General features: G+C 39.1%; 1 protein-coding gene across 1 annotated transcript; it reads left to right on the top strand.

The window, feature by feature from the left end:
• The first annotated feature begins 23235 nt into the window (after nt 1-23235).
• On the top strand, nt 23236-38842 carry LOC108468498 (uncharacterized). The gene is made up of 5 exons (XM_017769378.1): nt 23236-23297; nt 26502-26730; nt 26829-27055; nt 27422-27716; nt 38582-38842. Exons 1-5 carry the CDS (start codon nt 23236-23238, stop codon nt 38840-38842), a joined length of 1074 nt encoding a protein of 357 aa, XP_017624867.1.
• Nucleotides 38843-72089: the final 33247 nt, after the last annotated feature.

Raw genomic sequence — 72089 nt, 5'->3', positions numbered from 1 at the left:
TAGGTTCCTAGAAAAGTGGCCTGTGGAGCATTGGGGAAGGCATGGGATCGATTCCCTGTGTTGGCAAATAGATGCATTTATTTTTAAGTGTAGGAGGGGTAAGTGTTGGAGTCCAAGTGGATTCTGCTAAAGGAAAGTTTGAATCAGTCTAAATGCTTGAATTAAGGAGTGATAAGGGGAGAGATTTAAGGGATTGGGTGAGAGACTGAGAGTTGGCCGAATTTAGGGAATTGAAGAGGGAAAATTCGGCAGAGGGTTTAGGTTAATATTTCGGCACCTTGGGCTTTGTGAGGTGCCGTTTTCTTCTTTCGAGCACCACAAGGGTTTTTTTTCTCTCTTTTCCTCCCTAGCCGAAACTTCCACCTATCCTGTTCTTCTTTCTCTACTTTCTTCTCCAAAGCCGTCCATCAAACCTGCTATTCATCAGCACCTTTGCCGAAGTCGCAAAAGCTGAAATCTTGTGATCAGTGCTTGTGCCGATTTCTTCAAAGCCAGGTCCTTCTATGTTCTTTTGTTTTTATTAAATCTATGATAATCTTTTCTTAATCCTAGATACCTGACGGCAATTCTACTTCAAGGTCATAGCCTCATATCGTCATCTCCTTCACCACCCAAAAGCCGAAAGTATCGTTGGTTTAGGGGCTTATAGCCGAAACTTCTTCAACCCTTGGATTCGGGTTTTACCATTGTTCTAAGGATAAATCTGCACCGGATTGCGTGGAAATCAAGTAGGAGTAAGGGGTAAGTACTTATCATCTCAGATCTATTCTTATTTTACGATGTTAGGAAAAGCCGAAATTCTGAAAAATTAGGGAGGCTGTCGATTTGAGCATAAGGCTTTAAGGGTTTGTAACTGATGTTTTCTTTCGGTGATTAGAGTCTTCTTAAGCGTTGGATCAAAAGTGTGAATCATTGGAGCAATCGGATTCAGAACTAGCTATCGATTTTTGCAAAAAGGTAAGGGTTCAAAGGTTTTTAGGAACATGGTTTGACTTTGGTTGAGCAAGTTTTGGGTTTAGTGATTACGGTTTGTAAATAAGAACTGTGTTAATCAATTGTAGGACATCGAAAGGGATCTTGGTAGCAGTCGTCACGAATCAGGTGTGTACCGAACACCCTTCTTTAGTTCAATTCGGCAAAAGCTGAAATGCCGAAATTCCGGCATTTCATAGGCTTGTGAGTATGCGAATGCTCTCAAGACATAGAGTAATTGTTAGATCTAGCACCGTAAAGTGGTAAGTAAGTTCGTGTGACCTTTTAACGTACTTCGGAAAAAGGGGCTCGATGGACCAAAATTGGGCCCAATGAGCTTATGGACCAATATGGGTAAGAGATGGGCAAAGTAGCTTGTTAGTTAGATGGTGGAATCAAATTGCATAAAACTGCTAAAAAATTACTGAAATAGCTTATGTAGTGGCGTAAGTTACGAAATTACCCCTAAAGAGCATAATTACCGAAATACCCCTAGGGTTTAAATTGGCTAAACTGCATGATTGATTGATACTGTATTTTGCATGATATGCTTTTATTAATATCTGTTGCATGGGATTGGGGTATTGATGGAGGAAGTATTAAAAGTGGTTCATCCACGTACTGGAGGCTTTGCCTCAACTCACTGATATTTGAGCGCCGTTCTTTGCAACTGTGGAGTGTAAATTTGGGTGGGTTGAGATATTCCCACATGGAGTGTAGGGTGGTACGGTGCAGTGTAGCGGTTGGTGGGTTGAGTAGTCTCCCCAGATGGGCTTGCATGCATTACTACTGTTGTCACTTATGTTACTGAACTAGGCCTATGGGCCGCACTGTTATGTATAAAAAGGGCTAAGGCCTTGCTACTGTATTCTGCAAAGGGCTTTGGTCCACTGTGTACTGTTATCTGGATAGGGCTTAGGCCCAATGGGCTCGAGCTGATTTGGGCTTTGGATGGGTTTCTGTATACACTGAGTTTTCCTAAACTCACCCCTTTCTCTTCCATCCTAGCAGGTGAGCCTTAGTTGGTGGACTTGGAGCTGGGCGGGATTCAGAGTGGCCACACGTTTTTTGGAAATTCGTTTTCTTCTGGTGAACTAGATTTTCCATATTTTTGTTTATGGTTTTGGGTTTTTTTTTTGTAATAAGGCCGCTTAATTATTTTTATGGTTTGGGTTGTTTCTTTATTATTTAATTCTATTATGATAAAACTTTGATAACTAACGAAATAGATTAGCTCTAGGACGCGTTTTCAAAAAACTAAGTGATTTCAAAATGACACGAATACAAGTCAGACTTCCGCTAAGCAAACGTTTTCAACCTTAATCACTTTCTTAAGATGGACATAACCAAACGGTTTTCTCAAAATTATACGAGATGTTAGAGTGTGGCAATGGCGGTGTGCATGTCTAGGAATGGATCCGAAAGGAGCTTGGTACTTAAGCAGTCCGACGGACTCACCTCCTCTCTTTCCTGGTTTCCTACCTGGTGCACAGCTTCCATTCACTTTAACCTACTTTTAAAAGTGTCTTTTACAACACCATCTAAGTCTTTCCAAACTAAGTAATACGGCATGTTTTGAACGCTTCGATGTGGCGCATCAGATCCGGTCATAACGTCTAGGCCAGGTTTGGGGTGTTACATTTAGTGGTATCAGAGCCAGGTTGCAACAACTCGGCTGTGGATAGGGTTCAAAAATCTTTAAAAACAAAAAAAAAAAGTTTTTTCTATAAGTTTTTCAAAGATGTTCAAAGTTTTTCTATTGAACGAGGTTAAATCAATAGGTTTAAAATAAAAGTGTTTTCAAATGAAATCTTTTTATTTTCGGTAAACAAAAACATGGTTTTTAATTTTTACATGGACTGATAAGGAAGTGGCACACTGAATCCCCGGCACCAAGTCTGTAAGTGTTCTTTTTCTGCTTTAAATATTTATGGAACTGGACTGGAAATAATACTGTAGATAGTACTGAGCCTTAGAGATAGTGCTATTGATAATATGATATTAGGGCTACAAAACTGAGACCGTAGCTAAATCGTGATTACGCGAAAATAACTCTGAAACTCTATCTGTTCATAAGACATTCTGTAATAAACAGTGGAACCAGTAAACTAATGTCATAAAATTCGTAAACAGATAAATCGTTATGAGTACAAGGGTTACTCGGGGAAGAGGCCGTGGTCGAGGCCGAGGTAGCACTCAAGCTGGATCTGCGTCATCTGAACACATGCCAGCTGGCGAGGTACGTCCACCACCGGTTAATGAAAATGGGCCGTATGATCGGGCCGCAGGGGATGACGCTTTGTCTCAGGCCATGTTGAAGGTGTTGGAAAGGGTGGCCGGAGCTAACATCGGGCCCATGAATAGGGGCTCCATTTCTGAACGACTTCGGGCCAATGGAGCTGAGATTTTTAGGGGCATATCTGGAGTGGCCCCAAATGTGGCTGAGTACTGGATGGAAGCCACAGAGCGGATCATGGATGACCGGATCGCTCAAGAGAACGAAGTTGAAAGGGCGGTTTAAATTCTTCGCGGGATGAAGCATATCAGTGGTGGATTACTGTGAGAGAGGGTACCCCAGCTGAGAGGGTAACATGGGAGATGTTCAAACAGACCTTTAAGGCAAAATATGTTGGAGCTAGCTATGTGGATGCACGCAGAAAGGAGTTCTTGAATCTGACTCAGGGAAATAAGACCATTGCTGAATATGAGGCGGAGTTTCTACGATTGAGCCGGTATGCTAATGGCATCGTTTCCACCGAATACGAGCGCAGCGTTCATTTTGAGGATGGTCTCAGAGATGAGTTAAGGGTGCTCATAGCTCCGCAGAAAGAGCGAGATTTCACTGCACTGGTAGAGAAGGCTAAGATAGCCGAGGAGGTGAAACAAACCGAACGGAAGAATCGTGATAGGGATCGGAATCGGTTCAGGAGGGATGCTGGACCAGCGGGTGCTGCAAATCGAAATGCTAAGAGAGCTAGGATGGAGGAACCAGTTCGAGCAGTTCCGGTGAACACAGGTAGACCGCAAGCATGTGGGGATTGCGGCAGAATGCATCAAGGAGAGTGCTGGAAGCGTTCTAGGGCTTGTCTTCGTTGTTGGTCTAAGGACCATAGGATTAAGGATTGTCCTAGGAGGGCCCCTGTAACACCCCGTACCCGAGACCGTTGCCGGAGTCGAACACGAGGTGCTAACCGACTTAATTCATTTACTCTCACATCCATTTAAAAATTTTCCAGACGATAGCTAATCAAGCGTCACTATCACCTTAAAAATCATAACTTGAGTTCCACAACTCGAAAATCAGTTTCGTAATTTTTCCCGAAACTAGACTCACATATCCATCTACATATTTTTTCTATAATTTTTGGTCGGGCCAATTAGTACAGTTTATTAGTTAAATCCTCCCCGTTACAGTGGTGCGACTACACCGACCTTCATGCATTACGATTTGGATATCTCCTGTGCATGTGGCTTCAATACTGATTCTGTTTGTTTCTATAGAAACTAGACTCAAAAGGAATCTATAAATATATGGCATGACTTCTAAATGTCTCTGGTTAATTTATAATGAATTTCCAAAGTCAGATCAGGGATCCGAAACCGTTCGCCCTGTCTCACTAAAACTTTAAAATCTCAAAATATACTGTTCATATGAATGTTTTGTTACTTTCCTATGAAAATAGATTCATCAAGGTTGGATTACATAATTTATTCGCTATTTAATTCCATTCCTACTATTTTTAGAGATTTTTCACATCCACATCACTTCTGCTGCCAAAGATCTATTTTTAAGGTAAACTTTACCTATTTCATGATCCTCCATGGATCAACTAGAGTTTGTCATACATATACCACAAGTGATTATGAATAACCATTCCCATGACTAACAGTTACCAACATTTCCATACCTCTCGACGGACGACATACAAAACGATTATAATGCTATGATCAAAGTGTACTTAAGCCATTTTCGCATGGCTATCCAAATTTACACAAAACCGAAAGGTACATGACCTACAACAAAAGGGTAGTCCTATACATTAACCAAAATATCCTCTCACTACTAGTCTATTCTATACATGCCATAAGATATTCCAAAACGTAGCAGTACCAAGCAAAGGATGGTGATAATGTGACTAGTTCTTGACGATCCCCGAGCCTGTAGCTTCCAAATGAGATCTATAAAACAGAGGAAACAAAGTACACGGAATAAGCATTACAATGCTTAGTAAGTTTTAAGCCATGTCAACGGATAACAATCAAATTATAACATAGTTGTTCGTATTTTTATTTCACTCTTCCTTCTGCATACCATCCCTTTTCCGAATATGCACGTCTCATCATATGTAATAGGCGATAAATTCTCACTTGATGGTGACCTCTTATGATCATAGGTACATTACATATTTTTTACCGACTTTCCACATTGACCAAATGCACAATAATTATAGAACAGTCTCATTGCTTTACTCACATGTGCATCACATAACGACCTTGTGATTTAGTCTAAATCAAACTTAAATATAATCTCAAAATACATACCTGACCAACTTAACGCATTGAACGTATTTATTACTAATTGTCACTGTGAAGTCGCATAATCTTACGCTTTACTTGAATCTTCAACAAAACCTTTAGTTCGGGGCTTACCCGGACAAAATCTCCACACGTAGTCATCGGGTCATTAGTGCTCAGATATAGTACGAGCACGAAGCCTACGGTCATTAATCGGTGATAATATTCTCGCATAAAGCCTGCGGGGTTTTAACCCGGATATAATACTAACACAAATGCCCTTCGGGACTTATCACATTTATACACTTCCACATCCATCACGTTGGCCACTCGGCCCTATTACATATCTACACTTTCACATTCATCACATTGGCCATTCGGCCTTATCACATATATACACCTTCACATTCATCACATCGGCCATTAGGCCTTATCACATATATATACACTTTCACATTCATCACATCGGCCATTAGGCCTTATCACATATATACACACTTTCACATTCATCACATCGGCCATTAGGACTTATCACATATATATACACTTTCACATTCATCACATCGGCCATTAGACCTTATCACATATATATACACTTTCACATTCATCACATTGGCCATTAGGCCTTATCACATATATACACACTTTCACATTCATCACATCGGCCATTAGGCCTTATCACATATATATATCTCATACATATTTCATATTTTTCTTGTACATCAATTTCAGCAATAGCTTATAAGCAACTCAAATAGTTTCATCAAAGTTTACAGCAACATCACATATTCACTACAAGCAGTTTTCCTGATCAACAGTCACTAAATTGTTTATAAATGGAGCTACAAAACTCAAAATCAATTGCCGTTAATTTTCCCCGAATGTAGACTCATGTATCTTTCATCCATAAAATTTTCATAATTTTAGGTGTGGCCAATCAATACCAGATTTTTCTTAAAATTTTCCCCTATTTCACTGTTCGACTAATCTGACCACTCCTCACTACGAATCAGATTTCTCATTGTACAGAATTCAAAATGTGTTATATTCAATTTCATTTGAAACTAGACTCATTAAGGAGTCTAAGCATATAAATTTTACCTTATAACCATTTTTGTGCAAATTATAACGATTTTCTAAAAACAGAATAGGGATTTTGAGTCATTCGACACCGTCTCACACAACTTTAAATATCTCTTTATAGGAAATTTCTTTGCTCACACGGCCTCTTTTATAAGGAACTAGACTTAAGCTTTGATTACATATTTTATTCAGCCTATAATTCCACACCAACAATTTATGGTGATTTTCTAAAATCACGTTCTCGTTCTTGTCCTAAGCAAATTATTACAATTTGCTCTTAAATTTCCAAGTCCAAACACTTATGAACTTACCATTTGAGTTTAAAACATATCATGGCCACATCATATCTTATTAAATCAACTCATTATGTTCTATTATGATTGAATTTACTCAACGTTTAATCACTTAAAACTTACCTCGGATATTTTGAATAGTTGCGGATAGGCTACTCGATTGCTTTTTCTTTTCCTTTATCTGATTTTGACCCTCTTAGCTCTTGAGCTTGATTCAAACAAATAGATCTTATTTAATAACTTATCAAATTAGCTATTCGATTAAATAATGTATATTATACAATTAAGTGCGAATGATTTTATTAACTAGTTATTCAAGCATTATACATATGCTCTACTCATGCCCCATCGAACATAATACTAGCCTAATACCTTGCATATTAGGATTTCATAGACATCATTTAGTTTCACATAGTACACATATTGTCCCAAATCGACACAAGAGTCAAACCATCACTCAAAATGCCGAAATCCAATTAAGTCTACCATTTTAGCATTATCATAGTTATGTACTTGGTAAGTTGGGTTTGAACACGTTTGGCACTAGGTGTCCAACGAAATATTCCTTGAACACTAAACTCAGTTTATAATCTTTCCTAATTAAAACATTTAACACCGATTAGACATGTTTACAAGCCTAGGCTGAATATTATTTTAGAGATTCGAGAAATCATTTCTCAACTCGTGATTCACTAACTTGGGAGTTATTTTCTAACAAATTTTAACTTACTCTAATACCGAATGCTACTCAAGCTTTAAGCTCATGTCCTTTCATTATTAAGCAAATGTTATAACATAACTAACATCCCCTTTTCAATTCGAACATCAACACATAAAGAAATTAAACACAAAGATTCATAGCCGAAACCTATACATAACATCATTCAAGGTTTAATCCCCTAAATTCATGCACAAAGCCGAACCTATTGAGAGATGTATATAAAACAATATCTAGTTAGTACATTCAAGCACCTACGGCATTCCCTTCAATTTAATACTAAGACAAACCAAAAGATTTATTCATGTAAATTCAAAAATTTCAAGTTCATCTCTTTCACATATAAATACCAAAAATTAAGTATTAGTAGCTTAAACTCTATTAAACCTTAAAACATCAATCTATCCCCTACCATTTTCCCCCATGGCCGAATGCTCAAGACACCATAAAACTAAAAATTTTGTCATGGGCTATGTAATGAACTTAACATCTAACTCAAAATATGCTAAAAAAATCCATAAGCTAACATGAATTTCTCACCTTATTCATGACTTAGAATCACCGAATGGTTGCTCCCTCTCTCCCTCTTAGAATCGGCCAAGAAGAAACAATAATAAAGACTTGTTTCTTTCACCTCTTTCCTTCTTTCTTCTTCTTCTTGTACGGCTAAGAAGAACAATGTGATGCCTTTTTTTCTTTCCTTCACCCTTCATCCCCTTATTTTATTACTAACTCATTATTTTATTCTTTCCAACATGAACATTAGCACACCATGCTTAAAATATGCTATGACCCATAGCATGGCCGGCCACTAGCTCAATTTTTTGGGCAATTTGACATGCAAACCCCTCACTTCTATAACATGCATTAACAGGCCACTTTACATTTGCCTAGCACACTTCTAAATTTTCTCACATAAGTCCTATTTACTAAATTTCACCTACAATTAGCAAAATTCAAATATGAAATTTTCACACATGCATATATACATATAGTAAGCATCAAACATGATAGCTAATTATTTTTATGACTCGATTTTGTGGTCCCGAAACCACTTCCCAACTAGGGTCATATTAGGGCTGTCACAGCCACTCAGGCTCCGGTGGCCGAACATGGGGCTGTGCGACCGGCTCAACCTATGAGGGATGGACTGCCGCTGGCAAGAGGTCGTGGACAATGTCGCAGTGGTAATGGCCGTGGACGTGGGGCACCCGGCAGGGGTATTGGTAATACGGATGCTCGTCAGCCAGCTTTGGTGTATGTTGCTCATCGCCGCGAGGAGGGTGACGCACCTGATGTCATAACTGGTACGTTTTTTATATATGGTGTACCTTATACTGCTCTGATTGATATGGGATCAACCCATTCATATGTGGCATATAACATTTCTGGGGCACTGGGTGTGCACTTCGAAGAGACTGTGTGTGGGGTGTCTGTGATAAGTCCTTTAGGTCATTTGGTTAAGGTAGAGAAACTCTTCAAGGAGGTGCCTTTGGAGATTCAAGGCGGGGTTTTCTATGGGGATTTGATGGAGTTACCGCTTGAAGAATTCGATTTGATACTAGGGATGGATTGGTTGACCAAGCATAAGGCAACTTTGGATTGTGCAGCTAAGAGGATGGTGTTAAGGACTGTCAATGATGAAGAGGTAATGATTATTGGGGAACGAAAGGATTACTTATCTAATGTAGTATCGGCGTTGAGGGCTGAGAAACTAATGCGCAAGGGGTGCGAGGCATATTTGGCTTTGGTGAGCCAAGCTAAAACTGAGGATCTGACTGTGGAGACCATCAGAACTGTTAGGGAGTTCCGGGATGTTTTTCCGGAAGAGCTTCCCGGATTACCTCTGAATCGAGAAGTTGAGTTTGGAATCAATTTGTTGCCCGGAACGGCTCCGATATCTATTGCACCCTATAGGATGGCACCGAAAGAGTTGGTGGAACTGAAGGCTCAAATTCAAGAGTTGTTAGATAGAGGCTTCATTAGGCCTAGTGTGTCTCCTTGGGGAGCACCGGTCCTATTTGTGAAGAAAAAGGACGGAATGATGCGCATGTGCCTCGATTATCGCCAGTTGAACAAACTGACGATTAAGAATAAGTATCCACTACCAAGAATTGATGATCTGTTCGATCAACTGAGGGGAGCTTCGGTATTCTCCAAAATCGATCTTCGTTCTGGATACCATCAACTAAGGGTAAAAGAAGGGGATATTCACAAAACAGCATTTCGAACTCGATACGAACATTATGAGTTTGTGGTCATGCTGTTTGGGCTGACGAACGCACCTGCAGCTTTTATGGATCTGATGAATCGAGTATTCCAACTTTACTTGGATCGGTTCGTAGTCGTCTTCATCGACAATATCCTGGTATAATCTGAAACGGAGGCGAAGCATGATGAGCATCTCCGTATTGTGCTGCAAGTGTTAAGGGAAAATGAGCTCTATGCGAAATTCAGCAAGTGTGAATTCTGGTTGAGGGAGGTAACCTTCCTAGGGCATGTGGTCTCTGCCGAGGAGATTAAGGTGGATCCTCGTAAAATTGAAGCGATTCTGGAACGGAAGCCACCTAGGTCAGTATCAGAAATTCGGAGTTTTCTAGGGTTAGCAGGTTACTACAGAAGGTTTGTGGAGGGTTTCTCGGTAATGGCGGCACCCTTGACAAAACTCATAAGGAAAGGAGTACCATTTGTCTGGACCGAGATACAGCTAAAAGCTTTTGATCGATTGAAAAAGGTATTGACCGAAGCGCCAGTGTTGATTCAACCGGTGTCTGGGAAGGACTTTACTGTATATAGCAATGCGTCGCATGTGGGGTTAGGTTGCGTACTGATGCAAGAGGGCAAGGTGGTCGCTTATGCATCGCGACAGCTTAAGGCTCATGAGGTGAATTACCCTACACATGATTTGGAGCTAGCAGCGGTGATTTTTGCGTTAAAAATTTGGAGACATTACTTATATGGGGAGAAGTGCATTATATATACAGATCATAAGAGCCTAAAGTATTTGTTGACTCAGAAGGAGTTGAACCTTAGGCAACGAAGATGGGTGGAGTTACTTAAAGATTACGACTGTTCGATAAAGTACCACCCAGGAAAGGCTAATGTGGTGGCGGATGCGTTGAGTCGAAGGGTTGTTACTGATTTGAGAGCCTTGTTCGCACGATTAAGTCTGTACGACGATGGAAGCTTGTTGGCAGAACTGCAGGTAAGGCCTACTTGGACTGAGCAGATTAAGGAAAAACAATTGAAGGACGATTCATTAGCTCTCCGGTTCCAGCAAGTTAAGAGTGGTGAGAACGAGGATTTTGGGTTGAACACTGAAGGAGTTCTGTGCTTTCGTGGAAGGGTTTGTATTCCAAAGGACCTTGAATTGAGGCAGTTAATTCTAAAAGAGGCTCATGGTGGACTCTGTGCCATGCATCCTGGAGGGAATAAGTTATATCGAGACTTACGAGAGGTGTACTGGTGGACGGATTAAAACGAGAGGTGACTGAATTTGTTGGGAAATGTCTGACGTGCCAGCAGGTTAAGGCTGAGCACCAATTGCCTTCGGGATTACTGCAACCTGTGAAAATTCCGTTATGGAAGTGGGAAATAGTAACAATGGACTTTGTGAGTGGGTTACCTTTGACACCCACCAAGAAAGATTCGATGTGGGTGGTTGTGGATAGGTTAACAAAATCTGCTCATTTCATACATGTTCGTATCGACTACTCACTGCAAAAGTTGGCCAAGTTATATGTAGCGGAGGTGGTGCGACTGCATGGGGTAGCAGTGTCGATAATTTCTGATCGAGACCCTAGGTTTACATCTCAGTTTTGGTGGAAGTTGCAGGAAACGTTGGGTACACGATTGGATTTTAGCACCGCTTTTCACCTATAGACAGATGGACAGTCAGAAAGGGTTATTCAGGTTCTGGAGGATATGTTGAGAGGGTGTATCATTGATTTTCGTGGAAGTTGGGAGGACTACCTGCCATTGGCGGAGTTTGCTTACAATAACAACTATCAAGCAAGTATTCAGATGGCTCCATATGAAGCGCTTTATGGGTGAAGATGTCATACGCTGACATGTTGGACAGAGTTGGGTGAACGACGAGTACTTGGACCGGAATTGGTGGCAGACACTGAAAGCAAGGTTAGGCGATAAGGGATCGGTTAAAGGAGGCATCCGATAGATGTAAGTCGATGCGGATCTGAAGCGCAAAGAGAATGAGTTATTGTTGGGGATATGGTTTTCTTGAAGGTTTCCCTTGGAAGAAAATTTTGAGATTTGGTAAGAAGGGTAAGTTGAGCCCACGGTTTATTGGGCCTTACCGAATTGTTAAGCGGGTTGGACCAAAGGCTTATCAGCTAGAGTTACCACTGAACTACATCGTATCCACGATGTTTTTCATGTATCCATGCTTGAGCGGTATCGATCGACCCAACTCATATCATACCGATTCATGAGATCGAGGTGCGGTCGATTTAACTTTCGAAGAGGAACCTGTGCAAATACTTGATCGTGACGTCAAGGGGTTGAGAAGGAAATTAGTTCCACTAGTGAAAGTACTTTGGAGGAACCATGGCAAAGAAGAAGCTACTTGGGAGATCGAGGAGACTATCGTCAACAAAGACCTCAACTATTCTAATAAGGTAAAATTTCGAGGTCGAAATTTCTTTAAGGAGGGTAGAGTTGTAACATCCTGATTTTCGGATTTATTCGTGGTTTTCAATATTTTGTAAAGTTTTTAAAATTTCGTATTTGGATGTGAAATTAATATTTTGAGTAGGTAAATGGGCTTATAGAAGGGCCCATGTGTTGGCCGAAACACAGTTGAATTTTTGAATTTTGGACTTAAAAGGTTAGGGGTGTTGGCTAAGTGGCCCTTAAGTGGAGTGATGGGTAAATTGCATCACAAATGAGCCTCTGGTAAAGTGGCAAGGGTGACGCCACTAGGTTCCTAGAAAAGTGGCCTGTGGAGCATTGGGGAAGGCATGGGATCGATTCCCTGTGTTGGCAAATAGATGCATTTATTTTTAAGTGCAGGAGGGGTAAGTGTTGGAGTCCAAGTGGATTCTACTAAAGAAAAGTTTGAATCAGTCTAAATGCTTGAATTAAAGAGTGATAAGGGGAGAGATTTAAGGGATTGGGTGAGAGACTGAGAGTTGGCCGAATTTAGGGAATTGAAGAGGGAAAATTCGGCAGAGGGTTTAGGTTAATATTTCGGCACCTAGGGCTTTGTGAGGTGCCATTTTCTTCTGCTCAGGCACCACAAGGGTTTTTCTTTTTCTCTCTTTTCCTCCCTAGCCGAAACTTCCACCTATCCTGTTCTTCTTTCTCTACTTTCTTCTCTAAAGCCGTCCATCAAACTTGCTATTCATCAGCACCTTTTCTGAAGTCGCAAAAGCCGAAATCCTGTGATCACTGCTTGTGCCGATTTCTTCAAAGCCAGGTCCTTCTATGTTCTTTTATTTTTATTAAATCTATGATAATCTTTTCTTAATCCTAGATACCTGACGGCAATTCTACTTCAAGGTCATAGCCTCATATCGTCATCTCCTTCACCACCCAAAAGCCGAAAGTATCATTGGTTTAGGGGCTTATAGCCGAAACTTCTTCAACCCTTGGATTCGGGTTTTACCATTGTTCTAAGGATAAATCTGCATCGGATTGCATGGAAATCAAGTAGGAGTAAGGGGTAAGTACTTATCATCTCAGATCTGTTCTTATTTTACGATGTTAGGAAAAGTCGAAATTCCTAAAAATTAGGGAGGCTATCGATTTGAGCATAAGGCTTTAAGGGTTTGTAACTGATGTTTTCTTTCGGTGATTAGAGTCTTCTTAAGCGTTGGATCAAAAGCGTGAATCATTGGAGCAATCGGATTCGGAACTAGCTATTGATTTTGGCAAAAAGGTAAGGGTTCAAAGGTTTTTAGGAACATGGTTCGACTTTGGTTGAGCAAGTTTTGGGTTTAATGATTACGGTTTATAAATAAGAACTGTGCTAATCAATTGTAGGACATCGAAAAGGATCTTGGTAGCAGTCATCGCGAATCAGGTGTGTACCGAACACCCTTCCTTAGTTCAATTCGGCAAAAGCCGAAATGCCTACATTCCGGCATTTCATAGGCTTGTGAGTATGCGAATGCTCTCAAGACATAGAGTAATTGTTAGATCTGGCACTGTAAAGTGGTAAGTAAGTTCGTGTGACCTTTTAACGTACTTCACAAAAAGGGGCTCGATGGGCCAAAATTGGGCCCAATGGGCTTACGGACCAATATGGGTAAGAGATGGGCAAAGTAGCCTGTTAGTTAGATGGTGGAATCAAATTGCATAAAACTGCTAAAAAATTACTGAAATAGCTTATGTAGTGGCGTAAGTTACGAAATTACCCCTAAAGAGCATAATTACCGAAATACCCCTAGGGTTTAAATTGGCTAAACTGCATGATTGATTGATACTGTATTTTGCATGATATGCTTTTATTAATATCTGTTGCATGGGATTGGGGTATTGATGGAGGAAGTATTGAAAGGGGTTCATCCACGTACTGGAGGCTTTGCCTCAACTCACTGATATTTGAGCAGCGTTGCTGCAACTGTGGAGTGTAGGGCTGGGTGGGTTGAGATATTTCCCACATGGAGTGTAGGGCTGGTACGGGTGCAGTGTAGCGGTTGGTGGGTTGAGTAGTCTCCCCAGATGGGCTTGCATGCATTACTACTGTTGTCACTTATGTTACCGAACTGGGCCTATGGGCCACACTGTTATGTATAAAAAAGGCTAAGGCCTTGCTACTGTATTCTGCAAAGGGCTTCGGTCCACCGTGTACTGTTATCTGGATAGGTCTTAGGCCTAATGGGCTCGAGCTGATTTGGGCTTTGGATGGGTTTCTGTATACACTGAGTTTTCCCAAACTCACCCATTTCTCTTCCATCCTTGCAGGTGAGCCTTAGTTGGTGGACTTGGAGCTGGGCGGGATTCGGAGTGGCCACACGTTTTCTGCAAATTCGTTTTCTTCTGGTGAACTAGATTTTCCATATTTTTGTTTATGGTTTTGGGTTTTTTTTTGTAATAAGGCCGCTTAATTATTTTTATGGTTTGGGTTGTTTCTTTATTATTTAATTCTATTATGATAAAACTTTGATAACTAACGAAATAGATTAGCTCTAGGACGCGTTTTCAAAAACACTAAGTGATTTCAAAAAAACACGAATACAAGTAAGACTTCCACTAAGCAAACGTTTTCAACCTTAATCATTTTCTTAAGATGGACATAACCAAACGGTTTTCGCAAAATTATACGAGATGTTAGAGTGTGGCAATGGCGGTGTGCATGTCTAGGAATGGATCCAAAGGGAGCTTGGTACTTAAGCAGTCCGACGAACTCACCTCCTCTCTTTCCTGGTTTCCTACCTGGTGCACAGCTTCCATTCACTTTAACCTACTTTTAAAAGTGTCTTTTACAACACCAACTAAGTCTTTCCAAACTAAGTAATACGGCATGTTTTGAACGCTACGATGTGGTGCATCAGATCCGGTCATAACGTCTAGGCCGGGTTTGGGGTGTTACATTGGGGACTGTCTGCCAAGTCATCACACTATCTACTATTTTGGTACCTTATAATCTAAACATAAATTATGGCATGTATAGTCTGGCTTCAGGGTTAGTTATTTTGAAAATGTTTGTATATTAGCCATGCGAAATTGGCTTAATTACCTTGCTTGGTTTTGGTTTCGGTTTAGTTATGGTTTAAGTCTATTTTGGTCAAAATTTCGTATGCTATGGATAATTATAATTGTGCTATGTGATTGTATATTAATTTTGGTTCATGACCTTGTATGTGGTATGGTAGAATCGGTCATAAGTATGTTAAATTAGTTTGGATGTGTTTATATTAAGGTAAAATATGCATATGTGAATCAATTAATTATGCTTAGGCTTGGTCATATGTGTGCTTGATTATAATGTTTAGTGAGCTTGGTTGTGATAATTTGATTATGCTTGATTGTAGGTTAAATTCATTTTAGTTAAAGTAATAAGTATTATGAATAGATGGTGTTTTTGGTAGGTGTTTCATGTGTTGAAAATGGCTTAATTATTAAGCTTGAGTTTGATTTTGATTTAATTATGGGTTGAACTCATTTTGATTTCCATGCTATGTGCTATGGATGAGAGGCAATTATAATATGTGTTTGAGTATTGAAATTGATTAATGACCTTGGAAATGGTATGAATGTATTGTCTTTTATAAGTATATATATGGAATATTTGGATAATTTGAATGTGGTTCAATCTAAGTTTAGATATTTATGTGAAGTTGAACTTGAATAATTAAATTTAGTGATTAAATATATTCGGTCATATGCTAAAAATAAAATAAGGTAGTTACTTGATTGGTAATTTGGTTCTTGAATATATTAATATGCCTTGGGTTATAATGTGGTAAAGATATATGCTGGTACAAAATCTATTGAATATATATATTGGTATTGATCATATGTATTGGTTATTAAATAATAATGGAAGTGTATTATGTTATATCACCTAACACTTTAGCAAATTAAAATATATGTCATTTATATGAGATGTATTTGTCATATAACTAATGAGTGAAGAAAAATAATATGTTTGACTATGTGGTTTGTTAGTTATTGAAATCAATAAATATGAATAAGAAAGTTTCAGTTCCTAATAGTATATTATTGGTAAGTTTCAGTTAGTTATTTGAGTAGTCTAATTATTTGAGTTATATATATATATATATATATATATATATATAATTATTTATAATGGAATGTACCTTTTGTGTGTAAGTAAATGATGTGTGGTTGCTTGTATAAGAATGTGCATGACTTTTTTAAAAAATAAATTTAATATTTAGTAGTGAAGTTATTAATGTATTATATGTTCGTATATGTATAAATTATTTTGACACATTTTGGATTATGTTTATTTGAGCTGTGTTGTGAATAACATAATTAATTTAGACTTAATATTTGATTAAAATGTAAGCTATGATGCGATTAAAATTTGATTTGTAATATATATAGTGCATGTTTATATGAACTGTAAATTGTTCAATAATGCCTCTTAACCCTAATCCGAAAACGGACATGGGCTGAGGGTGTTACATAATATATACGTAATGATACACACTATGAAATAATCATAAGATGGAAAACATGAATAAAATGTCATTGTCCCGGTTGAGCATTGTATTTCGATGGATTATAATAATTTCCTTAAACTGAACAAAATTAATATAGAAAGGATTTAACCCAGAAGGGTAATCCTGGGCTACACTCTCTTGAGCAAATGTTATGAAATGGAATTATCCCTTACGGTAATCCATAGTAGGCTCATTAGAGCTAACGTTATCGAATGGATTTAGCTTGGATTGGTAATCTTGAATAAGCTCTTGAGAGTGAATGCTAAAGACAGGATTTAGCCTGGATTGCTAATCTTGTTATATAAATTTGGCTTGAGAGTGTCTCTATGAATATGTGCTCAAGGAGCACTCTGGATGTAAATTGACGGACGATTGACATGTATACCTCGAGTATACTACCCGAGCCCTTATCAAGATTTACAATAGTTCCATGAAAGGAAATCTTGAAAAAAAAATGGGAGTGGTGAAATGGTATGAAAGTTTATATTATGGTGAGCTCATCTATGTTGATTTGAATACTTCATGATGTGTATGACTAACTTGTTTAATGAACGAATGTATTTAGGTAACTTGTTAAAATTATTGATGGAATGAATGCGTATGTATGCTTATTTGAATAATTATGACCGGTAAGTTTTCTTTCTATTACGCGAACTTACTAAGCATGAAAATGCTTACCCCATTTTACTTTTCCTTGTTTTATAGTACTCGTAAGGCTCGCGAAGGTTGGAGGATTTGGTCAGAGCAATATCACACTATCCACAAATCTCCTTTTTGTATAGCTAAATGATTTATTTTGGTATAATGGCATGTATAAGCTACTTGGCATTGATGAAGGCTTGCAAGTAATATTTTGTGACTTAGCCATTGGAATGGCTAAGGATGTTCAAGTGGTGCATGCATGATGTTAATGTATGTCCAAATTCTTAAGTGTCATGTATGGTTGATGATACATTTTGTAAATGGCCATTTAAATTGGCTAACATTGGTTTAACTTTATATGCATATGATAATGTCTTTCATGGATGTGGAAAATTTCATGGTTTGAGTTAATAAGTATGTAAATGATGTGCGGATCCCTTGGTTGTGGCTGAATTGGTTGTATGCTTGTGTCTAGGTCATATGTGACATACAGCTTGCCCCATGGGCGTGTGTTCCTGCTGTGTGTCCCCTACACCTTAATTGTTGCAAAACAGAATGCTTAGTATCAAGCATAAGGGCAGAGACACGGACGCATGTCTCAGCCGTGTGGACGGCATGGCCTTGAACACGGGCGTGTGCCCTGGCTGTGTGAAGTCTGCACCTATTTTATGAAAAAATATGAAACTTTATTCGACCACACGGCCTAAGCACACAGGCGTGTGCCTTGGCCGTGTGACTTGAATTTATTGATTACATCATAAACAGAGAGTTACACGGGTCAGGGACACGGACATGTGTGACCACATGGCCTGCCCACACGGGCGTGTCCCAAGCCACACGGGCGTGTGACCCTTGTTTTGGTGAAAAATTTTCTAAGCGTTGTAAAATTTTCTAAAGTTCTCGGTTTAGTCCCAAACCACTTTTAATGTATGTTTTGGGCCTCATAGGCTTGTTTAAGGAATGAAATGAATGTTTATGAAAATTTTTAAATTTGAGTGGAAATTCGTGTCTCGGTTTTGAATGTTTGTTTGAGTTTAAGTCCGGTAATGCCTCGTACCCTGTTCTGGCGTCAAATACGGGTAAGAGGTGTCACATTTCATATGTACAGTGCGAGCATAATCATAAACATCAATCATATCCACAAGCTTGGCACAAGCCTAAGCATCCACACCAAAAATGTTAGCATACATGGTAAAAATCATAGGCAAAAATAACATATATAGCCATTGATCTCGACATGAACCATTAGAAATTGTCACCTATCTCAACTTTCATAATTTCCATGTATCAACATATCAAGGATATTCATATAGTTTCATGTCTTAATTCATATCGTTTTCTTTACCACTTCATTTGCATAACACATAAGACATAAACGTAGCTTCACTTAAATCATACTTTTCATAATCATGAATCATCGATACATCATACCTTTCTAATTTTGTCGCAGTGAAATCAATTAGAACCCTTACCGGTTCTGTAACACCCCTTACCCGTATCCAATGTCGGAACAGGGTTCGAGGCATTACTAGACTTACATCAAAACATTCATACAAAACCAAGCCATAAAATTTCATCCAAATTAAAACTTTTCATACACATGCATAACATCCCTTGTACGGGCCTACGAGGCCCAAAACATACATTGGGGGTAGTTCGGGACTAAACGAGAACCTTGGAAACTTTTGGAAAACTTAGAAAATTTCATCATGAAATAGGGCCACACGCCCGTGTCCTCGGGACAAGCTCGTGTCCTCAGCCCATGTAACTCTCTGTTTATGACGTCATCACAAAAATAAGGGGACACGTCCGTGCCTTCAGGCCATGTCCCTCACACAGCTGAGACACATGGCTATGTCACCGCCCGTGTGGCCAATTCGAAACTAAAGTACATGATGCAGGGGACACATGGCCCATGTGGACAATTTTTAGGCTATTTTCCAAGCCAATTGCCACCCTCAATAACAAACTCACATGCTTATTTTTATTGACCATTAACATGGCGCATTTGAACATTCAATCATCCAAAAACAATACAAGATCATGGTAACCTCATATCATATTTTACATACTTAAAACATCATGCTTAGTCAAGCTCAAATTTACTAATTCCCATGCATCAAAGTTTATAAGATTGCTCTCATATCAACACATCATTTAAGCCTTAATTATCAACACATCATCTCATCTTAATTAAACCATCAAGCATTCACTACCAACAATATAACTCATTACATACACACAATCACAAGCCTCATCTCCATAACATAGGCACATGCATAATCATATAATCAACATAAGCCACCATTCATGGATATACACAAATTGAACTATAGCCATTATAGGCCAACACATTTGGCCACATTAGTAATGACATAATTACAAAAGATAAAGCCCCTATACATGTCATAGACTTAAGTATTTGAATACTTATGCCCAAAATGGTAGGTTGACAGTATGATTGAATCTCCGGCGATCTCCAACCCGAGCTAGCTAAATAAAGCTATAAGAGATGGAAAGGAAGGGGAGTAAGCTATAAAGCTAAGTAAGTTCATATGAAAATAATAAGCAATTTATTAACTTGCTTCTCAAGGTAATATAACCATATTTGCATTTTTACTTATGTTTAGGTCAAGCTATTTTCTCGAGCCACAGTCACTTATTTATTTATATCTGCAGCTACGAAACTCCAAATTAAGTTCCACTAATTTTCCTTGAAACTAGACTCACATATATTCTTACCATAAAATTTTCAAAATTTTTGGTTTAGCCAATAAGTACAGTTTATCCTTTAAAATCACCCCTATTTTTCTGCCTGACAACTTTGACCTTTCTTCACTAAAAATTACTTATCTCATAGTATGGGACTTGGATGATGTTCCCATATATTTTTATTGAAAATATACTCATTAAGAATTATAGGCATATAAATTATAACCCATAAATAGTTTTTTTACAATTTTTAATGATTTTCTCAAATCAAAGTAGGGGATTTTGAAATCGTTCTGACCTTATCTCACACAACTTAAAATATCTCATATTATGAAATTCTTTTGCTTACACTATTTCTTTTATAAGAAACTAGACTCAATAAGATTCAATTCCATATTTTATTCTATTTCTAACTCACATTCTACTATGTTTGGTGTATTTTCAAATTCGGACTGCTGCTGTCCAAAACTGTTTTAGTAAGAAAATGATAATAACTAAATTTACCACACCTTCCTTTCTTTCAATTAGAAATCCATACATTTATAAACATATATCATTATTCAGCAAATTAACACAACATCATTTCACAATGCTCATGGACTTACCATTCATGGATTTCATATTAAGTTGAGTTTCTGTACATACCTGTACCGATCCTTACCATTTCATACATATACATAATGCCATTACATCTTCGATGTCTCTAACATTATGTATCATACTCGATACCTCACACGCTAAGTGCTATTCTGGATGTTTCGCACACTAAGTGCCATTCTCGATACTTTGCACACTAAGTTCCATTTATATATATATATAACCGAAGCTATCTCAAGTTGCACACCAAGTGCCAGTTTTAGTCGAAGCTATTTCGAATCGTACACTAAGTGCCATTTTAGCAGATAAGCATTAATCATAACAATAATCACGTATAGACAATTTATACAATATCAAGCATTAAAAGCATAAATTTAACAATGCTTAATACTACGAACTTACCTCGATCGTCAAAACGTTGAAATGGATCGACTAGTCTGAAACTTTGTTTTTCCCTCGATATAGACTCGTTCGAGGCTTAACTTGATCTAATCAACCAAATTTAGCTATTTCAATTCATATTCTATTCATTTTAACTCAATTTCATATTTTGGTAAAATTACTATTTTACCCTACACTTTTGACCTTTTTACAAATTAGTCCCTAAGCTCCTAAAATGCATATTTAGTCAATTTCATCATAGCCCAAGCTATCCGAATTTCATAAATGCTCATATCAGCCCATATTTTTCATTTATTCACACTTTTAGCACACAATTATTATATTTCACAATTTAGTCCAGAATTGACATTTTTGCTAAAATTCACTTAACAAAACTCAATAATCTACCATCAAAGATTTATTTTCTATCATTAAACATCAAGATACTCAAATATTCAACAATGGCATCATCCAAATACTTTAACAATTTTGAAATCGGAGGTACGAGCTAGCTAGAACACAAAGTAACAATCTCAAAAACGTAAAAGTTATTAAAAACCGAGACGAAATGGGCTTACATGCATGAACAACCATGGCCGAACCTTCAAAGCTTTGAGAACATTATTTTTTTTCTCACATTCGGCTATTGATGAAAATGATATCATGTAATTTGGCTTTTGTTTTATTTTATTTTATTATAATTACCAAATACCATATTTAACATTAACATACATTAATAATTTCCATTATACCAAGCCATGGAATTCCACTATCAACAATTATGGAATAATTACCACTTAAGGACTCCCACTATTTAATTCCATAGCCATTTAATATCTTTAACTTATAGAACACAACTTTTACAATTTGCGTGATTTAATCCTTTTTTGCTTAATTAACTATCAAAATGATAAATTTTTTTAACAAAACTTTAATACCATCTTATTGCCACTCCATAAATATTTATAAAAATATTTACGACTCGTTTTATAGAAACGAGGTCTCGATACCTCATTTTTTAAACCCACTTGACCTTAGAGTCATACCACTTGAACTTAATAAATCGCTTATAAAACAAAAATCACAATATCAAAAACATTTTTTTAAACTCACAATTAACTCATAAATATTAAATATAATATTTACAAACCTACTCGTCAGATTTGGTGGCCCCAAAACCATTGTTCTGATTAACCCTAAAAATGGGCTGTTACAACTCTCCCCCTTTTAGGGATTTTCGTCCCCGAAAATCTTACCAGAAGAAGTTGCTTCCAAATCTTATGAATCACTTTCACTATTTTCTCAAGGTTACAAATCGATTTCAGCCTCGAATATCTTTTTCCCATAGCCTTTGAATTTTAACACATAGAGCCGGATCATATTGTCAAAATTTTGAATTACTCACTCAGAACACATAGCTCAGTTGATCTATCAAATAGGAACTCTGTATATACTAAAACAATTGTAGCACCCTGATTTTAGGCCTAGAAGTAATGTGCCTTGAGTTTGGGATCGGTTAGAAGGTCGCTTGAATAAAAGAAAGGTGTTTAAATATTTTATAATTGTGTGTTTAGTTTAATTGTTAAATTATTTTGGAAGGGTTGGTAGCATGGAAAAAGTCCTGGGTTTGATCCAGGGCTTTAGCAAAATTTTACATTTTTTTCTAAAGAACCCTGAGCATTAGGTAGAAGGCTTATTAATAAGGCATGGTAAAATATGACTCATGGAAGCATGTGGCCTAGTGGTAAAAGGCATGGGTAGTAAGTAGGAGGTCTAGGGTTCAAGTCCTGGCCTTGGCAAAAATTTTTATTGCGCATAAGATTAGTAAAGAAGCTAGCGTTCAGGCTTTATAAATATGTTAGGTGGGAATTCGACACAAGGATGCGTTTGGCCCAGTGGCATGTGGCGTTAGGAGTAAGGAGAGGTGCTGGGTTCAAGTTGCAGTATGAGCAGAAGTTGTGGGTTTCTTTCGGACAACCTAGAGGTCGGCAGAAAGAGTTTACAATTAATTAGGGAAGGAGAAACGACACAAATGAGCTTGTGGCTTGGTGGCAAGGGACGAATAGCACAGCCAAAAGATCAAGGGTTCAAATCTAAATTGTAGTAAATATTTTTAAGATAACTAGGTTACGGGTTAATAGTCCTTAAAAATAGTTAGGGATGGAATATGGCACAAGAGCGTCTACGGCGTGGTGGCGTGAAGCATGCTATTGTTATGAGAGGGAGCAGGTTAGAATCCCAGGCCTAGTAAAGTTTAAATTTTTATTTTTTAAGAAAACTGAGGCTTAAGCATATAAGCCTTATAATTAATTGTCACCGAATGGTAACATAATAAAAGATGCGGTGCACTAGCCAGTAGCGTGTGGAGAGGTAAAGTAACCTTGAGGTCTAGAGTTTGAATGGAGGTGCGCGCAAAGGGAGAATTTAATTTTGCTACTCAAGTGTTGTATGGTGGAAGCAATTTGAATGCAATTCAAATTGGAATTTTTGGCTAAAATAAAGGGGATTAGGATGAGGATTAAGTGTAGATATGATGGTGATAAAATTGGAGAATTTGAAGGGAAATTATCTTGACGAGTTTAAGTCGGTTGAGGAGTGTAGGTGTATTTTATTTTTTTATTTATTATTTTTTAGTAAAATATGTGTGTCGTATGGGCCAGTAAGGGCATTTGTTGTTTTTGTGTGCTTCAGTCGCATATCACCTCTTCTTTTCTTTAAGCCAAATTCTTGATCTTTTTTTCCCTATTTTAATTGAATCAATCTCTTCCCTCTTTAACTTAGCCGACTGTTTCTTTTTGATTTAAAAGCCGATTTATACACATCGGGGGTTTGATTTCTTGTTGGCAAGCAATCTTGCAATCGGTAAGTGAATTAGAACTTCTTCGGCTTTGGTTAAATATTTCTAAGTTCTTTCATTTCTACACTCTTAAAAGCCGATTCTTCTTTATTCTTTCAAAAACTTTCGTTAACCTACGGTTTCTCCATTTATTTCTCTTTTTCCATTTCATTCAAAAGTGTGATCGCTGATGGAAAAAGGGGGTTCTAGCCGAGAGGTTGGGATAGAGGCTCCCAAGTTTAAGAGACGTAAGGTGTCAGCCGTTAGGCACTTTCCACCTGGATTTGAAAGGGGGAATACGTCATATTTCTAGTTACGTAGGCAGATCGCAGTCGATCAATCTAGTCAAGGTAAGTATAGGTGGTTCTCCGGTAAGTAGTGGATTTATTTTGAATTAATGGAATGTGACTAATGGAATATAACGTTGAATATGGGTTCGGGTGATTATGAATACTTAGTACTCCAGGTGATAAGGTGTGTACTTCTACCCTATGATAACTTGATATAAAGCTGAAGGTGTGTACACACACTGCACACACAAGTAGATCAAAAAAAGTCGAAATGTCAAAAAGCTGAAAGTTTGACTACGGCAGTCTTGCGAGTATGCGATCACTCGTGAGATGGAAATCGATAGGTTTTTTGAGGTCCCATGAGTGATTTCATGGGCTTGGCTTGTAGGCTTAATGGGCCTAATGGGCTGTTGGGCCAATAATAGGAAAAAATTGATAATTGATGCTATGTGATGAAAAATCATATGTGAGCATAACTATAAATGTGAATTGGGCTTGATGGGCCATATAAATGTGAATTGGGCCTAATGGGCCATATAAATGTGATTAGGCCTAGTGGGCCATATACAGGTATGTGCACTTGACTGGGCTTTGTAAGGGGTTTTGGGCTTAGTATATGATAACTACATAAAAGTTAATTAATATATTGCGACTGTGGACAAGTCATAGGGTTAAGGTGTGGCAACGGGTATATGCATGCCTAGGATTGGATCTAGGGAGAGCTTGGTACTTAAGCGGTCTTAATGACTCACCTATTCTTCTCTAGAATCCTACCTGGTGCATATTATTCGTTCATCTTAGCTCACGGGATTTGTTAACGGGCCAAGGTAAGTGAAAATCGTAAGAAAAGGAAAAATTATCGAAATGCCCCTAAGGGCAAAAAGGACCGAAATACCCCTAGGTGTTGAATGTAAGTTTTATGGATGTCACATACATACATATGATATTCTGTTTAGGTTGCATATGGGTTGGGAATTATGGCACAGAGGAAGTATATGAGGATCGCATGGTTGCTTGACAATCGTGGATCCACCGACGACTTTTAAGCCCAATATGTGATTGGCAGCTTGCTGCAATGAAGGTAGTTCCGTAACCGGGCTACCATAGATGTGTATCAGTTAGGTGGGTTGATATATCCCCACATGATGTGTCGGGGGATGGAGATGGTGTGTAGCGGATGGATTATTGGGATGGGATTGCATTGCATTGCATTGCATGTATGATATTGTTGTGATGTTATTGCGATGTGGGCTTCGACCCAAGCCCGAGGCTAATTTGGGCTATGGCCCAAAGACTACCATTATTGAATTGGGCTCTGGCCCAAAATAACTAATGATTGCTTTATACTCGTTGAGGGTTGTACATATTGAGTTTTTGAAACTCACCCCCTCCTTCTAAACTTTTCAGGTAATCCTCAATAGGCGGTTCGACGGATGGAGGGACTTGGAGGTGACCATCTAGCATAAAAAGTTTAGACTTAGTCTTTATGTAATTTTTAATATATTGACTTAAAATTATTTTTATATGATTTGGGTTGTAACAAGGTCTTTCTTCTAGCTAATATTTCAAATTAGGATTATTATCATTTTTTTATGCTTTTTATTTATTAGAAGTAGAACATGGTTTCCTAAACCATAACTGTTTTTAAATACTACGTTTTTGCAACTCAATTTTAAAATGACGAGTTTTCATAAAATCATTTGTTCTAAATAAAGCTTCCGCAACTGAAAAGATATTTTACAAAGTAATTAAGGTTTTTCATTTTAAGGAAGTGTTTCCAATGAAAACAAGGTTTTCGCTAAAACACTTCAATGTGATGCACCGGATTCGGCCATAACGTCTGGGCCGAATTTGGGGTGTTATATTTAGTGGTATCAAAGCCCAGTTTCAAAACTCGGGCTGTGAAATAGGCTTTGTTTTTGGGCTTTTAAAATTATTTTGAAAGATTCTATTGTGTGGCACACCGGGTCCCTGACGTCGAGCCAAGTAAGTTCTCTTACTACTGAATTATGTTGAACTGATATACTACAATATGTTTTAAGATATTGATTGTTTATATTTAGTAGGATTTCCTTAGATATCAGATTGAATTAAAACATTTGAATCTGAATTTGATACTTATTTTGTGTATATTTGAAAATGTTTGCGATAGGAGGATGTTTTGAATATGTATTAAAATTATTAATATCAGAGTGCGCAGCGGTAGCATAGTGGGATAGTTGATGACGACTACTCTGTTATTTAGAAATTTTGGGGACGAAATTTTTTTAGGAAGGGTGAATTGTAACACTCTGATTTAAACCTTAGGCAACGAAGGTGGATTAAGTTGCTTAAAGATTTTGATTGTTCAATTGAGTACCACCCAGGTAAAGCTAATGTCGTAGCTAACGCACTGAGCTGTAGAATTGTCTCTGATTTAAGAGCAATGTTTGCTCGTTTTAGCTTGTACGATGATGGTAGCGTGTTAGCGGAACTACAAGTGAGACCGACTTGTATTGAGAAAATTAAGGAGAAACAGTTAAGGGATGAGTCGCTGGTTTCTCGTTTCCAACAAGTGGAAAGTGGTGAGCTTCAGATTTTGGACAGAATAGGGAAGGGACGTTATGTTTCCATGAAGAAGTGTGTATACTGAAGGATTCTGATTTGAGGCAATCTATTCTGCGAGAGGCACCTGGTAATCCTTATGCCATGCATCCTAGTGGGAACAAGTTATACCAAGATCTTCGTGAGTTGTATTGGTGGCCTGGGTTAAAGCTCGAAGTTATCGATTATGTGAGTAAATGCTTGACATGCCAGCAGGTTAAGGCTGAGCATCAATTACCTTCTCGGTTATTGCAGCATGTTAAGATCCCACTTTGGAAGTGGGAGAGGGTAACCATGGATTTTGTAAGTGGGTTACCTTTGACGCCTTCTAAGAAGGATTCGGTTTGGGTGATTGTAGACCGACTGACTAAGTTTGCCCATTTCATACCGATCCGCACTGATTATTCGTTGTAGAAGTTGGCCAAGTTGTATGTGGCTGAGATTGTAAGATTGCATGGGGTACCGGTTTCTATCATATCGAACAGAGATCCTAGGTTCACATCTCAGTTCTGGAAGTAGTTACACGAGGCTTTGGGAACACGACTGGATTTCAGTACTATGTTTCATCCTCAGACGGATGGATAGTCTGAGAGAGTAATTCAGATATTGGAAGACATGTTGAGAAGTTGTGTATTGGATTTCAGGGGCAGCTGGGAGGATTATTTGCCGTTGGCAGAATTTACGTATAACGACAGCTACCAGTCTAGTATTCGAATGGCATCGTACGAAGCGTTATATGGTCATAGGTGTCGTACTCCTACTTGTTGGACTGAACTGGGTGAGCGACGAATCCTAGGGCCGGAGCTAGTTGCTGATACAGAAGACAAGGTAAAGCTGATTCGAGATCGGTTGAAAGAAGCGTTTCATAGGCAGAAGTCCTATGCGGATTTAAAGCGTAAAGAGATCGAGTACTCTGTGGGGGATTATGTTTTTCTGAAGGTGTCTGTAACACCCCAAACCCGGCCTAGACGTTATGACCGGATCTGATGCGCCACATCGAAGCGTTCAAAACATTCCGTATTACTTAGTTGGAAAATCTTAGTTGGTGATTGTAAAAGACACTTTTAAAAGTAGGTTAAAGTGAACGGAAGCCGTGCACCAGGTAGGAAACCAGGAAGGAGAGGAGGTGAGTCCATCGGACTGCTTAAGTACCAAGCTCCCTTCGGATCCAATCCTAGACATGCACACCGCTATTGTCACACTCTAACATCTCGTATGATTTCGAGAAAACCGTTTGGTTATGTCTCATTTTAAGAAATTGATTAAGGTTGAAAACGTTTTTTGAAACATTTATTTTCTTGGAAAAACATTTACTTTATGGAAACTTTGCACGTCCATCGTGATCTTTTAAAACAAGTAGTTTTTATAAAACGAACCCTAGTGCTAACCAGTTTAATAATCCCAAAAATAAAATTAATTAAAAAGAGCGGCCTTATTACAACTTTGAGCACAATAAAAATAATCCAAATTAAATGCTAAACTTATTTAAAATCGGCAATCAATCTTCATGGCCACTCTGAATCACCCACTCCAAGTCCACCAACTAGGGCTCACCTGCAAGGATGGAAGAGGAAGGGGTGAGTTTGGGAAAACTCAGTGTATACAGAAACCCATCCAAAGCCCAAATCAGCTCGAGCCCATTGGGCCTAAGCCCTATTCAGATAATAGTACACAGTGAACAGAAGCCCTTTTCAGAATACAGTAGCAAGGCCTTAGCCCTTTTTAACATAACAGTGTGGCCCTTAGGCCCAGTTCAGTAACATAAGTAACAATAGTAATAATGCATGCAAACCCATCTGGGGAGACTACTCAACCCACCAACCGCTACACAGTCTCCATACCAGCCCTACACTCCATGTGGGGAATATCTCAACCCACCCACCTACACTCCACAAAGGCGACAGAACGCTCAAATATCGATAAGTTGAGGCAAAGCCTCCGAAGACGTGGATGAACCACTTTCGATACTTCCTCCATCAATACCCCAATCCCATGCAATGATATCAATAAAAGCATAATATGCAAAATACAAGATCAATTATTCATGCATTTCACCATTTTAAACCCTAGGGGTATTTGGTAATTATGCTCTTTAGGGGTAATTTCAGTAACTTACGTAACTACATAAGCTATTCCAGTAATTCTTAACAATTTTATGCAATTTGATTCTACCCTCTAACTGACAGGCTACTTTTGGCCCGTATTGGTCCGTAAGCCCATTGGGCCCAGTTTTGGCCCATCGAGGCCCCTTTTTCCGAAATACGCTAAAATGTCACACGAACCTCCTTACCACTTTGCGGTGCTAGATCTAACATTTACTCTATGTCTTGAGAGCATTCGCATACTCACAAGCCTATGAAATGCCGAAATTTCGGCATTTAAACTTTTGAATTGAACTAAGGAAAGGTGTTCAGACACACCGATTCATGACGATCGCCATCGAGATCTCTTTTGATACCGTACAATTGATTAGCACAGTGCTTATTTACAAACTATAATCACTAAATTCCAAAACTTACTCACCCATGATCGAACCATGTCCCTAAAAGCCTTTGAAACCTTACCTTTTTGTCAAAATCGATAGCTAGCTCCGAATCCGATTGCTCCAATGATTCACGCTGTCAATCCAACACTTAAGAAGACTCTAATCACCTAGAGATAACATTAGTTACAAACCCTTAAAGCCTTATGCTCAAATCGACAGCCTCCCTAATTTTTAGGGATTTCGGCTTTTCTTAACATCGTAAAATAAGAACAGATCTGAGATGATAAGTACTTACCCCTTACTCCTACTTGATTTCCTCGCAATCCAAAGTCAGATCTAACCTTAGAACAATGGTAAAACCCGAATCCAAGGGTTTGAAGAAGTTTCGACAATAAGCCCTAAACCAAGGGTACTTTCACTTTTGGGTGGTGAAGAAGATGATAATGTGGAACTATAACCTTAAAGTAGAATTGCTCATCGGTATTTAGGATTAAGAAAAGATAATCGTAGATTAATAAAAACAAAGAACATAGAAAAAAACCGGCTTTGAAGAAATCGGCAAGCAAAGGATCACAAGATTTCGGCTTTTATGGATTCGACAACATGATTGATGAATAGCGGTATGATGAATGGTTGTGAAGAAGAAAAATAGAAAAAGAAGAATAGGGGAGGTGGTAGTTTCGGCTAGAGAGGAAGAAGAGAGAAAAGAACAATCCTAAGGTGTAAAAGCAGAAGAAAACGGCACCATCAATACCCTAAGTGCCGAAATACTAACCTCATAATCCCCCTGCCGATTTTTCCCTCTTCAATTCCCATGATTCGGCCAACTCCTAGCCACATCCAAATCCCTTAAATCTCTCCCCTTATCCCTCCTTAATCCAAGCATTTAAACTGATCTAACTCTCCTCTAGCAGAATCCACCTGAACTCCAACACTTACCCCTCCTGCACTAAAAAAATAAATGCATCCGTTTGTCAACACAGGGAATCGATCCCATGCTTTCCCTACTGCTCCACACGCCACTTTTCTAGGAGCCTAGTGGCATCACCCTTGCCACTTTACCAAGGCTCTTTTTGTGATGCAATTTACCCACAACTCTACTTAAGGCCTCTTAGCCAGAACCCCTAACTCCAAAGTCCAAAATTTCAAAAATTCAACAGGGTTTTGGCCAACTCATGGGCCTTCCACAAACCCATTTACTTACTCAAAATATTAATTCCACATCCAAATACAAAATTTTAAAGTCTTTATAAAATATTGCAAACCACAAATAAATCTGAAAAATCAGGATGTTACAACTCTACCCTCCTTAAAGAAATTTCGTCCTCGAAATTTTACCTTATTAGAACAGTTGAGGGTACTGTTGACGCATAGCCTCCTCAGTCTCCCAAGTAGCTTCTTCCTTGCCATGGTTCCTCCAAAGTACTTTCACTAGTGGAACTGATTTCCTTCTCAACACCTTGACGTCACGATCAAGTATTTGCACAGGTTCCTCTTCCAAGGTTAAATCTGACTGTACCTCGATCTCTGTAACTGGTATGATATGAGTTGGGTCAGATCGATACCGCCTCAGCATGGATACATGAAAAATGTCGTGGATACGATGCAATTCTGGTGGTAACTCTAGCTGATATGCCACTGGTCCAACCCGCTTAACAATTCGGTAAGGCCCAATAAACCGTGGGCTCAACTTACCCTTCTTACCAAATCTCAAAATTTTCTTCCAAGGGGAAACCTTCAAGAAAACCATATCCACAACAGCGACCTCAATCTCTTTGCGCTTCAAATCCGCATACGACTTCTGTCTATCCGATGCCGCCTTTAACCGTTCCCTTATCAGCCTAACCTTGCTTTCAGTGTCTACCACCAATTTCGGTCCAAGCACTCGTCGTTCACCTAACTCTGTCCAACACGTCGGTGTACGACATCTTCGCCCATAAAGCGCTTCATATGGTGCCATCTGAATACTTGCTTGATAGCTGTTATTGTACGCAAACTCCGCCAATGGTAAGTAGTCCTCCCAACTTCCACGAAAATCAATGATACAACCCCTCAACATATCCTCCAGAACCTGAATAACCCTTTCTGACTGTCCATCTGTCTGTGGGTGAAAAGCGGTGCTAAAATCCAATCGTGTACCCAACGCTTCCTGCAACTTCTGCCAAAACCGAGACATAAACCTAGGGTCTCGATCAGATATTATTGACACTGGCACCCCATGTAGTCGCACTACTTTCGCCACATATAACTTGGCCAACTTTCGCAGTCAGTAGTCGGTACGAACAGGTATGAAATGAGCAGATTTTGTTAACCTATCCACAACTACCCACACTGAATCTTTCTTGGTGGGTGTCAAAGGTAACCCACTCACAAAGTCCATTGTTACTCTTTCCCACTTCGATAGCGGAATTTTCACAGGTTGCAGCAATCCAGAAGGCAATTGGTGCTCACCTTAACTCCGCCGGCACGTCGACATTTCCCAACAAATTCAGTCACCTCTCATTTTAATCCGCCACCAAGACATCTCTCGCAAGTCTCGATATAACTTATTCCCTCCAGATGCATGGCACGAGTCCACCATGAGCCTCTTTCGTAATTAATCGCCTCAATTCGTGGTCCTTTGGAATACAAACCCTTCCACGAAAGCACAGAACTCCTTCAGTGTTCAACCCAAAATCCACATTCTCACCATTCTTAACTTGCTGGAATCGAAGAGCTAATGAATCGTCCTTCAACTGTTTTTCCTTAATCTGCTCAGTCCAAGTAGGCCTTACTTGCAGTTCTGCCAATAAGCTTCCATCGTCGTACAAACTTAATCGTGCGAACAAGGCTCTCAAATTAGTAATTACCCTTCGACTTAATGCATCCGCCACCACATTAGCCTTTTCTGGGTGGTACTCTATCGAGCAGTCGTAATCTTTAAGCAACTCTACCCATCTTCGTTGCCTAAGGTTCAACTCCTTCTGAGTCAACAAATACTTTTCCCCATATAAGTAGTGTCTCCAAATTTTTAACGCAAAAATCACCGCTGCTAGCTCCAAATCATGCGTAGGGTAATTCACCTCATGAACCTTAAGCTGTCGTGATGCATAAGCGACCACCTTGCCCTCTTGCATCAGTACACAACCTAACCCCACATGCGACGCATCGTCAGATACAATAAAGTCCTTCCTGCACACCGTTGAATCAACACTGGCGCTTCACCAATACCTTTTCAACCGATCAAAAGCTTTTCTTGTATCTTGTTCCAGACAAATGGTACTCCTTTCCTTATGAGTTTTGTCAAGGGTGCCGCCATCACCGAGAAACCCTCCACAAACCTTCTGTAGTAACCTGCCAACCCTAGGAAACTCCAAATTTCCGATACTAACCTCGGTGGCTTCCATTCCAGAATCGCTTCAATTTTACGAGGATCCACGTTAATCCCCTCGGCAGAGACCACATGCCCAAGGAAAGTTACCTCCCTTAACTAGAATTCACACTTGCTAAATTTCGCATAGAGCTCCTTTTCCCTTAACACTTGCAGCACAATACGGAGATGCTCATCATGCTTCGCCTTCGTTTCAGAGTATACCAGGATATCGTCGATAAAGACGACTACGAACCGATCCAAGTAAGGTTGGAATACTCGATTCATCAGATCCATAAAAGTCTGCGAGTGCGTTAAATCACCCCAAACGGCATGACCACAAACTCATAATGTTCGTATCAAGTTCGAAATGCTGTTTTGTAAATATCCCCTTCTTTTACCCTTAGCTGATGGTATCCAGAACGAAGATCGATTTTGGAGAATACCGAAGCTCCCCTCAGTTGATCGAACAGATCGTCAATCCTTGGTAGTGGATACTTATTCTTAATCGTCAGTTTGTTCAACTGGTGATAATCGATGCACATACGCATCGTTCCGTCCTTTTTCTTCACAAACAGGACCGGTGCTCCTCAAGGAGACACACTAGGCCTAATGAAGCCTCTATCTAACAACTCTTGACTTTGAGCCTTCAGCTCCACTAACTCCTTCGGTGCCATCCTATAGGGTGCAATAGATACTGGAGCTGTTCCAGGCAACAAATCGATTCCAAACTCAACTTCCCGATTCGAAGGTAATCTAGGAAGCTCTTCCGTAAAAACATCCTGGAATTCCCTAACAGTTCTGATGGTCTCCACAGTCAGATTCTCAGTTTCAGCTTGGCTCACCAAAGCCAGATATGCCTCGTACCCCTTGCGCATCAGTTTCTCAGCCCTCAACGCCGATACTACATTGGATAAGTAATCCCTCCGTTCTCCAATAATCATTACGTCTTCATCATTGCTAGTCCTTAACACCATCCTCTTCGCTGCACAATCTAAAGTTGCCTTATGCCTGGTCAACCAATCCATCCCTAGTATCAAATCGAATTCTTCAAACGGTAACTCCATCAAATCCCCACGAACACCGCCTTGAATCTCCGAGGCACCTTCTTGAAGAGTTTCTCTACCTTAACCGATCGACCTAAAGGACTTATCACGCACACCCCACATACAATCTCCTCGAAGTGCACACCCAATTACATCGAAATGCTATATGCCACATATGAATGGGTTGATCCCACATCAATCGAGCGATATAAGGTACACCATAGATAAAAAACGTATCAGTTATGACATCAGGTGCGTCACCCTCCTCGCGGCGACGAGCAGCATGCACCAAAGCTGGCTGACGAGCATCCGCGTTACCAATACCCCTGCCGGGTGCCCCACGTCCAAGGCCATTACCATCGCGACCTTGTCCACGACCTCTTGGCGGGCGGTCCATCCTCACAGAGTTGAGCCGGTCGCCAGACCCCTTGTTCGCCACCTGAGCCTGAGTGGCCCTCCTAAGACAATCCTTAATCCTATGCTCCTTAGACCCACAACGAAGACAAGCCCCAGAACGCTTCCAGCACTCTCCTTGATGCGTTTTGCCGCAATCTCCACAAGCTTGCAGTCTACCCGTGTTCATTGGAACTGCTCGAACCGGTTCCTCCATCCTAGCTCTCTTAACATTTCGATTTGTAGCACCCGCTGGTCCAGCATCCCTCCTGAACCGATTCCGATCCCTATCACGATTCTTCCGTTCGATTTGTTTCACCTCCTTGGCTATCTTAGCCTTCTCTACCAGTGCAGCGAAATCTCGCTCCCTCTGCGGAGCTATGAGCACCCTTAACTCATCTCTGAGACCATTCTCAAAACGAACGCTGCACTCGTATTCAGTGGAAACGATGCCATTAGCATACCGACTCAATCGTAGAAACTCCGCCTCATATTTAGCAATGGTCTTATTTCCCTGAGTCAGATTCAGGAACTCCTTTCTGCGTGCATCCACATAGCTAGCTCCAACATATTTTGCCTTAAAGGTCTGTTTGAACAGCTCCCATGTTACCCTCTCAGCTGGGGTACCCTTTCTCACAGTAATCCACCACTGATACGCTTCATCCCGCAGCAACGACACCGCCCCTTTCAACTTCTTTTCTACTGAGCAGTCCAAGTCGTCCATGATCCGCTCTGTGGCTTCCAACCAGTACTCCGCCACATTTGGGGCCATTCCAGATACGCCCCTAAAAATCTCAGCTCCGTTGGCCCGAAGTCGTTCAGAAATGGACCCCCTATTCATGGGCCCAACGTTAGCTCCGGCCAACCTTTCCAAAACCCTCAACATGGCCTGAGACAAAGCGTCGTCCCCTGCAGCCCGATCGTATGGCCCATTTTCATTAACCGGTGGTGGACGTACCTCGCCAGCTGGCATATGTTCAGATGACGCAGATCCTGCTTGAGTGCTACCTCGGCCTCGACCACGGCCTCTTCCCCGAGTAACTCTTGCACTCATAACGATTTATCTGATTACGAATTTTATGACATTAGTGTACTGATTTCACTGTTTATTACAGAATGTCTTATGAACAGATAGAGTTTCAGAGTTATTTTCGCGCAAACACTATTTAGCTACGGTCTCAATTTTGTAGCCCTAATACTACATCATCCATAGCTCTATCTCTAAGGCTCAGTACTATCTACAGTATTATTTACAGTACAGTATATATATAAATATTTCAAGTAGGGAAAGAACAATTACAGACTTGGTGCCGGGGATTCGGTGTGCCACGTCCTTTTGTAGAAATTAAAAACCCTATTTTTGTTTACCGAAAATAAAAAGATTTGATTGAAAAACACTTTTATTTTAAAACTATTGATTTCACCCTGTTTATCAATGGAAAAGCTTCAACATTCTTTGAAAAACTTACCATTTCCAAAAATACCCTTCTTAGGCCTGAGTTTTTTTTTTGAAAAGATTTTCGGACCCGATCCACAGCCGAGTTGTTGCAACCAGGCTCTGATACCACTAAATGTAACACCCCAAACTCGGCCTAGACGTTATGACCGGATCTGATGCGCCACATCGAAGCGTTCAAAACATTCCGTATTACTTAGTTGGAAAATCTTAGTTGGTGATTGTAAAGACACTTTTAAAAGTAGGTTAAAGTGAGCGGAAGTCATGCACCGTAGGAAACCGGGAAGGAGAGGAGGTGAGTCCGCTGGATTGCTTAAGTACCAAGCTCCTTCGGATCCAATCCTAGACATGCACACCGCCATTGCCACACTCTAACATCTCGTATGATTTCGAGAAACCGTTTGGTTATGTCTCATTTTAAGAAATTGATTAAGGTTGAAAATGTTTGCTTTGAAAACATTTATTTTCTTGGAAAAACATTTACTTTATGGAAACTTTGCACGTCATCGTGATCTTTTAAAACAAGTAGTTTTATAAAACGAACCCTAGTGCTAACCAGTTTAATAATCCCCAAAATAAAATTAATTAAAAAGAGCAGCCTTATTACAACTTTGAGCACAATAAAATAATCCAAATTAAATGCTAAACTTATTTAAAATCGGCAATCAATCTTCATGGCCACTCTGAATCCCTTGACTCAAGTCCACCAACTAGGGCTCCCTGCAAGGATGGAAGAGGAAGGGGTGAGTTTGGGAAAACTCGGTGTATCTGAAACCCATCCAAAGCCCAAATCAGCTCAAGCCCATTGGGCCTAAGCCCTATTCAGATAACGACACAGAGTGAGCGAAGCCTTTTTCAGAATACAGTAGCAAGGCCTTAGCCCTTTTTAATATAACAGTGTGGCCCTTAGGCCCAATAAAGTAACATAAGTAATAGTAGTAATAATGCATGCAAACCCATCTCGGGAGACTACTCAACCCACCAACCGCTACACAGTCCCCGTACCAGCCCTACACTCCATGTGGGGAATATCTCAACCCACCCAGCCCTACACTCCATAGTTGCAGCAACGCTACTCAAATATCAGTAAGTTGAGGCAAAGCCTCCACTACGTGGATGAACCACTTTCAGTACTTCCTCCATCAATACCCCAATCCCATGCAACAGATATCAATAAAAGCATAATATGCAAAATACAGTATCAATTATTCATGCATTTCAGCCATTTTAAACCCTAGGGTATTTCAAGAATTATGCTCTTAAGGGTAATTTCGTAACTTACGTAACTACATAAGCTATTCCAGTAATTCTTAACAATTTTATGCAATTTGATTCTACCCTCTAACTGACAGGCTACTTTGCCCATCTCTTACCCATATTGGTCCGTAAGCCCATTGGGCCCAATTTTGGCCCATCGAGGCCCCTTTTTCCGAAATACGCTAAAATGTCACACGAACCTCCTTACCACTTTGCAGTGCTAGATCTAACATTTACTCTATGTCTTGAGAGCATTCGCATACTCACAAGCCTATAAAATGTCGGAATTTCGGCATTTCGGCTTTTGCCGAATTGAACTAAGGAAGGGTGTTCGGTACACACCTGATTCACGACGACTGCTACTGAGATCTCTTTCGATACCCTACAATTGATTAGCACAGTGCTTATTTACAAACTATAATCACTAAATTCCAAAACTTACTCACCCATGATCGAACCATGTCCCTAAAAGCCTTTGAAACCTTACCTTTTTGTCAAAATCGATAGCTAGCTCCAAATCCGATTGCTCCAATGATTCATGCTGTCAATCCAACACTTAAGAAGACTCTAATCACCGAGAGATAACATTAGTTACAAACCCTTAAAGCCTTATGCTCAAATCGACAGCCTCCCTAATTTTTAAGGATTTCGGCTTTTCTTAACATCGTAAAATAAGAACAGATCTGAGATGATAAGTACTTACCCCTTACTCCTACTTGATTTCCTCGCAATCCAGTGCATATCTAACCTTATAACAATGGTAAAACCCGAATCCAAGGGTTTGAAGAAGTTTCGGCAATAAGCCCCTAAACCAGTGGTACTTTCGGCTTTTGGGTGGTGAAGAAGATGATAATGTGAAACTATAACCTTGAAGTAGAATTGCTGTCAGGTATTTAGGATTAAGAAAAGATAACCGTAGATTAATAAAAACAAAGAACATAGAAAAAAAACCTGGCTTTGAAGAAATCGGCACAAGCAGTGATCACAAGATTTCGGCTTTTATGGATTCGGCAACAGTATTGATGAATAGCAGGTATGATGAATGGTTGTGAAGAAGAAAAATAGAAAAAGAAGAATAGGGGAGGTGGTAGTTTCGGCTAGAGAGGAAGAAGAGAGAAAAGAACAATCCTAAGGTGTAAAAGGTAAGAAAACGGCACCATCAATACCCTAAGTCTTTGAAATACTAACCTCATAATCCCCCTGCCGATTTTTCCCTCTTCAATTCCCATGATTCGGCCAACTCCTAGCCACATCCAAATCCCTTAAATCTCTCCCCTTATCCCTCCTTAATCCAAGCATTTAAACTGATCTAACTCTCCTCTAGCAGAATCCACCTGAACTCCAACACTTACCCCTCCTGCGCTAAAAAAATAAATGCATCCGTTTGTCAACACAGGGAATCGATTCCATGCTTTCCCCACTGCTCCACTCGCCACTTTTCTAGGAGCCTAGTGGCATCACCCTTGCCACTTTACCAAGGCTCTTTTTGGGATGCAATTTACCCACAACTCTACTTAAGGCCTCTTAGCCAGAACCCCTAACTCCAAAGTCCAAAATTTCAAAAATTCAACAGGGTTTTGGCCAACTCATGGGCCTTCCACAAACCCATTTACTTACTCAAAATATTAATTCCACATCCAAATACAAAATTTTAAAGTCTTTATAAAATATTGCAAACCACGAATAAATCCAAAAAATCAGGATGTTACAGTGTCATCATGGAAGAAAATTTTGAGTTTTGGACGAAAGAGCAAGCTGAGCCCTAGATTTATTGGGCCTTACCGGATACTTAAGCGTGTAGGATCGGTTGTGTATCAGCTTGAATTGCCTCCAGAGCTGGATAGAATTCATGACGTGTTTTATGTTTCAATGCTTAGGCGGTACCATTCTGATCCCTCGCACGTCATGCCAATTGAGGAAATTGAAGTTAGGCCTGATCTAACCATTGAAGAAGAACCAGTTGAGATATTGGAGCGTGATATTAAAGTATTGAGAAAGAAGTATGTTCCACTTGTCAAAGTGCTTTTGCACTATCACGGCGTAGAGGAGGCCACGTGGGAACTAGAAGAGACGATATGATATCAATACCCTCATCTATTTTGACCAGGTAAATTTCAAGGCCCTAAATTTCTTTAAGGGGGTAGAGTTGTAACGCCCTAAAAACTTAGGGTTTGTAATTTTGCTGGGTTTGACACAAATCACATGTTTGGTGTGGTGGCTAAATGATTTGGGCGTGTTTGGGGGTGTCTGGGAAGGCCTGGGTTCAAGCACTGGCTTTTGCAGCATTTTTGTTTTTGCTCTTAAAAGAACTTGAACACTGGTACTTAGGCTTTATAAATAATTGTGGTTGATTGATAACACAAAAAAAAAACCTTGTGGCTTAGTCGCAAGTAGCGTATGGAGCATTTGAGTGGGCATGGGTTCAAATCCTAGGTAACGCAAGGGGGACTTTATTTTATGTTTTGGTGGCGCAAGAGGTGGAGTTTGACTCAAACTCTATAGAGGTGGTTGGAGACTTGTCAAAAGAGGATTTGGATTGAATTTGAATAGGAGGTTGGTATGGTGTGTAGAGGAATTGGGGGAGAGAATTGTGGAGAAAGCCAAGGGATGTGGTGATGGTAGGAGGTTGTGGCCGAATGGAACACTAATGTTCCATTGGTTTCAGTTTGGGAAAGGTTGGGATGTTTTGTGTAGTGTGCAAGTGGCCCAATTCTCATATTCCAGTTTCGGTACTCTACTATTTCGAGGTTGCTTTCGCTCGTTTTTTTCCTTTTGGTTGTTATCTTTTGTGTTGGTCAAACAAGTATTCTCTCTTTTGGTCTTATTCCTTTCAACAAAATAGGACTTCTCTTGCTTTTCTGCGGTGGCCAATTCTCTCCTTTCCCTCGACTCTTTTCTCATTCTCTCTCACCTTTTGTCATTTTGATCTTCTTTTTCTCGCCATTCCCTCTTTTCGATTTTCCTTAGACGAACCTCTCTTGCTCTCTTCCCTGGTTGTTTTCTTCTTTCTGTCTTCTTGCTTTTCCCCTTCTAGGCCAATTATTGTGCTTCTTGTCTCCGTATTTTCGGTTCTTTTGAGCACCTAGTGTAACATCCCGAATTAGGGCCTAGTTAGACAGTGGTTTCGGGACCACAAATTTGACATAATAAAATTTATTTTTATTATATTTTTATAGTCTACGATTTCACGGAATGATTTCGTGAAAATTTCGTTCGAAAATTTCAACGTTTGGACACTCAATTTGGTCAAAAGGACTAAATTGTAAAAAGTGCAAAAGTTGAGTTCTACATGTTAGAGTATCTAATTTTTATGAAATTTTAAATGGGAGGTCCTTAATTGGTAATTAGACCATTAGTTAATTGCTGGACAAAAATAGACATGAAATGGGTGTAATAAAATATTTTTAAGTTAGGGGCATTTTGGTAAACTAATAATTAAATGAATTAAAAGGCCAAAATAGCCAAAATTTGGTCATCTTCTCCATGTACTAGCCGAAACCCCCATGGAATCCATGGTTAGGGTTTGGTTCAAGCTTCCAAGCTCATTTCTAAGTGCTCTTGAGCCCCGTTTTTAAGGTTCTTTACATTTTTTAAATCCTGGTAACATGTTTTAGCTATTTCTACCATTATTTTGAGCTAGGGTTTGTGTTTAAAAATTTACCCATGAGTAATATGCATGCATTTTGATGTATAATGGTAGAAAATAAGTGTTGGGTGTTTAATAAATGACTTTTACTAAGCGATTTTCGATGAAAACGTCCGAAAGGACCATTTTGTAAAAGTTGTAAAATTGGTCATAAATGGGTGATTTAGTGGAAATTGGGGGCTGTGATAGTTATGAAAAATTATCAGCATGTCATAAAACATAAGAAAATAGGATGAAGTTTAATTTTCGAGCATTGGAGCAAAAGTGCAAATATGCAAAAGTTTAGGGGTCAAAATGTAAATTTGTAAAAATATGATTTTTGGACCCCTATGAATAATGTGACTAATTATTAGGCTAAATGTGATATTATAGATCAAGGAAAACAAGATTTAGACTTAGAACGAGGTCGAACAAGGTTAAGCACAAACTCGTAATAAATAGTTGTACTTGAAACCGAGGTAAGTTCATATGTCAATGATAATGCAATAATATTATTGTTCATACTTGAACTTAAATTGATGTGTTAACATTGTGTGATGGATATTTATTTAGTTTATATGAAGATTATATATTGTAACAAATGCCAAATTATAATTATATGTAATACCATGTTTATCTTATGGACTAATGTCTAAATAAACATGGAAATGTGTTGAATTGGATGTACATGGCCTGAGCAGCTATGCATAATGAGATACTTGATGAAAGAGAAAAATCTCGGCTGAATAAAAAGTAAAATTTGATGGATAAACCCTGGCTTACATGATTTGAGATCCTGTATGGTTGCAGTAAGGATTTAGCCCGGACGGGTAATCTGTGATCTCAAGTATGAAAAAGATCCAGCCCGGACAAGTGTTCCTTAAGTGATCGAGCATCCTGAAGAATATGTGTACGCTAAGGATTTAGCCCGGACGGGTAATCCGATTGGGGTCTGAGTTTAGCCTGGACTGGTAATTCAGATCCAAGCTTATTGAGAGTGCTTGTCGTTACAAGGGATTTATCCTGGACTGCTAATCGCAACATCACTCCATGAGTTTATATTACGGGGGATTTAGCCTGGACTGGTAATCCCATCGTAAGATGTGAGGTTCGCAGAAGTGTGCATATGAAATGATTACTTGTATGAATTGACGGTGAATGGGATATCCATCGAGATTCCGAAAAATTCAACGAGATTAATATGAGAAATGAAATAAAAGGTTATTTCCATGATACATCAGGTATGTTATTTGATAATATTATGATGCATGTGAATTGTCATGTTTGGACAAGTGCGGTGCTAAATGATAGTACAGGTAAGTACTCGAAACCTATGAACACGTGCTTGACATGTGAAATAAGATGGACTTATGATGATGGTGCAAATGAATGAATGATATTTATGAGAATAATTTCTATGACAAATTGTGATGGTTGTTATCTTGTTGCACTAAGACAGATTTGGTATAGCAGATTGGTTCAACTTTGAAAATCCACTAAAAATTGTGAAAATTGAATTAAAGACTAAATGAAATATGGAATGAAATCCTAACGAGTCTAGTTTCACATAAAGGAAACAGTATAAGCAAAAGAATTCTGTATCATGAGATATTTGAATTCTTGAGAGACAGAGTCGGAGTGATTCCAGACTCCCCTGTCTCAACTTTGGAAAATAACTAGAAATTTTAAAAAAAATAATTATAAGTTAAAATTCATATGACTGAAATCCTTAATGAGTCTACTTTCATGAGAAAGAGACGGGAACATTATCCTAGTCTCATACTAGGAGATAAATAAATTTTAGTGAAGAAAGGTCAAAGCTGTCAAATAGAGAAACAAAGGAGACTTTGAATAATAAACTGTACTTATTGGCTGGACAAAAAATTCTGAAAATTTTATGATAAGAAGATAATGAGTCTAGTTTTTGGGAAAATTAATAGATATTAATTTGGAGTTTTGTAGCTCAAGTTATAAATAATTTATCGACTATAACTCGAGTAGACAGCTTGACCAGAGTATGAATAAAAGCATAATTATAGTTGTTTTACCTAAGGAAACATGCTATTATAATGCTTATTATTTTCATATGGACTTACTAAGTGTAAAGCTTACTCCCCCTTTCCATATTTTTAGTTTTGACAGGCCAGCTCAGGGTTGGAGATCGTCGGAGGCAGCATCACACTATCAGGCCCTTACCCTTGGAGTATTGACATGTATATGTTAAACGTGTTCAAGCGTGTGGCATTTAGTTTTTCTATGATCGATGTCGTTGTGATTAGCCAAATGTATTGACTTATAATGATTTGTTGTATGTAGCCATGATATGTTGCTTATAATGATTTTGGCTTGTAAGCCTATTCATCCATGATATATGTAAATGTCTCGTGATGTGGGTATGTGATTATGCTTGCTCACTATGTATAAGAAGTATATAACATATATATATGGTGAATGCCTTAGGACCATTTGAGGTGGTCGTGGCTATGGAATAAATGTGTGATATGGTAATAAGTTGATAATACCCTGAACATGGATGTTTAATTTATAAGTTTGTAAACATAGTATAATGGTTTAAGGAGTAAAAAAGGGTGTTTAAGGCTTGGAAAAAAGCCTATTAAGGTCCACATGGTTGGACATACGAGCGTCTGTCTAGGCCGTGTGTGACATACGGTTCCCTCCCATGGGTGTGTGCTATGGACGTGTGTTCCTTGCATTTAAAATTTTGAGTTAGTATAGGACACGGGTGGGTCACACGGGCGTGTCCCATAGCCGTGTCCTGAAGTCAGTATTGAACACGGACAGGCAGCATGGGCATGTGCCATGGCCGTGTTTAAAAGTCAGTGTTGCCCACGGGCTAAGGGCATAGGCGTGCCCCAAGCCACACGGGCATGTGAGTCCACACGGCCCACCTACATAAGTGTGTGGCACTCCAAAGCTAGAAATTTATTAAGTTGCCCAAAGTTTACCGAATGTTTTTGGTTTTGTCCCAAACCACCTTAATCTAAGTTATAGGCCTCGATGGCCCGTTTAAGGGACGATAGTGTAACAGTCCGGTTTTGACCTTAGTGGTTTCGGGACTACAAATCCAAGTCTGAAAAAATATTTTAATATTATTTTCTGTGTCTGATATGAGAATTTGCATCTGTGAAATTTCTATGATTTAACTTGTCTGTTTCTGTGCTTAATTATGAAAAAGGACTTAATTGCGTAAAGTGTAAAAGTTGAGTGCTAGATGTTAAAGCACCTATTTGGCTTGGCTTTTAAAGTATGGGTCCTTGCATGTCAAATTTATCATTTATGTTAATGGTGGACAATTATTGACATGTTAGGTAAGTTTTAATGATTTATTGCTAAAGGGCAAAATTGGAAAATGCATATTAATGTATTTTATAATAAAATGAAAACATGAAAGTGGCTATACTTTCACCTTGTTCAGCCGAAATTTTGAGAAAGAAGAAGCCATTGAAGCTTCAAAACTTTCGGCCCTTACATGAGTAAATAGGTTAGTCTATTTTGTTCGGTTTTTGATAATTTCTGCGTTTCTGTGATCGTTGCTTTATGTTCTTCAAAACCCATGTCTAAATTTCTATTTTTGTTGAAGATTATGAAATCTGACATTGATGATTATATGAGCTTTGTAGTGTTCTTATATGGATTATGAAATATATATTTTAGATTATCATGTTTTGTTCTTGAATTTTGATTAAATGAGCTATTTGGCATAATTTGTGAAAATGAGGTTTTGAAGGACTAAATTGTGAATTAAATGTGTTAATTAGGCTTATATAGAAGCCATGAAAATTCAGCTAGCCCTTGTTGCAAAGAAATTTTACATATTGGTGATTTTGTGAAAAACAGACTAAATTGTCAAAGTGTGAAATTGTAAGGGCTAAAATGTAAAGTGCCCTAAATATGTGTATATAGATTAAATTGAATGAAATGAATGATTAAATGGTTGAATTTATATTATATTAGATCAAGAACAAAGAAAATCAGACTTAGATCGAGGGAAGTCCAAGGTAGTCGAATAGTCGACTCATTTTGGTCCGAAATCCGTACGATGTAAGTCAAACTACACTTATGTGTTAAGTTGATCAAATTCTTTGTTTATAAACTATTATCTGTATTGGACGGCCTTGAGAGCCTGATAAAAGAATGTTGGTATTGATCTAGATTATTGTATAAGACCGTGTCTGGGACACTAGCATCGATTTGAAATTTACGTGTAAGACCATGTCTGGGACATCAGCATCGTATCTGTTTTTGTATAAGACCCTGTCTGGGAAAGATGCATCGATACTGAATTACATGTAAGACCACGTCTGGGACGTTGGCATTGTACTTGTCTGTGAATATTTATTCCGTTTCTGGATTGTTCGATGATAAAGTATGAGATATGAAATGTATAATTCCTATAGGTACGTTCATATCGTACTTAATTTCTAAATATGAAAGAATCTGTTTCTGCGAAGTAGGTTCGAAATTCATGGAAATGAATATGATATGCTTACAAGTAAATAAGCATGGTTAAGTTTATGAACAACTTTGAGAAATGGCTATGAATTCTTATTTTTGTTTTGAACTACATATATATGCTTTATGTAATTAATCCAATTGTGTTTGGCTTACTAAGCTCTTCATAGCTTACTCTGTGTGCTTACTGTCTGTTTTACAGTTATCGTAGCTACTGAAGGCTCGAGAATAGTCGAGGATTGTCATCACACCATCAAACTATTTCTGGTACTTTCAGAAATGTACATAATTATGTATGGCATGTATAAGCTAGAATGGATTAGTTGATATTTATGTGCAAGTTATGCCATTTGAATTGGCTAGCAAATGATATATTTTTGTATTGTTTTGGTGTATGTTTTAATGTGCTATCTTATAATGTGTTTTCATCATATTTGAGCAATGAATTGGTTGGAAATGTTGGTATACTTGTTGCATATTAATGTTTGTAGGATTGGAACCATATGGGGTGGCAAATTGGCTTAAACCAAGCCTGCATTGTGCCACACGGCCACGGAACACGGGTGTGCCTTGTGGCCGTGTCAGAAAGTTAGTAGCTAGCTAAATTTTACACGGTCATGGCATACGCCCGTGTCTGTTGGCCGTGTTAAAAGTTAGTATAGGTCCTCTTTTTGGCACTGTTGGACCACATGGGCATATCTTGTGCCCGTGTGAGTCACATGGCCTAGTCACATGGGTGTGTGACTTGGTCATTTTTGAAAATATTGATTAAGTTTGAAATTTTTGAATGGGTTCGGTTTAGTTCTGACCTTCCCTAAATGTACGTTTTAGGTCTCGTAGACCATCTTAATGGATGAATTGTGGATGAATATTTATGTATTGATATTATATGATATCTGTGAATCTGTGTTACCCTGAAATACTCTGTCTGTCCGGTAACTCCCCTTTCCTATTCCAATGATGGTTACGGGATAAGGGTGTTACAGATAGCATATGTTCTAAAAGTTTTAAATTTTGGGAAAAATTTAGTGACCCAGATTTTTATGTTTATGAATGTTTAAGTTTGGTAATGCCTCGAACCCTGTCCCAGCGTTGGATACGGGTGAGGGTGTTACACCTAGTTTCTGACGATCATCCGTTGCTCCAGCATCTTTTCTTGCCTACCATTTGATTTTGGGGTAAGTGTTCTTTATTGTGCTTCTTACTCTTTTATTTTCTTCTCAAGTTGAATGTTTAGTTTGTGGTTGTTAATTCTCTATCTCTTTCGTATGTATGGGATCTCTGGATTCTAACTCTCGAAGAGAAAAGGGATCCTTCAGTACTCAAAGGCGTTCAAATCCTTCTTCAGCATTCGGTCAAATCACTGGGGTAAGAAGACTTGTTTTTGTCAGTTGCAGTCGAATATCAATCTTTTCTAACGTTAGTTTTTGGGACTTATTTGGACTATGGGTATCAATTCAAGCCTTGGATTTTATGTTTATTTGCTAATAAGATCTGCTATTAATGCAGTAAATCGACAGGAATTGTGCGATCGTTTTCAACCAGTGATCTAAGTGATATAGGTCGTATATCTTTTGGTCAAGGTTGGATATCTAAGAAACTTGGGCGGTTTCATAAATAGGTGTAACCGTACATTCACACCACTACGTAACTGTGAATCGGCAAAAGCCGAAAAGTTGAAACTTTGACATTTGAGGTCCCACGAGCGTGTGAATGCTCGTGTGGTAAATCGAGCCACGAATCATGGGCGACAGACTATTGAGGCCATCACGAGTGCTCTCGTGGGCTTGGGCCGTTATGGGCCTTGTCGGGCCGAGATGGGCCGCGCGGGCCCTAAGGACTCGTGGACCCCACACGGAAAAAATTTATGGTAAATGGAAAATAATGAACTGGGCTACGGTGTTCGCATAGCCGTGACTGAATTTGGGTTAAATGGGCCACACAAGCGTGTGGGCCCGCTTGGGTCGAGTAATGGGCCTTGGGCCCATTTACATTGTTTTGGCCATATAGGAAATTTGAGTCTTTTGAAATGACTGTAGACCTTCCGAAGGGTCGTTATTTGTACCGAGACCCTAAAATCAGTTAAATGACCGAAATACCGCTGAGAGGTGAAAATTACTGTTTTACCCCTAATTGACGAAATGACCCTTATAACGCTAGTGGTAGGTTAATTGATGTCTGTATGACATTTATATGACTAGTTCTGGGTACGACATATTGCATACATGTAATATTTATGACACGACATCTGCATGGGGTTGGGTTTATGATATGGAGGAAGTACTGTACTGGTGACTATGTCACGTTTACTATTACTGGTGGCTTACCACACTTACTGTTACTGGCAGCTATGCTGCGTTATTATTACTGGTAGCTTTGCTGCGATATTGGTGTGCTGGCTGGGTGGGTTGATTGATGTAACACCCCGATCCCGAGACCGTTGCCGGTGTCGGACACGAGGGGTTAACAAGCCAAAACCTCTTATGGCACCGACCAATTTGACATTTCCAGGCAAGCTGGAAAACTGCGTCGCTGTCGCCTTAAAAAGCATATCTCGAGTTTCACAACTCAGAAACTGATTCCGTAAATTTTCCCTGAATTTAGACTCATATATCCGTCCATGGATTTATTTCTAGAATTTTTGGTCAGGCCAATTGGTACAGTTTATTAGTTAAAGTCACCCATGTTGCAGGGGTCGACTACACTGACCTTCGCGCATTACAACTTGAATATCTCTCTGTACAGGGTTTCAATACTGATTCTGTTTGTTTCTAATGAAACTAGACTCAAAAAGGAATCTTCAAATATAAGGCATGACTTCTAATTAATTCTGGACAATTTATGGTAAATTTTCAAAGTCGCGACAGGGGACCCAGAAACCGTTCTGGCCCTGTCTCACGAGAACTTTAATATCTCTCGGTATACTGTTCATATGATCGTTTCGTTACTTTCATATGAAAATAGACTCATCAAGGTTCGATTGCATAATTTATTCACTATTTAACACCATTCCTACAAATTTTGGTGATTTTCCACATCCACGTCACTGCAGCTGGCAGCATCTGTTTTTAAGGTAGGCTTTACCTATAATGTAGTTCCCATGGACCAGCTATAGTCTAGTCATACTTATGTCAAACATATGATCATATTTAGCCATTCCAATGGCTGATCATGTGACCAACTCTCTCATTCCAAACCATAATCACATCATGAAACCAAATATAATTACAAACCACATATGGTCAAATTCCATACTCCACCTTTACGAACCATTTTCGCATGGCCGCACACATATACATCACAAGGTACTTAAAAACAACCGAGGGTAGTCCTATACATGGCATATCCAAAACTCAACTAAAGGAGTACCGAAAAGGGCTTTGATAGTGTGGTTGACTTCAACTTCTATGATCCCGAATCCGATCGCTAACGAGCAAAATCTATAAACAGAGAAACAAAGAAACGGAGTAAGCAATTTATGCTTAGTAAGTTTGAGTCATAATATACACACAACCAAAGCATAGCATTCAAGTAGCTAAACAATAATTCATATGCACAATTTCTCAAAGACATGCTTACTTCACAATCCCAACTCTTATATTCATACACAAATAACGGCCTAGTTAATGCCGATAGCTCATTTATCATTAGAGCGAATATTCATACGCACTTACTCATAGTGTGCTGCAGCACACAAAACATACCTTGTTGTTGGGAATTTCACAAGTGCATTAACTGAAAATTTTCCAGCAAGTTCAAAGTTCTCGAATCACATACCTTCGAGTTTATCCGGATATAGCTACTCGTTCAAACGCCTTCGACATAGCCCGGTTATGGTAACCCTTTAAAGGCCTTGGGACTTAACCCGGATATCACAATTTGCACAATTGCCTTGGGCTTAGCCCGGATATCATAACTCGCACAATTGCCTTGGGCTTAGCCCGATATCACAATTTGCACAATTGCCTTCGGCTTAGCCCGGATATCACTCGAACATTCATACACATCTTTGTTTCAATTTCATAACACAACTTTTATGCACAATTCACTTAGCAAAATATCATTTCGGCTCAATGGCCACATACAAAGGCACAAATTCGATTGCTTATTACTTCATTCAATCGAATCAAAATCTAAGTTTCGATACTCAAAACTTACCTCGGACGTGGTCGAACGATTTCGACGGCTATTCGACGACTTTTTCCTTCCCTTATCGATTTAGCTCCCTTTGCTCTTGAGCTTAATTTAACAAATAAATTGGTTTTATCATTTGAGCATCGAAGAGGAATTCAAGATACCTAGCCAATATATATGCTCATTAGGCATCAAAGTCACATATGTACGAAATCACGAATCGAACTCAACACATTAGTTAATATTCCTCTTAGCCAATTTTCTAAGCCAAGAATAGGCATCAATATGCTTGCCTCTAACCGAATGCATGCACACCAATTTCCCTCATGTGGCGAATATGCATGTCCATGTTGAGGCCAATTAAGCATAATACCACACAAAACAGCATGCATTTTACTAACTAACGCATTACATATTGTAGCTCAATACACATCTCTCATGTACTTCATAACCAAACATCATCACAAGCAAATATATACCTTGAAATAGTATATATGTCATGCCAATACATCATGTGCAAACATGTATACACATATAGGTGCAAGGTCAATCTCAAGGGTTCATACCCATCCAAACACAAATTTTTACCAATCAAGAAACAAGCATAAATCATGCTCATGAATGCACCATGGCCGAATACATCACAACCATACTCTTTCAACTTCGGTCATGGTTAAACAAAGAATTCAATGTCCTACTCAAGAATACTAAAAAGAAATTTCAAGAGTAGTCAATCCATCATTACATGCATCATCAACAAGCTTCACATTTAGCATGCAATGGCTTTAACACAATATCAACCTTGGCCAAATACCATTTTTCATGGCATAGCAAGGATTTGAACCATGGCTAACATGCACATCAAGTTAGCAACCAAACAAGCATGAATCTCATGACACAACCTCAACATACCTTAATCTTGATGCAAGTTTAGCCAAATCTCCTTCTAGATCTCTTCTAAACAAAGAAAATGAAGCAAAAATCTCTTCTTCCTCTTAGGAATTTCGGCCAAAGGAAGGAGGGGAAAAGATGAACAATTTTTTTTGTTTTTCTTTCTTAGTCTTTGCTCAAAGAAAGGATGAATGACAACTTTTTTTTCTTTCTTTCTCTCTAGCTACGGCACCATGGGGGGGGCATCCATGCTCATTTTTTTTTTTCATTTCTTAATTCTTTCTACATAATGCACTAACTAAACATGTTGGAAACATGTCCCCTTGCCCATCATCTAGACATGGCCGGCCACTCATCCAAAATAAATGGAGTATTTGACATGCAACTCCATTTATTTTGCTTCATTCCTTTATTAACCTCTTAAAATTAGCTACATATTTTTAAATCCTTTCACATGAGTCCTTTTCTTTCAATTCACAATCAAATTAACTAAATCAAAGAATTCAAAATTCACACATGCATTTTCCCATATCCTAGACAATAAATATTACGTTCGAGCATGTCGGTGGATCGGGTTTAGCAGATCCAAACCACTTCCGACTAGGGCCAATTTTGGGATGTCACAACTCTCCCCACTTAAGAAATTTTCGTCCCCGAAAATCTTACCAGTAAATAGGCTCAGGTATCGCTCTTTCATAGAGTCCTCAAGTTCCCAAGTGGCTTCTTCTATCCCGTGTTTGAGCCATAACACTTTCACTAGCGGAACCCGCTTGTTTCGCAACTCTTTCACTTCACGTGATAGGATACGAATCGGTTCTTCCTCATAACTCATATTGGCTTGAATTTCAACCTCTGATGGACTAATCACGTGCGATGGATCAGATCTATAGCGTCGAAGCATCGAAACATGAAAGACATCGTGAATCTCTTCGAGTTCGGGGGGCAAAATCAAATGATATGCAACTGGACCGACTCGCTCGGATATCTCATATAGCCCAATGAACCTCGGGCTCAACTTGCCCTTACGGCCGAATCTGAGTATCTTTTTCCAAGGCGAAACCTTGAGAAACACTTTATCTCCCACCTGATACTCGATGTCTTTTCGTTTCAGACCCGCGTACGTCTTCTGACGATCGGAGGCTATCTTCAGACTTTTACGGATTACTTTCACTTTCTGCTCAAAGATCTCTAATCAAATCCACCCCAAAATTTTGCTTTCACCGAGCTCGGTCCAAAACGATGGCGTCGGCATTTACGACCGTATAAAGCCTCGTAGGGTGCCATCTTAATACTTGATTGAAAACTATTGTTGTGTTTAATTCAATCAAAGGCAAATACCGTTCCATGAACCATCGAACTCGAGGATGCAACATCTTAACATATCCTCAAGTATCTGAATTATCCGCCGGATTGACCATCGGTTTGGGGTGAAAGGCGATCTGAAATGCAACTTGGTACCCAAAGCTTCTTGCAACTTCTTCCAAAATCGCCAGTAATTCTCGGGTCTCTATCCGACACGATGGAAATAGGCACCCCGTGTAATCTCACAATCTGAGAAACGTATAATTCGGCTAGTTTGTCCATTGAAAAGCCCGTACGTACGGGGACAAAGTGAGCCGACTTAGTCAATCTATCTACAACGACCCAAATCGCATCCTTCTTACTTGCTGACAATGGCAGTCCGGATACAAAGTCTATTGTGACTCGATCCCATTTCCACTCGGGTATCGTGATCGGCTGAAGTAATCCTGAAGGCACTTGATGTTCCGCTTTCACTTGTTGACATATTAAACATCTCGAAACAAAGTCGGAGATGTCTCGTTTCATACCATGCCACCAAAATCGACGTTTCAAATCGTTGTACATCTTCGTACTCCCCGGGTGGATTGCCATTCGGCTACAATGGACTTCATTCAGAATTATCGAGATAAGTTCTGAATTCTTTGGAACACACAGACGACTTCTAAACCTCAAACAATCGTCATCATCGATTTGAAATTCGTCCTTGTTCGGAACACACTCAGCCCGTTTTGCAACCAACTCATCGTCAACTTTCTGAGCTTCACGAATTTGACGTATCAATAATGGTTTGGCTTTCAATTCAGCTACTAACACATTGTCGGGTAGAACAGACAAGTGTACATTCATCGCTCGTAAAGCGAATAGTGATTTACGACTTAAGGCATCCGCAACCACATTAGCCTTTCCCGGGTGATAGTTAATAACCAGCTCATAATCCTTTAACAGCTCGAGCCAACGTCCTTGTCTCAGATTTAAGTCTCTTTGAGTCATCACATACTTGAGACTTTTGTGATCCGAATACACATGGAACTTCTCACCAACTAAGTAATGTTGCCATGTCTTTAAGGCGAATACGATAGCAGCCAATTCGAGATCATGGGTCGGATAATTTTTCTCATGTGGCTTTAATTGCCTCGACGCATAGGCCACAACTCGACCTTCTTGCATCAATACAAAACCTAACCCAAGTAGGGAGGCGTCACTATAGATACAAACTCTTTGCCAGATTCGGGTTGCACTAGAATTGGGGCTTTAGTCAAATAAGTTTTCAGTTGATCGAAACTTTTCTGACATTTCTCCGACCATTCGAACCTTACGTCCTTTTGGAGTAGCTTCGTCATTGGCGTGGCTATCGTTGAGAAACCTTTTATAAATCGTCAGTAATAACCGGCCAGCCTCAAAAAGCTCCGAACCTCGGTAATATTTCTCGGAGGCTTCTAGTTAAGTATGGCTGAAATTTTGTTCGGGTCGACTCGAATACCCGATGCAGATATCACATGCCCCAAGAAGCTAACCTCTCTTAACCAGAACTCACACTTGCTGAACTTAGCATATAATTGCTTATCCCATAAAATTTGCAAGACTAACCTCGGTGTTCAAGATGTTCGGTCTCATTTCTTGAATAGACCAAGATGTCATCAATGAACACGACTATGAACCGATCCAAATATGGTCTGAAGATCCGATTCATTAAATCCATAAATATTGCAGGGGCATTTGTAAGCCCAAACGGCATCACTAGGAACTCATAGTGACCATATCTCGTTCTGAAGGCAGTCTTGGGTACGTCCGAATCTCGAATTCGCAATTGATAATAGCCCGATCTCAAATCTATTTTCGAGAACACTGAGGCTCCCTTCAGTTGATCGAACAAGTCATCGATACATGGTAACGGATATTTGTTCTTTATCGTCGCTTTATTAAGCTAACGATAGTCGATGCACAGCCTCATGGTTCCATCCTTCTTTTTCACAAACAACACTGGCGCACCCCAAGGCGAAAAACTCGGGCAAGCAAAACCTCTATCCACCAATTCTTGCAACTGAGCTTTCAACTCCTTTAATTCCGTTGGTGCCATACGATACGGAGCTATCGAAATTGGAATGGTACTAGGTACCAATTCGATGCCAAACTCTATTTCCCGAACAGGTGGTAAACCCGGTAATTCTTCAGGGAAAACATCCGGGTATTCACAAACCACTGGCACAGATTCGGGTTTCTTTTCTAACTCCTTGTCGTCTAGAACATGCGCAAGGTATGCTTCACACCCCTTTCTTACGTATTTCTGAGCCAACATTGCTGATATTACAGCTGGCAATCCCTTTAAGTCCGTAGACTCAACCTGAATTATCTCGTTATTCGTGCACCTCAGATCAATAGTCTTGCTTTTGCAATTTACAACCGCATCGTGCATGGTCAACCAATCCAAACCAAGAATAACGTCGAATTCGTCGAATGGCAAAAGCATCAAGTCTGCCGGAAAACAAGAACCTCAAAATACTAGGGACTTTTCTTACACACTTTGTTGACGAGCACGTAATGACCCAAGGGTTTGACACCGAATTACAAACTCGAGAGACTCAATGGGCAAAGTCTTCTTTGGATGCTAAGGTTTCGCATATATAAGAATGAGTAGAACCGTGGTCAATCAAAGCAATCACATTAGTATCGAAAAGAGTGAGGATACCAAGAATAACATCCGGTGAGGCAAAGATCCTCGCGTCTTGCGTATGGCATAAGTCCTAGCAGAGCACGAGCCTCGAGATCCGATGGTGGCATCTCTAGATCCTCTCGACCGCCACTAGCATTGCCCGTGTTTCTAGACGGCCTACCTCGAGTTGTGGTAGCACCGGGTTCCTACTTTGATTTACGTTTTGTCCAGATAAGCTTGGGCAATCCTTAACGAAATGATCGACCGATCCGCACTTGTAACAGAGCGGTCACGGAATCTACAACTCCTGAATGCCATTTGCCACAATATTGGCACTCTGTTACATCTCGACGATCATTGCCAACACTGGCGATCGAAGTGACTCGCGTGCCCATAGAGGGTCGATCGCGGTCTCGTCTAGAAAAGCCCGAAATGTCTCTAGACCGGCCTAAGCCATCTCTAAATTTCTTTGATGACTGTGGGAAGGGCTTCCCCGAACACCTCTTACGAAACTCCTGTGACACCCCTAATGTGACCCTAGTCGGAGAGTGGTTTCGGGACCACAAAACCGAGTCACAAGAATAATTAGGTGTTATATTCTGTGCTTATTGTATGTGGAATTTGTATGCGTAAATATTTCGTGCCTTGATTTTATTAATTAGGTGCTAATTCATAAGAAAGGACCCATGTGTTAGGACTTGAAAATGTGATAGGTGAATTTTTAAGTGGCCAAATAATGCATGAAGTAAAGACATGAGGGATTTGCATGTCAATTTAGCCAACTATAGGAAGTGGCCGGCCATGGTAATGAAGATGGGAAAAATAAAACATGTCTTGAACATGTTTTGCTAATGGTGGATGTTAGAAATAATAAAATAAAGAGCATGGGCAAGGGAACATGTTTCAAACATGTCTAGTTAATGGATCATGTTAGAAAGAATAAAGAAATGGAGAAAAAGGGAAATGATGAACAAAAAAAAAGAGTGTGGATGCCCCCTTGTTGCCGTGAGTTGAGGAAAAGAAAGGAGAAAAAAATTTTGTTGTTCATCCTTTCTCATTTTGTTACAATTGCCATGGCTTGAGAAGAAGAAAAAAAGTGTTCATGTTTTCTTTCTTTTGCTATAGCCAAACAAAGGGTGAAAAGAAGGGAGATTTACTCAAGTCAATTCGACAAGTACCTTTGGCTACTAGGAGGTAAGCTTTGAGTTTGTTGATTTGGTTTTGTAATATGCTAAGTTGAATGGTGGATGCACTCTTGGTAAGGTCAAGGAAGTTGAGATTTCTTGTGTGTGTCTAGGCAAAATGCCGAATGATTTAGTGTTGGAGATAGGAGCTTACTTAGAATGATAAATTCTTCTCCTATGATTATTTTTCTTGCATGTTAAATGGCTCCTACTTAGCCATGCAAAAATTTGTAATTTGTATGGATGATTGGAGCATTCGGCTAGGGTATAAAGGAAGGGATTTTGGTTGTTTCATCTAAGTATGGATGATGAATGTGCTATGGAAAGAAATCGGTCTTCCTATGAATATGATTCGTGAATGTTTATATTAGTAAAATAATTTATGTTCAAACACTTGAGGATTCGGCATTGTCCATGACTATTGTGTTTAGGAGGTGATTTTGATTATTTGAATATTGGAAAGTAAGAATAGGTGTGATCGGTCATGGGAATTTGAGATGTTGTACATTAGAATTGAAAATACTTGAGACTAGGTTACCTTAATAGTGATAATACATTCGGCCTTGATGCATAAATTGAATGTTGGCTAAGGTTTTGATATTTTGAACAATGATAGTTGTGAATGGAGTGAAAACCATTAAATTATACACATAAGTATCCAACAAGAAATTTAACTACTAAATGTATTTATACTAGGAGATCAAGACATCAAAAGGGGAGAATCAAACAAAGGCAAAGCAAAGATAATCGAGTAGTCGGTTGGAAATCGTTTCATCCAATATAAGGTAAGTCATTAAGCATATATTAGGTATTGTTTTAAATGATCATAATATCTATGCAATTGTGTTTAATGAGATGATATGTAAATGAAAATGTATGTGTATGGAATGATGACATTGTTGAATGTAAAAGAAATAGTGAAATGTGTAGAAAGTTTGCTTTCGGCACTAAGTGTCTTGGCAATACGTGTGTACGGTGATTTAGATTGGCACTAAGTGTGCATGCTGGAAATATATGGCACTAAGTGTGCATGCTGGAAATATATGGCACTAAGTGTGCATGCTGGAAATATACTGACCTTTGGGTGTGCGAGCTCGAAGGGTATGGCACTATGTGTGCGGGCTTAAATCACATGGCACTAAGTGTGCGAAATCGAGTATTAAGCAATCGTGTGTGCGTACTCTATATATATATCTCCGATCGAACAATTATATGGAGGGTGTGTCTTCATCGAGTGGAGTATGGACAGCGGAAAGAGTAAGTACCTTGAGTTCGTGGCTAATAGATACTATGTTCATGCTTGGGGTTGAGTCGGTAAGTTTTAAATCTATGTGATGATTTCAATTGCATGATTGTTGCGAAATGAAATGATGAATGGAAATTGCTTCAAATATCCTATTGAATAGTATATGAAATGTAAATGTATGACTTGGTATGACATTGATCCGAAAGGTCTAAGGAACTATGGTAGTTCGGTATGGCTGGAACACTGGGCCTTGTTTCATTATTTCATTTTATGATAATTTTAGTAACGGATGGTTGTGAAATGCTTATGACTTCTTGAGTTATAAACTCACTCGGTGTTTTCTTGTCACCCATTTTAGGTCTCTTGGACTCGTATTGTTTGCGTGCTCGGAACCGTCGTTGAAGTCATCACACCGGCTGGAAATCTTTTGGTATTGTCTTCGTAGTTGAACTAGGAGAACATTTGGCATGTATAGGCTATTTTGTTTTGTTGAATTTCGGTTGTAAACTTTAAGCCATGCGAAAATGGCCTATGTGGTCGGTTGAGTGTGAATCTAAAACCTATAGGCACGAGCCTTAGAAACCTTAATTTTCATAAGGTGGCCATAGTTTGTATTATGTATGATGAAATAGTTGGCCATGGAAGAATTATGAAATAGTCATTGTTTGCTTTAGTAACAGATGCTGCCAGCAGCAGTGAGGTGAGATGGAAAAATCACTAAAAATAGTAGAAGTAGAATTAAATAGTGAATAAATTATGAATTGAACCATGATGAATCTATTTTCATATGGACGAAACGAAACGACCATATGAGCTGTATTTTAAGGGATAATCAGGTTTTCGCGAAACAGGGCCAGAACGGTTTCTGGAGCCCCTGCTCCGAATTTGAAAATTTACTATAAATTAACCAGAGATAATTAGAAGTCATGCTCTATATGTACAGATTCCCTTGTGAGTCTAGTTTCTCTAGAAACAAACTGCATAAGTGTTGGAGCCCTGTACAGGAAGATATCCAAGTCGTAGTGCACAAAGGTCAGTGTAGTTGAACCCTGAAACAGGGGAGACTTTAACTAATAAACTGTACTAATTGGCTTGACCAAAAATTCTAGAAAACAATGTTTAGATGGAATTATGAGTCTAGTTTCAGGGAAAATTTACGAAACTGATTTTCGAGTTCTAGAACTCGAGATATGATTTTAAGAGGACAGTGACGCAGTTAGCTAGCCCGCTCGAATGTAAATTAAATATTTCCAAGAGAGAAATAAGGAAGTAAGCCCGTAACACCACGTGGTCAAATCCGGTGATGATCCACGGGTTTGAGGTGTTACATTTATTGGTATCGAGCTATGGTTTAGTCGGTTCTAGGACTACCATAGTGCGTGCGAGTCTAGCTATACATGCCAAATTGTTAGTGCTTAAAAGGTGATGACTTGACGGTTGAAGTTTTTGTTTTGATTAACAAATGGAACCCGGTAGAGAGACCCTTGGCGGATGACGTTGAAAGTGTAGCGGCTGCTCCGCGCAAGGGACGCCGCCTGTTGAGCCTCGGTCATCCGCGAATAATCAAAATGAAGGCGAAACAAGCCTTCTTCACCATGATGAATGAGTGGGTCGCGCAATATGCCCGAACCAATCCGGCTGTCCAACCATTCCCGAATTTAAATATCGCACCCCAAGAGCCCGCAATGCCTCCGATTCTTCGATCCCGTGAGGCTGAGTAAACCACTTGTAGACCTGATTAGGAAGCGCGGGCTGAGGAGTTCAAGGCCATAGTTCTTGATGATGCCGAAAAGGCCGAGTTACGCTCGATAACACCATTCGAGTGTTAGATGAACTGCATGCACACCGATGAATGTCTTAAGTGTGCTATATCCTTGTTGAGACTCACTTACTATTGGTGGAGGACTTTAATTTCCATAGTCCCAAACGAACGAGTTACTTGGGATTTCTTTCAATCGAATTTCGAAAGAAATACATTAGTCAACAGTTCATCGATCAGAAGCGTAAGGAATTCTTGGAACTCAAGCAAGGCCGGATGATCAGATGTCTGAATCTGAACATGAGTTCGTAAGACTTAGTCGGTATGCTCGAGAGTGTGTGGCGATGAGGTTGCGATATGCAAAAGACTTGAAGAAGGATTGAATGAAGAGTTAAAGTTACTAGTGGGAATTTTGGAGATAAAGGAGGTCGTGACACTAGTCGAACGAGCCTGCAAGGTGGAAGAACTTGGGAAGGAGAAGAAGAAGGCTGAATTTGAAGCAAGAGATTATCGTAAAAGATCGACAAGTAAAGCTCCGTTCTCGGCTGTAAAGAGGTTCAGGGAGGACACCAGTAAGTCGAGGACGATCATGAATTTCCATTAGAGCCCGACCATTGACGGACTCCGAGCTACTTGTAGCTAGTGTGGGCAATAATCGTCAAGAGAGACCTGAATGCCCCCAATGTGGAAGACGGCACCTAGGTGAATGTTGGGGTAAGTCATTAATAGGGCTGTTATGGATGCGGTTCAAAGGACCACTTCATTAGAGATTGCACGAGCTAGATGAGAGGAATAAGACGCAAGGTGCAAGACCTAGTGGAACGACGGTGGAGGTAGGCCCCGAGAATCTCTGGAGGCGGGTGGTAATCGAGAGGAGCCTCTAATACGGCTGTCCGATCCGAGACCCGTGCTCTGTTAGAGCATATGCCATCCGCATACGAGAGGAGGTATCCTCCCCGACGTTATCACCGGTACTTTTACTCTCTTTGATACTAGTGTGATTGCATTGATTGACCCGGCTCTACTCACTCATATGTATGTGAAACCTTAGCATCCAGTAAGACTCTACCTGTTGAGTCTACTGAGTTCGTAATTCGAGTGTCAAACCCTTTGGGTCAATACGTACGCGTTGATAAAGTGTGCAAGAGATGCCCCCTAATAATTCGAGAATCTGTTTTTCTACCGATCCGATGCTTCTACCATTTGATGAATTCGATGTTATTCTTGGTATGGATTGGTGATCAGTACATGATGCAATGGTGGACGCAAAAGGAAAACCATTGATTTGAGGAGTGCAAATAATGAGGTAGTCCGAGTCGAGTCTCATCGATTTAAAAGGAGCGCCAATGATAATATCTTCTATGACCGCTCGGAGGTATGTGAAAAGGGTGTGAAACATACCTTGCGTATGTGTTTGAAAGTAAAGAGACGGAAAGGAAACTTGAATCGGTACCGGTGGTTTGTGAGTATTCGATGTTTTTCCGAGGAGTTACCGGATTGCCACCGGTTCGAGAAGTGGAATTCGCATCAAAGTTGTACCGGTACTACGCCGATTTCAATAGCCCCGTGTCGTATGGCATTAACGGAATTAAAGGAATTGAAGGTTCAATTGCAAGAATTGACGGATAGAGGTTTCGCTCGATCGAAGTTTTTCTCCATGGGCGCACCAAAGATTGTTTGTGAAGAAGAAGGATGGAATTATGAGATTGTGCATCGACTATCGTCGCTTGAATAAAGTGACGATAAAGAATAAATATCCGTTGCCACGAATTGACGATTTGTTTGATCAATTAAAGGAGCCTCGGTGTTTTCAAAGATAGATTTGAGGTCGGGTACTATCGGTTGAGGGTTCGAGAATCGGACATACCCAAAACCGCTTTTAGAACGAGGTACGGTCACTACTGAATTCTTAGTGATGTCGTTTAGGCTCACTAATGCCCTCGCGGTATTTATGGATTTAATGAATAGAATTTTCAGGCCATACTTGGATCGGTTCGTAGTTGTATTTATCGATGACATTTTGGTCTATTAGAGATGAAACCGAACATGCTTGAACACCGAGGCTAGTGTTGCAAATCTTATGAGATAAGCGATTATACGCAAAGTTCAAGAAATGTGAATTTTGGTTGAAAGAGGTTAGCTTTTGGGGCATGTGGTGTCCGATCGGTGTCGAGGTGGACCGAACAAAATTTCGCCATAGTCGATTGGAAACCTCAAGGAATGTTGCCGAAGTTAGGAGCTTTTGGGGCTTGCCGGATACTATCGACGATTTGTGAAAGGTTTTTCGGTGATAGCTGCACCGATGACGAAACTACTCCAAAAAGATGTTAAGTTCGAGTGGTCGGAACGCTGTCAAGAAAGTTTCGATCGACTAAAAACCTGTTTAATCGAGGCCCTAGTGCTAGTACAGCCGGAGTCTGGTAAAGAGTTTGTCATATACAGTGACGTATCCTTGCTTGGGTTAGGTTGTGTGTTGATGCAAGAAGGTCGAGTTGTGGCTTACGCGTCGATACAACTAAAGCCGCATGAGAGAAACTATCCGACCCATGACCTTGAACTAGCAGCCATAGTGCTCGCCTTGAAGATATGGCGGCATTACTTGTTTGGAGAAAGGTGTCATATTTATTCGGACCATAAAAGTCTTAAATATCTGATGACTCAAGGAGATCTAAACTTGCGACAAAGACGTTGGCTTGAGTTGTTGAAGGACTATGAACTTGTCATTGATTATCACCCAGGAAAGGCCAACGTGGTGGCCGATGCTTTAAGTCGTAAGGCACTGTCTGCTTTGAGAGCGATGGATGCTCATCTATCCGTTTCACCCGAGGAGGTGCTAGTAGTCGAATTAGAGGCCAAACCGTTATTGATTCATCAAATACTTGAATCTCAGAAGGTCGACGCTAAATTGGTCGCTAAACGAGTCGAATGTGTTTCAATGAGGAATCGAATTTGATTGACGATAATGATTGCTAGACGTTCAAGGGTCGATTATGTATTCCAAGGGATTCGAAACTTGTTTCGATGATTTTGAACGAGGCTCACAGTAGTCGAATGTCAGTCCACCCGGGTAGTACTAAAATGTACAATGATCTGAAACGCCAATTTTGGTGGCCCGGTATGAAACGAGACATTTCAGAATTTGTTTCGAAGTGTTTGACATGTCAACAAGTGAAAGCGGAACATCAAGTACCATCGGGATTACTTCAGCCAATCATGATACCCGAATGGAAATGGGATCGAGTAACAATGGACTTTGTGTCTGGGTTACCATTGACTTAGAATAAGAAAGACTCGGTCTGGGTCATTGTTGATAGACTGACCAAGTCTGCTCATTTTATTCTTGTCTGCATGATTTTTGCTTGATAAATTGGCGAGATTATACGTCTCCCAAATTGTTCGCTTGCATGGGGTACCTATTTCTATCGTGTCGGATAGAGACCCAAGATTTACATCGCGATTTTGGAAGAAATTGCAAGAGGCTTTGGGTACCAAGCTGCATTTTAGCAATCGCCACCCCAAACCGATGGTCAATCCGAATGGATAATTCAAATACTCGAGGATATGTTGAGATGTTGCATCCTTGAGTTTAGTGGTTCATGGGAACGATATTTACCTTTGGTTGAATTCGCTTACAACAATAGCTTTCAATCAAGTATTAAGATGGCGCCTTACGAGGCTTTATACGGTAGTAAATGCCGTATCCCATTATTCTGGACTGAACTTAGTGAAGGAAAAATCTTGAGGTTGATTTGGTTAAGGATACCGAGCAAAAGTTCGAGTAATTCGTGAAAGTTTAAAAGTCGCCGGATCGCCAAAAGTCGTATGCGGATTTGAAAAGAAAAGACATTGAATATCAGGTTGGAGACAAGGTCTTTCTCAAAGTTTCACCTTGGAAGAAGGTGCTTAGATTTGGTCGTAAGGGCAAGTTGAGTCCGAGGTTCATCGGGCCATATGAAGTATCCGAACGAGTTGGGCGATCGATATCGATTAATTTTGCCCCCTGAGCTCGAAAAGATTCACAACGTTTTTCATGTCTCGATGCTTCGACGATATAGGTCTGACCCGTCGCACGTAATCACTCCATTTGAGATTGAGATTCAGCCTAACTTGAGCTATGAATAAGAGCCTGTTCGCATTTTGATGCGTGAAGTGAAAGAGTTACGAAACAAGAAAGTTCCGTTAGTAAAAGTGTTATGGCTCAAACACGGGATAGAAGAAGCTACATGGGAACCCGAGAACTCTGTGAAAGAACGATACCCAAACCTATTTACCGGTAAGATTTTCGGGGACGAAAATCTCTTAAGTGGGGGAGAGTTGTGACACCCCTAATGTGACCCTAGTCGGAGAGTGGTTTCGGGACCACAAAACCGAGTCACAAGAATAATTAGGTGTTATATTCTGTGCTTATTGTATGTGGAATTTGTATGCGTAAATATTTCGTGCCTTGATTTTATTAATTAGGTGCTAATTCATAAGAAAGGACCCATGTGTTAGGACTTGAAAATGTGATAGGTGAATTTTTAAGTGGCCAAATAATGCATGAAGTAAAGACATGAGGGATTTGCATGTCAATTTAGCCAACTATAGGAAGTGGCCGCCATGGTAATGAAGATGGGCAAAGAAAACATGTCTTGAACATGTTTTGCTAATGGTGGATGTTAGAAATAATAAAATAAAGAGCATGGGCAAGGGAGCATGTTTCAAACATGTCTAGTTAATGGATCATGTTAGAAAGAATAAAGAAATGGAGAAAAAAGGGGAAATGATGAACAAAAAAAAAAAGAGTGTGGATGCCCCCCCTTGTTGCCGTGAGTTGAGGAAAAAGAAAGGAGAAAAAAAAAATTTTGTTGTTCATCCTTTCTCATTTTGTTACAATTGCCATGGCTTGAGAAGAAGAAAAAAAAGTGTTCATGTTTTCTTTCTTTTGCTATAGCCGAAACAAAGGGTGAAAAGAAGGGAGATTTACTCAAGTCAATTCGACAAGTACCTTTGGCTACTAGGAGGTAAGCTTTGAGTTTGTTGATTTGGTTTTGTAATATGCTAAGTTGAATGGTGGATGCACTCTTGGTAAGGTCAAGGAAGTTGAGATTTCTTGTGTGTGTCTAGGCAAAATGCCGAATGATTTAGTGTTGGAGATAGGAGCTTACTTAGAATGATAAATTCTTCTCCTATGATTATTTTTCTTGCATGTTAAATGGCTCCTACTTAGCCATGCAAAAATTTGTAATTTGTATGGATGATTGGAGCATTCGGCTAGGGTATAAAGGAAGGGATTTTGGTTGTTTCATCTAAGTATGGATGATGAATGTGCTATGGAAAGAAATCGGTCTTCCTATGAATATGATTCGTGAATGTTTATATTAGTTAAATAATTTATGTTCAAACACTTGAGGATTCGGCATTGTCCATGACTATTGTGTTTAGGAGGTGATTTTGATTATTTCGAATATTGGAAAGTAAGAATAGGTGTGATCGGTCATGGGAATTTGAGATGTTGTACATTAGAATTGAAAATACTTGAGACTAGGTTACCTTAATAGTGATAATACATTCGCCTTGATGCATAAATTGAATGTTGGCTAAGGTTTTGATATTTTGAACAATGATAGTTGTGAATGGAGTGAAAACCATTAAATTATACACATAAGTATCCAGCAAGAAATTTAACTACTAAATGTATTTATACTAGGAGATCAAGACATCAAAAGGGGAGAATCAAACAAAGGCAAAGCAAAGATAATCGAGTAGTCGATTGGAAATCGTTTCATCCAATATAAGGTAAGTCATTAAGCATATATTTGGTATTGTTTTAAATGATCATAATATCTATGCAATTGTGTTTAATGAGATGATATGTAAATGAAAATGTATGTGTATGGAATGATGACATTGTTGAATGTAAAAGAAATAGTGAAATGTGTAGAAAGTTTGCTTTCGGCACTAAGTGTCTTGGGCAATACGTGTGTACGGTGACGAGATTGGCACTAAGTGTGCATGCTGGAAATATATGGCACTAAGTGTGCATGCTGGAAATATATGGCACTAAGTGTGCATGCTGGAAATATACTGACCTTTGGGTGTGCGAGCTCAAGGGTATGGCACTATGTGTGCGGGCTTAAATCACATGGCACTAAGTGTGCGAAATCGAGTATTAAGCACTGTGTGTGCGTACTCTATATATATATCTCCGATCGAACAATTATATGGAGGGTGTGTCTTCATCGAGTGGAGTATGGACAGCGGAAAGAGTAAGTACCTTGAGTTCGTGGCTAATAGATACTATGTTCATGCTCGGGGTTGAGTCGGTAAGTTTTAAATCTATGTGATGATTTCAATTGCATGATTGTTGCAGAAATGAAATGATGAATGGAAATTGCTTCAAATATCCTATTGAATAGTATATGAAATGTAAATGTATGACTTGGTATGACATTGATCCGAAAGGTCTAAGGAACTATGGTAGTTCGGTATGGCTGGAACGCTGGGCCTTGTTTCATTATTTCATTTTATGATAATTTTAGTAACGGATGGTTGTGAAATGCTTATGACTTACTGAGTTATAAACTCACTCGGTGTTTTCTTGTCACCCATTTTAGGTCTCTTGGACTCGTATTGTTTGCGTGCTCGGAACCGTCGTTGAAGTCATCACACCGGCTGGAAATCTTTTGGTATTGTCTTCGTAGTTGAACTAGGAGAACATTTGGCATGTATAGGCTATTTTGTTTTGTTGAATTTTGGGTTGTAAACTTTAAGCCATGCGAAAATGGCCTATGTGGTCGGTTGAGTGTGAATCTAAAACCTATAGGCACGAGCCTTAGAAACCTTAATTTTCATAAGGTGGCCATAGTTTGTATTATGTATGATGAAATAGTTGGCCATGGAAGAATTATGAAATAGTCATTGTTTGCTTTAGTAACAGATGCTGCCAGCAGCAGTGAGGTGAGATGGAAAAATCACTAAAAATAGTAGAAGTAGAATTAAATACTGAATAAATTATGAAATTGAACCATGATGAATCTATTTTCATATGGATGAAACGAAACGACCATATGAGCTGTATTTTAAGGGATAATCAGGTTTTCGCGAAACAGGGCCAGAACGGTTTCTGGAGCCCCTGCTCCGAATTTGAAAATTTACTATAAATTAACCAGAGATAATTAGAAGTCATGCTCTATATGTACAGATTCCCTTGTGAGTCTAGTTTCTCTAGAAACAAACTGCATAAGTGTTGGAGCCCTGTACAGGAAGATATCTAAGTTGTAGTGCACAAAGGTCAGTGTAGTCGAACCCTGAAACAGGGGAGACTTTAACTAATAAACTGTACTAATTGGCTTGACCAAAAATTCTAGAAAAACATTTGTAGATGGAATTATGAGTCTAGTTTCAGTGAAAATTTACGAAACTGATTTTCGAGTTCTAGAACTCGAGATATGATTTTTAAGAGGACAGTGACGCAGTTAGCTAGCCTGCCTGGAACAGAAATTAAATATTTCCAAGAGAGAAATAAGGGAAGTAAGCCCGGTAACACCACGTGGTCAAATCCGGTGACAGTCACGGGTTTGAGGTGTTACAACTCCCTTGCTCCCACTTCAGCTTTTCTTTTCTCCATACTGAGCTCCTCGGCTTTGCACGCTCGCTCGACAAGAGCCACAAACTCTCGAATTTCCAAAATGCCAACATACAGCTTTATATCATCGTTCAGTCCATCTTCGCGTTTACACATCACGACTTCAAGAAATGCACTGCTGCAGCGTCTGCTAAGCCTCGCAAATTTTCGTTCAGAGTCGATAATCGACATGGAACCTTGCTTAAGATCAAGGAATTCCTTCGCTTTTGGTCCATAATCTCGATCGATATACTTCTTTCGAATTCAGTTTGGAAGAACTCCCAAGTTACTTGCTCTCTAGACACCACAAGTCGAGTACTCCACCAATAGTAGGCGGAATCGCGTAGCAAGGAGATAGTACACTTTAAGCATTCATCGGTGTACATGATAACTCATCGAGCACCGGATAGTGTTGTCCAACCAAAATTCAGCTTGCTCGGCATCATCGCTATCCGTAGCTTTAAATTCAAGAGCCCCATGTTTTCAATTACATCGATGGGGCTTACTTGACCTTACTTGGTCGATTCTCGGAGGTATTGTAGGTGCGGGGTTGCATTAGTCGGGAATGGAGGTTGTGGAACAGTAGTGTTAGTTCGAATGTATTGGTTAAACCAATCATTCATCACACTATAAAAGGCTTGCTTAGCCTCATCATTCGGATTGTCGGCAATAGGTTGAGAGTCCGCCGCTGCTGTCCCTTGCGCGGAGCAGCGCCACACTCTCCACATCATCAGCTATTGCTCGGTTGGGATCGGGATCCATTGCTATAAACAAACACAACCTCAAATTGTCAGAAATCACCACACTATCAATTTATCACTTAATGGCATGTATAGCTAGACCCCAAACATATCACGGTAGTCCTAGGATCGACTAAACCTGGCTCTGATACCAATAAAATTGTAACACCCCGATCCCGAGACCGTTGCCGGTGTCGGACACGAGGGGTTAACAAGCCAAAACCTCTTATGGCACCGACCAATTTGACATTTCCAGGCAAGCTGGAAAACTGCGTCGCTGTCGCCTTAAAAAGCATATCTCGAGTTTCACAACTCAGAAACTGATTCCGTAAATTTTCCCTGAATTTAGACTCATATATCCGTCCATGGATTTATTTCTAGAATTTTTGGTCGGGCCAATTGTTACAGTTTATTAGTTAAAGTCACCCATGTTGCAGGGGTCGACTACACTGACCTTCGCGCATTACAACTTGAATATCTCTCTGTACAGGGTTTCAATACTGATTCTGTTTGTTTCTAATGAAACTAGACTCAAAAAGGAATCTTCAAATATAAGGCATGACTTCTAATTAATTCTGGACAATTTATGGTAAATTTTCAAAGTCGCGACAGGGGACCCAGAAACCGTTCTGGCCCTGTCTCACGAGAACTTTAATATCTCTCGGTATACTGTTCATATGATCGTTTCGTTACTTTCATATGAAAATAGACTCATCAAGGTTCGATTGCATAATTTATTCACTATTTAACACCATTCCTACAAATTTTGGTGATTTTCCACATCCACGTCACTGCAGCTGGCAGCATCTGTTTTTAAGGTAGGCTTTACCTATAATGTAGTTCCCATGGACCAGCTATAGTCTAGTCATACTTATGTCAAACATATGATCATATTTAGCCATTCCAATGGCTGATCATGTGACCAACTCTCTCATTCCAAACCATAATCACATCATGAAACCAAATATAATTACAAACCACATATGGTCAAATTCCATACTCCACCTTCTGAACCATTTTCGCATGGCCGCACACATATACATCACAAGGTACTTAAAACAACCGAGGGTAGTCCTATACATGGCATATCCAAAACTCAACTAAAGGAGTACCGAAAAGGGCTTTGATAGTGTGGTTGACTTCAACTTCTATGATCCCGAATCCGATCGCTAACGAGCAAAATCTATAAACAGAGAAACAAAGAAACGGAGTAAGCAATTTATGCTTAGTAAGTTTCGAGTCATAATATACACACAACCAAAGCATAGCATTCAAGTAGCTAAACAATAATTCATATGCACAATTTCTCAAAGACATGCTTACTTCACAATCCCAACTCTTATATTCATACACAAATAACGGCCTAGTTAATGCCGATAGCTCATTTATCATTAGAGCGAATATTCATACGCACTTACTCATAGTGTGCGGCAGCACACAAAACATACCTTGTTGTTGGGAATTTCACAAGTGCATTAACTGAAAATTTTCCAGCAAGTTCAAAGTTCTCGAATCACATACCTTCGAGTTTATCCGGATATAGCTACTCGTTCAAACGCCGGGACATAGCCCGGTTATGGTAACCCGCACAAAGGCCTTGGGACTTAACCGGATATCACAATTTGCACAATTGCCTTGGGCTTAGCCCGGATATCATAACTTCGCACAATTGCCTTCGGCTTAGCCCGGATATCACAATTGCACAATTGCCTTCGAGCTTAGCCCGGATATCACTCGAACATTCATACACATCTTTGTTTCAATTTCATAACACAACTTTTATGCACAATTCACTTAGCAAAATATCATTTCGCTCAATGGCCACATACAAAGGCACAAATTCGATTGCTTATTACTTCATTCAATCGAATCAAAATCTAAGTTTCGATACTCGAAAACTTACCTCGGACGTGGTCGAACGATTTCGATGGCTATTCGACGACTTTTTCCTTCCCCTTAACGGATTTAGCTCCCTTTGCTCTTGAGCTTAATTTAACAAATAAATTGGTTTTATCATTTGAGCATCGAAGAGGAATTCAAGATACCTAGCCAATATATATGCTCATTAGGCATCAAAGTCGCATATGTACGAAATCACGAATCGAACTCAACACATTAGTTAATATTCCTCTTAGCGAATTTTCTAAGCCAAGAATAGGCATCAATATGCTTGCCTCTAACCGAATGCATGCACACCAATTTCCCCTCATGTGGCCGAATATGCATGTCCATGTTGAGGCCAATTAAGCACTTAATACCACACAAAAACAGCATGCATTTTACTAACTAACGATTACATATTGTAGCTCAATACACATCTCTCATGTACTTCATAACCAAAACATCATCACAAGCAAATATATACCTTGAAATAGTATATATGTCATGCCAATACATCATGTGCAAACATGTATACACATATAGGTGCAAGGTCAATCTCAAGGGGTTCATACCCACCAAACACAAATTTTACCAATCAAGTAACAAGCATAAATCATGCTCATGAATGCACCATGGCGAATACATCACAACCATACTCTTTCAACTTCGATCATGGTTAAACAAAGAATTCAATGTCCTACTCAAGAATACTAAAAGAAATTTCAAGAGTAGTCAATCCATCATTACATGCATCATCAACAAGCTTCACATTTAGCATGCAATGGCTTTAACACAATATCAACCTTGGCCAAATACCATTTTTCATGGCATAGCAAGGATTTGAACCATGGCTAACATGCACATCAAGTTAGCAACCAAACAAGCATGAATCTCATGACACAACCTCAACATACCTTAATCTTGATGCAAGTTTAGCCAAATCTCCTTCTAGATCTCTTCTAAACAAAGAAAATGAAGCAAAAATCTCTTCTTCCTCTTAGGAATTTCGCCAAAGGAAGGAGGGAAAAGATGAACAATTTTTTGTTTTTCTTTCTTAGTCTTTGCTCAAAGAAAGGATGAATGACAACTTTTTTTCTTTCTTTCTCTCTAGCTACGGCACCATGGGGGCATCCATGCTCATTTTTTTTCATTTCTTAATTCTTTCTACATAATGCACTAACTAAACATGTTGGAAACATGTCCCTTGCCCATCATCTAGACATGGTCAACCACTCATCCAAAATAAATGGAGTATTTGACATGCAACTCCATTTATTTTGCTTCATTCCTTTATTAACCTCTTAAAATTAGCTACATATTTTTAAATCCTTTCACATGAGTCCTTTTCTTTCAATTCACAATCAAATTAACTAAATCAAAGAATTCAAAATTCACACATGCATTTTCCCATATTCTAGACAATAAATATTACGTTCGAGCATGTCGGTGACTCGGTTTAGCGGTCCCGAAACCACTTCCTGACTAGGGCCAATTTTGGGATGTCACAATTGATATCCCCACATGGTATGTTGGTTGGTTCAGGTGGTGTGCTGGATGGTTTTGGGATGGGTTGCATCTAGACTGTACTAATACTGAATATAGCTCAGGCCCAGACTGCTACTGCATGCACTGTTTTCTATAGTCTGATAGGGGATTACACACTGAGTTTTCGTAAACTCACCCTTTCTTTTAATTGTACAGGTAATCCTCAGCTTTAGATGGTTTGCAGCTGCGAGGGACTCGGGGTGGCCACACGATCATGAATGACTTTATTATTTACCGATTTTATTTTTGGGTTTTGTTTTTGTAATAAGGTCATTTGGGGATTTTACTTTTAATTGGGCTATGGTTTGGTGTTATCAGCTGTTAGAGTAAGAACATCGGGTTTCAAAATAATAACATTTTTGGTAAGTGAACCTGCAACTTTAATTCTGATAAACACAAATGTTTTGAATGCTATACACGTTTTAAACAGCATGAAACACTAGATATACACGGTTTATAAAAATATAAAAGCTTATACGACAACTGGATTAATATCATAGGCTTGACGGGTTTTCAGGAAATTGATGTGGTACGTTAGATTCGATCGTAACGTCTAGGCTGGGTTTGGGGTGTTACAAAAGGCTAACATTTATAACTTTAGTTTTAACAATTCTAGATTTATTAATACACATGATATAAATAGTTTTATGAAATTCGCATAACCAAACCTATATGTTAATCTACATTTGCAATTCACATAAAACACATCACAAAATTTTGCGTTTATAAATATGTATAACAAAACAAACACTTATCTAATACTATAAGATATAAAAGCCGAATTTAAACATGGTAATAACACCTAAACTCACAAGTTAATAACATGTATAATCATTATTTATTCAAACAATATTTTAACCATTTTTAAACATAATTACCAAATCAAAACATAGCAAATGTATATGCTACCATAATTACCAAATACAAATACACAACCTATTCACTTGTTCATCTATTCAACTTTCAAAAATCAACCAATTTAGTCATACCAATTCCACCATTACTTTTAAGTTAAACTAACCATATAATATCCGAATGCATGTATCAACTTGTCACATAAATATCAAACTACCACATATATGTCATATGCATACAAATCTAATGTATCTATCAATAGCCAAATATGCATACTTAACATTTACCAATTCTAAGAAAAGTTTATACAACAAATTATATATCAAATTTTATACCAATAATAATCCACTCCAAATAATCAAATTCACAATGTAGCAGAGTCATTTCATAGCTTACCAAAACATATAAAGCATATAACATATTAATCCATTTTCAAATGTAATTGCTGAATACATCCATTCTTGATAACATGCATATCATACACATATTTTATATCTTTAAGACATACATTATCTTTGGACATGATCAGGTAATTAACATTATTAATTAATTACATTTTTCTTACTCAAATGACCAACTTCACGAACAACCACATATACATAACATAGCTTATAAAGACATATGTATATTGTGGCCAAAAACACATCCATCAAGTAAATCTTTACTCAAGCCGATTCATATAGCCAAGCACACCACACACATATACCATGAACAAAATGAACTTAAATCATAATCAAACAAAACCAAATTCAGGCATAGAAGTTAAGCCATTTTCGCATGGCTCAAATTATACAAAACCAAAATCCAACATTTCAAACTATAATCTAGCCTATTCATGCCATAAGTTTAAAAATTCAATTTATAAAATACCGAAGGCAGTCGATAGTGTGATAGGCTTTGACGATGATCCCTGAGCTCATAACTTGACTCCAAAATCTATAAGACAATGCAAACAATACAGTAAGCTATCATAGCTTAGTAAGTGATAAGCAAATAAATAACTCAATGTTAACATCAACTCAAATTAACCAAACTAATTTATGCTATCATATTCACATTTATTTTCAATATCATAATTACATATATAACATATACTTCCATATAAAATTTCACATTAGCCGAATACACCTATTCTTATAAACACATATTCAAGAATCATTTCAAAAACATTCACATTTCATATTATAAAGGCCGAATACACTTTCCATATTCACATACATTCTCCATTTACATCATACATGTTTTGTAACAAATAATAAGTAACTTTCTTACGTTATTTCAAGTAAGTAATAAGCTAACTCATACAGGGCCGTTTTAGCTCGTTTTACACATTCGATCACATCTTATTGTTGCCCGATGAACCATTCAGAATTGGATAGGACACTCGGATAATCACATATATCATACAATTGCAACGTCCCAGACATGGTCTCAC

Source organism: Gossypium arboreum, chromosome 5 (assembly GCF_025698485.1).
Source record: "Gossypium arboreum isolate Shixiya-1 chromosome 5, ASM2569848v2, whole genome shotgun sequence".
NCBI lineage: Eukaryota > Viridiplantae > Streptophyta > Magnoliopsida > Malvales > Malvaceae > Gossypium > Gossypium arboreum.
This window is presented reverse-complemented; position numbering and strand designations above follow the sequence as displayed.

Bases quoted from the DNA above. Each gene is read 5' to 3' on its own strand.
- LOC108468498 (XM_017769378.1), top strand. From the start codon at position 23,236: ATGGCACAAGAGCGTCTACGGCGTGGTGGCGTGAAGCATGCTATTGTT. The intron at 23,298-26,501 runs GTTAGAATCCCA...TTTAAACCTTAG, and splicing joins ATTGTTATGAGAGGGAGCAG to GCAACGAAGGTGGATTAAGT. The intron at 27,056-27,421 runs GTGGGAGAGGGT...ATTGGATTTCAG, and splicing joins GTTAAGATCCCACTTTGGAA to GGGCAGCTGGGAGGATTATT.